At 39.6% G+C, this 72,089-nt stretch overlaps 1 protein-coding gene across 1 annotated transcript; it reads left to right on the forward strand.

Moving 5' to 3' along the window:
• The first annotated feature begins 6,363 nt into the window (after window positions 1-6,363).
• ENPEP (glutamyl aminopeptidase) lies at window positions 6,364-56,544 on the forward strand. The gene is made up of 20 exons (XM_067468643.1): window positions 6,364-7,364; window positions 17,371-17,512; window positions 20,040-20,171; window positions 23,273-23,393; window positions 26,726-26,880; window positions 28,628-28,741; window positions 30,082-30,216; window positions 32,963-33,028; window positions 40,293-40,358; window positions 40,799-40,950; window positions 42,645-42,724; window positions 43,186-43,325; window positions 43,729-43,784; window positions 44,255-44,405; window positions 47,465-47,538; window positions 48,356-48,457; window positions 48,562-48,732; window positions 51,152-51,292; window positions 52,103-52,184; window positions 53,494-56,544. The coding sequence occupies exons 1-20, from the start codon at window positions 6,742-6,744 to the stop codon at window positions 53,629-53,631; spliced, it is 2,841 nt and encodes a 946-aa protein (XP_067324744.1). The 5' UTR covers window positions 6,364-6,741; the 3' UTR covers window positions 53,632-56,544.
• The last annotated feature ends 15,545 nt before the right edge of the window (window positions 56,545-72,089 follow it).

Consider the following 72,089-nt stretch of genomic DNA (forward strand, 5'->3'; position numbering starts at 1 on the left):
ATTTGTTGAGGCATGTGGGATACCAGGGGAAGAGTATTTCACACACTCTGTGTTTGTGTGCTGGTTGGGCACTGTAAACAGAAGAAGGGTAATGGGGAAAATGTTCAAGGAAAGAGCAAGTACTACTAGAGGTAGTGTGATGATATATCTTCTAAGGATGAAAGGATTCCTGGTGATCATAAGAAATGGCTGGACCAGGAGATGAGACAGGAGAGCTGATAGAACAAGAAAAAATATGGAGCTGAAAATTCAGGATGTCTCATCTATGCAAGCAAGAATTTATGACCTTTTAGAATATAAACACTGAATTCTCAACTATAATTTGTTTTTCTAGGCACTGAAAGTTAGTTGAGTGGTAGATCCAAGCTTTTCTACTTTTGTAATTTTCCACACTGAAGTCTCTCTCTCCCTTAAAAAAATCATCTCATTTGCCTAAGTTGAAATAAGTCATTACACAATTTCCCAGTTGTCGGTCTTTCCCTCATTGCAAAATCATTTCTCTTTATTCAGAGGATCTGCATTAGTCATCTGGCCCAATGGAGAAGAGTGACATGTTCAAAGTTGCCAATATACTACCGTGTATTCCTTGCCAAAGAAGACTGTATGAAAGTCATGGAGCTGCCATAAACAAAAGATTGTTTGAAAGCACATACACACAAACACCACTGTTTTACAGCCATGACCACCACATGCGAAGAAGCAGGGGCTTTCTCCTCCACCAAATACACTGCAATCAAAATTCCAACAAAATCCACAAAGCAAATTCTTGATAGAAATTTATTTTTTAACTGCACGTTACTAAAATGTATGCAACTCCAATTTCACAAGTATACTAAAACCCTTTTCAGTCAGTTCATACATGGTCTGAATCATATTCGCACTGACATGTCAACCTTTCTGTCAACTAGTCTGGTGATACTGCCAAACAACCCTGTGAACTTCATGGGGTTTGATTTTAACATCATGGAAACTTGCATGGAAAGCTGCATCTTCTGCAGAATCAACAGTTATTGTACTTATTTCTCCTTCTCTTCAAACTGAAGACCCTTGATGACCAACCTTAAATACATATTTGGCACACTCTAGAGATTTAAAAGGGAGGTGCAGCGCGTTATACCACTGAGCTGCTGAACTTGCTGACTGAAAGGTTGGCAGTTCAAATCCAGGGAGCAGGGTGAGCTCTCAATGTTAGGCCCAGCTTCTGCCACCCTAGCAGTTTGAAAACTTGCAAATGTGAGTAGATCAATAGGTACTGCTTCTGTGGGAAGATAATGGTGCTCCATACAGTCATACCAGCCATATGACCTTGGAGGTGTCTAGAGACAATGCTGTCTCTTTGGCTTTGAAATGGAGATGAGCACCACCCCCCAGAGTTGAACACGACAAGACTTAATGTTAGGGAAAACCTTTACCTTTATCTTAGAGTTTTAAAAATTGGCACATCCACTTTAACAAAATATATTTCAAAGGGGGTTCGTGATAAAGAAATGGTTAATAACTCTTGCACTACATCAGGAAAAAGGCTTGTATCCTGCCTTCTAAGTGGGACAAAAGGTAATTGTCACCTTCTGCCAGAAATTGACCTTAGAGTTACCCTAGATGACCTAGACATTCCTAAAGAGAGCATATTAATGAAGTGCATTAAAAAAATCAAAATCCACAAGATAAACCCATAAATGTGGAGGTTTATTGTATAACTAATGTCTGTGGGAAATTAGTGTGAATCCTGCATGGAAATCATATATAGACTGATATATCAGTGTGGGAAATTCTCAGAAGATCTTCAAATCAGTGTCTACTTAAAATACGCTGTCTGCCCACCAGAGAGCAGAGTGCATGATACATTCCTTGTCTTTCAGGATCATCATGACTTGAGTTCTGTTCTATAGATCATTATTTAGGAAGAGGATCCACTGACCTCAGTGATGAGGTCCGACCGCATAGGTTAATTTGGCAAATTCCCCTGAGCATTATCAACAGATCTGTAACCCATTGAAATGCTCCCTTCCATTTTTAATTAGAAATACAGTTTCTTGCAAAGGAACATTACTGTATCAACTGCTAGCATGAAGAATAGGCTCCATCCAAAGTGGAAAGATATCTAGCCTTGTTTTATTACTTTTGTCTTTTTTCGACTTCAAATTTATTAACCTGATAGAAACAAGAGTAGAATCAGAAAGCCTTGCTGGCTGGAAATTTGTTGATATCTTATGTATGTGTTGGTTCTTTAATGGAAGTGTTGGGGGTACTTTTTGTATGAAGTGCAGTATTTGCATTCAGTTTAGGATCATGGGAGTAGAATTGCGCTTGTTGAACCATTGCCCATGTAGATGCACTTTCTCATCCAATGCATGGCTTTTCTATTATTAAAATTGACAGTAATGCTCCTTGGAATGTTCATTTGGTTGTGCATTTGGCTATACATCTGGTTGTCTGTTCACTTACACATTCAACTGGCCATGCAGTGTTACCTTTCAATAAAACACCTCAATGCATAATGCCACATATGAAAAAATATGGTATGCCAGACTGATCTAAGAGCGAAGACAGTGTTTCTCAACCTTCCTAATGCTGCAACCCCTTAATACAGTTCCTCATTTTGTGGTGACCCCCAACCATAACATTATTTTTGTTGCTCCTTCAGAACTGTAATTTTGTCACGGTTATGAATCATAATGTAAATATCTGATATGCAGGATGTACTTTCATTCACGGGAGTTTTATGATCAGGTATTTGACACAAGTACCTGATACACCCAAATTTGAATACTGGTGGGTTTGGAGGATTGATTTTGCCATTTGGGAGTTGTAGTTGCTGAGATTTATAGTTCACCTACAATCAAAGAGCATTCTGAACTCCACCAACTATGGAATTGAACCAAACTTGGCACACAAAACTCCCATGGCCAACAGAAAGTACTGGAAGGATTTGATGGGAATTGACCTTGAGTTTTGGAGTTGTAGTTCACATACATCCAGAGAGCAGGAGGAAGGCTTTAATGGGAGGATTCACCATCTGTTTCCCAAGGGCACAGGTGGAGAGATCTTCAGCCTTCTTTGCCAAAGAGGTTCTTAAGACCATCAGAAATTTGTGTTTTTTTGTGGTCTTTGGTGAACCCTCTGGAAAAAACCCTTGCGACCCCCCCCCCCCCCCGGGGTCCTGACCACAAGGTTGAGAGACACTGATCTAAGATCTTGAACACCATCATAATACCTGATTGGAAAGAGTTTAAATATTATAAGCCTTGCTCAGATGTGTGTAAGTCAACATATAAAATGGCTGCTGGTGGCTCCCATGTCAGTGAAGTGGTGGATAGTTTTGTCCAATTTTTAGAAGATCTATCCAATATGCTGAGGCTATTGGGGTGGGGGGGTGGGTAGAATTCAGATTTTTGTACTTGAAACGCCCATTGCTTGTGTAAGATTTATATAAGATATGATAAACTGTGCTTCTTTAATTGTTCTTGTCACAGGATTGTGGGAAATGGCCAAATTCTTGCAGAGTAAACATGTCTCTAAAGGACTTTGGTTAGATACAGAGCAGCCTTTAGCTACACGTAATCCATATTAACCTTGGAAGGCATGATGTTATAAAGCAATAGAGCATGGCACAGTTTGTACTTCTGGCTTATTATATAGAATGGAAGGGCTATTAAGGGTTGTTAATAGTTTTTATATAGTTGTGTTGAACATTTAACTATTGTTGAAATGATACAAAGTCTGTATGTTGGCGGAGGAGGAATATGTAGCAAAGATACCCACAGAAATTTTACATGTGGAGCCTTCGATGTATGGTCATGATTAAATCAAAACTCTACTTCATTTAGTCCAATGTTTTAATATGTTAAACATGTTTCTATCTTGTTTAAATTATTCATAGTTTTCATTTGGAAGGGTTTGAATTGTTTGTGTTGTACATCACCCTGACATCCAATGCTGGCTAGAAATATTTAAATAAATGAACGAATAGAAAGAAGTAACTAGAAATGCTTTTCTTGTCTGAGTAATCAGAGCCATTCCAAGACTTTTCACTGCCTGAGGCAAGAAGAAGGATGGTGCCTCTCCCTTCCACATTGAGAAGCAAATTGGACTAGCAGCCAGATTTTACTTCAAGATTCTTTGAGAACACGCAGCTCTGTCCCCCCCAAAAGGGAAATCATCAGCGGATCCAGAAGAAATACCCAGAGGTATGCTGCCACCTGAAGCAGTGTATATATGGGGCAAGGTGGGGAACATGGGATTCACCCCCTCCCCCCCCAAATAAATAATTGTCTTCCAACTGAACTTTTTATTCTGTGTTATTGTACATTTTTCAGGTTGGATGGCCATGTTCCAGAAGCATTCCCTCCTGGCCTTTCACCCACATCCTCAGAGGTTGAGGGGTCTCTTGGAAACTAAGTAAGTGAGGTTTATATATCTGTGGACTGTCCAGGGTGTGAGAAAGAACTCTTATCTGCTTGAGGCACGTGTGAATGTTGCAATTGGCCACCTTGACTAGCATTTAATGGCCTTATAGTTTTCAAGGCCTGGATCATTTCTGCCTGGGGGAATCCTTTGTTGGGAGATATTAGCTAGCCCTGATTGATTCTTGTCTGGAATTCTCCTGATTTTTAAGTATTTCTCTTTATGTAGTGTCCTGATTTTAGAGGGGTTTTTTTAATACTGAGGGTGCCTGCCATAGATGGGGATGAAATGTTAGGAGAGAATGCATGTCAAACATGGCCATACAACCTGAAAAATGCACAGCGACTCAGTAATTCCAGCCATGAAAGCCTTCGACAACACATTTTTCTTCTGTCCCCAAATTTCTAGCATTGCAGAGACTGATATTGTAAATATTTATATTTGTAATAATAATAATAATAATAATAATAATAATAATAATAACGAAACTTTATTTGTAGCCTACCCTATTTCTTCAAAGGGACTCAGGGCAGTTTGTTGCATTTTATTTATTTATTTACCACATTTATATACTGCCTTTCTCATCCCAGAGGCGACTCAGGGCGGTTCACAATTGCCAACAATTTGATGCCTCAACAATTATAAACAAATAAAACAATCATAAAATACTATTAAAAATATTTAGCATAAAATATAAGAATATAAAAAACCGTACAAAGCCGTAAAAACATTGTTATGAGTGTCTCCTTGTCAAGTCATTATTTAATTGCATCGTCATGTCGTTCCATGATTTCGTATAATTATGCTGCATTTGGGAAGGCTTGCTCAAAAAGCCCAGTTTTCACTGTTCTTTGAAAAGTCAGGAGGGGGGGGGCAATCTTATATCTCTAGGCAAGGTGTTCCACCATTGAGGGGCCACCACTAAGAAGGCCCTGTCTCTTGTCCCCGCCAACTGCATCTGCGAGGAAGGCGGGACTGAGAGCAGGGCCTTCCCAGAAGATCTTAGCATTCTAGATGGTTCATAAGGAGAGATACGTTCAGATAGGTAAGATGGACATGACAATTTTCATTTCCCCATTTTCTTTTGGTCACCTAAACTGTATTTCTAAATTGTCAGCTGCATGTGGGGACTGAAGGAAATTGTCATGAAAGGGGCAATTATTTGGGAGCTACCTAAAGCCATGCCATCACTTGGTAAGGCTAAAGTTATGGTAGTTCTCCATTTAATTCAGTAGGATTTGTATTAGTGCAATATTTAGCATGACACTGAAAAAGGCAAAACCTTTTTGTGAATCTGCCACACATTTTATTTGACATTGAAACATGCTCACTGCTTTGATATGAGGCATTTGTACTACCCAGCTCTCTCTGCATCCCACTCATCTGTTTGCAGAAAAAGCACAAACCATAAATAGCAAAAATTGAGAACATACAACTGCAGCTGCCTCGCCAGCTCCATATGCAAATCAAACTCTTGAAGATCATGTTTGGCTCTCTGCATACATCAAGAGCCAATGTTTACAGCCTGATGAACACAGAGAGAGCTTTCTCTTCTGGCGAAGTAATTTCATATAGCCACACACAGTATAACAGCATAAAGAAAAATAAAATTAAAACTCCATTGCTCTTGGGAGGAGGTCAAAACCCAAATAAAGGGGGTTTTTTTAAGGCAGAAGGGAAAGACGAGGGGGAAATCCAAGAACACAGAGGGGATTTTACACAAAAGTATAAAGGTAGAAGTTCAAGGAAATCCTCACTCATAAAGAAATCCAGGAGGAAAAAGCCAAAGGTTGTGGTTTCTGAGCAGTTCTACCGTTCTGTCTGTGATTCACTTCTGTCTATGATCTGTCTAGAAAACTGCTGACACCAGACCATTGCATTTGATCATCCCTGACTGTTGATTAACACAGAGCTGGTTTATATTTAATTCTGTCCAGAGCAGGAGGAGTTTGGGGGTGGGGTTGCACGGCTTATAAGGCCACTAGCAGCAGCTACAATGTTCTTCTGTGTTAATTTCCCGTGTCTCTGCTTCTTAGCTGAATTCTTCTTTACCAGTTACTTCCCTTTGGATAAACCAAATGCTGTTTTTCATTATCTGAATGAGTAGAAGCTCTGGAGTGGAGAAAAGGCAGAGCAAAGAAGAGAGAAAACTGCTGAATATAAACGGAGGCTGCTGAGTCAGTACAAAAGAAAAAGAGGAAAACTGTTGAGCATAAACAGAGGTTGCTGAGTCAATACAAGAGAGAGAGGGGGAGAGAAAAGAAAGCTAAAGCGCTGTTGTTTCGTAAATCTTTTTTTGCACTATTTTATATTTGGCGCCGATAGAGACGAGTGAAAATGCAAGGAATGGATTTTGAAGACAAGGCATCCAAAACTTATTGCATGAAAAAGAAGCACGTGATCATCATCTGTGGTGTGGTTGTTGCTGTAGGCCTAATCTTGGGCCTGGGTCTGGGCCTGGGATTAAAACCACCAGAGTGCAGTGTTTCAGAAGACAATGGGCAAACAACAACAAAAGCACCCACAGTCCCTACGCCAGGGGATACGGACCCTTGTCCTGCACAAAATGATGATAACAGTGGAAACTGGACAAATTTCAAACTGTCTCCCTATGTTTCTCCCAACCATTATGATTTGGAGCTGAAACCTGACATGGGAGCAGATCAGTATGATGGAACTGTCAAAATCTCCATCACGCTGAAGAGCTACCCCACCAAACACATTTGGCTTCATATCAGAGAGACAAAGATCACAGAAATGCCCCTGCTCCAGACATCTTCAGGTCAATCCATTCCTCTAAAGCGTTGTTTTGAATACAATCCACAGGAATATGTGGTGATAGAAGCAGAAGAAGACCTATCTCCTAACCTTTATTTCCTGACTATGAAGTTCCGAGGACATCTGAATGGCTCCCTGGTTGGATTCTATAGAACAACTTATGTGGAGAATGGAATAACCAAGTAAATCTCTCTGCTTTCCCCAAAATATGCATATTACAACATTTCTCTTTCTTTTTCTTTCCTTCTGATGCTTTCTTTTTTTCTTACTTGGATAATGAACTGAAATGCAGAAGTCTCGTATTTTAATCTCCTTTTGAAGTATCTTTGTTCCAGGATAGCCATCTTGGGGGTTACTGACAGAGTGACCTGGGAAAAATTAATGTTCTCCCAGTGGTTTTTGAGTACTTCTGATGTCATATTTGTACCTATGAATTTTTAAAAATTTGTCCTAGAAACTGCCTTGCTTGCCCTGTGTGGCACGCACAAAAGTGTACTTGGCTGTTAATGTAGAGCACCACACTGGGAGATTAGTAACAAAATGAACCCCTATTGTTGTGGAAAACATTTTTTTTACATTCTCTAGTAATATTTCCAGAGTAGAAATGTTGGCAATGTTGGTATCTAAATTTGCCGTTTGGTCAGTTATGTGTGTTTATTTCTTGCCTTTCATTGTGGCCTGCTGTGGCTAGTGAGTAGCTGTTTGCAACTGAGTGGGGTGCTGTCATTAAGCGAGTGCAGAATTACCATCTACAGCCTATAAGGTGTCGTTTTCCAGGTTGATTTGGAGCTCATTTATTTGATTATTTTAGTTGAAAGTTACAGATGACAGCATGTTTTTCTTCTCTTTTAAATCTGTAGTAGAAGGTTCTATTAGAACAATTCAGTCATGTTAATAAGTTTTCTTTACTGCTGATGGATACTGTAATTTGGGAAATGCAGAATTGTGAATCTTTTTTCAGTGAGTCTGAACTTATATGACTTGTATATAAGAATGGAAAAACTGCAACACCCAGCATTCCTCAACAAATTCTTGGCTGTTTAAGTTTAATAAGAACTGGATTGCACAAACATTTAGAGAAGTACACTTGTCCCATCCTCATTGTAGGCAATGGACTATATTTTATGTTCTGATCTGGCACTGGAAACATGTTAAGCATGTGCAACCAGTCAGTATGTTAGGGAAGAAAGTGGTACTTAAATGTTGTCACAAAGCTGTCCAGTAATATCCAGAAAGTGAAACTTTTGTGTCTGCTGAAGAGGAGTGTTGTACCTTTAATGTTTGTGCAGAAAAGGGAATTTTGCAAGTGACAAGCAATGCTTGGTGGGATCATTTTTTTTACACATCCTTTAAAGATATAGCAACGGTCTCCAGTTTTCAGTATGACAGCCCTAACTCAGATCTGCTTAAGTTGCAGTGTGCATATTCTCGCAAGTCATTGACTGTTAAACAGGACCATTAATAATGCTAATTTCATCCTAGTGATGATTCTCCTTCAGTTTCAAGATGTGATTCACACATTTTTCCTAAGTAAGAAGGCTGTGGACCAGAAAGGAGAAATAATTTAACACAAAGTAAAAGCATAAAAGGAAGGAACCACAGTTAGAATGAGAGTCAGTTAATCATAAATAGAACAAGGTAGTGAACAATAAAAACGGTTGCTTTAATAATACAAAAGGGCTTGTTATATTTAAGTTATGACTGATTCTTAACAAACTCTTCTTAAAATAAGCACTGCCATAAGAATGCCTTCTGTAATATTTTGATACTATGCATTTCAGAAATATTAATGCAGTCTCCCGGAGCCAAAGACTCCAGAATTTCCTGTGGGTTCCTCCATGTCTGTTTTACTTTGATATCTTCCAATCTAGACTCTGAGTGTCCCAGCAGCATATGAATATGGTCAGGGCATAGCCATCAGAAGAGGAGGCATCCTTACTTTATTGGGACTCTGTTAAGGAAGTTGTAGACTAGTTATAGATACAGTTGGGGGGGTAGCTGGATGCTGGAAAACAAAACTACTTGCCTTTGCTTTTAAAACCATCTGAGGGGTATTCTCAAGATCATTTGACATAAACTGATTACCATATAACACTTTCTAACTACTCAGTCCTACTATTGGAAAGGTTAAATAATTTGGCAACATTGCGTTTTTCTCTTACTACGTGTTAATAGCTATCACAGGGCATATAGTGTTAGAAACATAGAAAGCTACCCTATACGTCAAGAGTGGGAATGCTCTAGATTCTGGTAGGGTGCATGGCATCACTGGATTTAATCTGGAACTTTGGAGAGCACTGCAGCACTTAAGTTACCATTTTGGGCAAAAGGGAGGGTGAATCATAGAATTATAGAGTCAGAGTTGTAATGGTCATTAGACGCCACTAGGTCCAACTCCCTGCTCAATCTCTAGCTAGAGCATCTCCAGCAGTGCATCACTCCCAGTTGCTTTTAAGGGTCTAATGGAGGATCTCATTAGATGGCATTTCAGGACAGCATTTGTAACACCCTGCCCTCTGATTATTTCACTTAATTTTAAGGAGTTCTGGATCTGGAGTCTAAGAGAATGAGATACAATCCCCTAAAAGTGGCATGTATACAATCAAAGTTCAAATTGCAAAGCCCTTTGAAATGTTTTTGTTACAGAAATAGAGCATCTATTTTTAACAGAGGGTTGGGGCTTGTGCAAGTTTTGAAACTCCCTTTAGCCTCTTGTGTGTGGGTGGTGCCATTTTTGGCAGCCATTTTGGCTGCATAAGCAGCAGCATTCATGCCCAAACACTGGAAACAGAGAATAATGATACACTGTTTTTGAAAGATCTAAATGTGTTGCTGAAAAGAAATATCATATTTAGGAGATCAGCGCTAAGAATGTCAATTAAAGTAAGACTATTCTGCTGTTATGCAGAATTAGGCAATATGCGAAGGGGTGATAGTGCAGTACCCCTGGGCTGTTCCTCTTTAGCTCTCCATGGGTTTCATCCTGTTAGAGAGCAGAGGGATGCATAGCATCTTCTGAGACCTAAACCAGCCTGCTGCCTGCTTTCACCAAATGTAAAAGTCCAACTTACAGCAACCGCTCTGACTTTCCTTGATCTGTCAAGAACAACATCGTTGTCGTCGTCATCGTCAATGATCCCTTGTGCTAGAATATGATTGCCTTCCAAATGTAGGGTCTTGGCAGTGGGGCCATAGGTGACTGTTGAGACCTATTCTTGATCTGCATGTTATTTCACAGTGAGGGCATCGGTTTCCAGATGGAAGGTAGTCCCGGTCAGGGTTGGCTTGACATGCCTTCCTCTTGACACATATCTCTCTTTCACCCTCCATTCGTGCCTCATTGAATTCCACAGCACTGTTGGTAACAGCTGATCTCCAGTTAGAATGCTCAAGGGTCTGCTTAGCCAAGTTCCAGAAGCATTCTCTTCTGATGTTTCACCTGCATCTATGACAGGCATCCTCAGAGGTTGTGAGGTCTGTTGGAAACTAGGAAAATGGGGTAATATATCTGTGGAATGTCCAGGGTGGAAGAAAGAACTCTTGTCTGTTGGAGGTAGATGTAAATGTTTCAGTTAGCCACCTTGATTAGCAATTAATGGCCTTGCAGTTTTCAAGGTGTGACTTCTTACTGCCTGGGGGCATCCTTTGTTGAGAGGTGATTAGCTGTTCCTGATTATTTCTTGTCTGGAGCTCCCCTGTCTTTACTGTTTTAATACTGGTAGCCAGATTTTGTTTAGTTTCATGGTTTCTTCTTTTCTGTTGAAATTGTCCACATGCTTGTGGATTTCAATAGTTTCTCTGTGTAGTTTGACATAGTGTTTGTTAGAGTGGTCCAGCATTTCTGTGTTCTCCAATAATATGCTGTATCCAGGTTGGTTCATCAGGTGCTCTGCTATGGCTGATTTCTCTGGTTGAAGTAGACTGCAGTGCCTTTCATGTTCCTTGATTCATGTTTGGGCACTGTGTTTGGTGGTCCCTATGTAGACTTGTCCACAGCTGCATGGTATATTTCTTTATTATTTATGTAGTTGTGATATTTGTATACCACCCTTCTCAACCCTGAAGGGCACTCAGGGCAGTTCACAGTGTTGGCAACAATTCAATGCCTTTGATAAAAAACAGTATAAAACATCAAAATTGACCCTCCCCCAATAAAACCTTAAACATTATTAAACACAGCACATAAAATCACATATCACACAAAGAAATAGCCATTGTAGGTAAACAGTCCTGGGTCATTGCACTTTCAACTTTCACTTTAAATATTCTTATGATGGGAACACTGGCATGGAAGCTGAAGCTGGTGAAAAGTGTTTTCTGGCACATACATCTTTCCCAGCATGGTCAATTGTACAAAAGTAAAAGGAGGAGGTCATAATTGAATCTGAGGCACCAATGCCAGCCCAAAGTATTTTGCTCCAATTAGTCATAACATGTGGTAAATAGCTTGGAAAAACATTTATTTTACAAACAGAAATAATCCTTTAATGATATCCTTTGGTTAAAAAACAACAACCCTGAACTCCATCAGTCTCTCACTAGGCAATGACATCATGTGACAAGTCCAAGGCAAAAGTTCTGCTGTCCTACTCTAATTATGACTTGCCTGCCTTTTGTAATTAACTCATCAGATTTCCGAGATTGCCCTGTCAGATATTACAATGTGTGCACAATTACTAATTTTTATAAATCAAGAACATAACCACATATAATGACTAACTGAAACACCGCTTCTATCAGACCTCTGACTGGGATCTATTTCCAGATAAGAGACTTAATTAATACAAATTAATTCCACAGAGAGAACTGTTTTGTAGATGGAAAAACAGCCATAGGAATCTATTCTACAGATGACTTTCATTAATTTAGCCTCCTTTATTTCAGCACAGCACAGTTTCAATCCAAAATTAATTTGTCTATTGGACTGATTATTTAACTGACTTTGGCCAAATGCAAAGTGGGGAAGAGAGAGGGTGGGGAGGGGGGGGAGAAGCTTCACAGCTTCAGTCTTTTTTTTATTTTGGAAACAATAGCTGGATGCAGTTACAGATCTATGCTGATAATATTCAGAGTGTATTTACACAAGCTTGCTTCTGACTTCCATTTACAAGGCCCCATGCTTAGGCTAGCAATAGGGAATATGTGCCCCCCGATATTGTTAGAATGCAACCGCAGCTCTCATCATACCTCACTATTGACCATGCTGTCCAGGATTAATGGGAGTTATAGTCCAATAGCATCTGAAATTCTTAGAGTTATAATAAAGTCTCCAGGCTTTGTGTAAAGTCCAGCTCCTATTATGCTATAAAATGGGTTCAGGATGTGCCTTGACAGAGTTTTATTGTAGCATGACTTAATTTACCAGTACATATTTTGACAATGATTTACCACATTTTGTTTTTACTGCCATTACATGGTATATATAGATGAAAGAAGCAAGCAATCAAGTTTTGATGCATGCATGCCGGTGGGTGAGGCTTTCAACTCTTATGAGCACGGAGAACTTTATACTGTCATTATTCTTGATTATAATCTAATGCAGTGGTTCTCAACCTGTGGGCCTTCTTCTCTAGGAGGTGATAATTCTTCATTGTCTATCAAGTCTTGCTGAGAAATGGGCATCTCAGCTGCTTAGGTCAGTGGTTCTCAACCTGTGAGTCCCCAGACCCAGAAATCTGAGTCAGTTTACCATCTGTTAGGATTTTGGGGAGTTGAAGGCCAATATATCTGGGGACCCACAGGTTGAGAACCTCTGATCTAGTGGGAAATGCTCCTGCTTTCCTTCAAAGGAATGGGGGCTTTTTAAGTAGGCTTGTGTTTGGTCCCATTCATTTCTATGGGGCTGATAAAAGTCAATGGTTGCCATATCAGTTGAGCAGTGAGTCCATTTAGGGCAGTGGTTCTCAACCTGTGGGTCCCCAGATATTTTGGCCTTCAACTCCCTAAAATCCTAACAGATGGTAACACTGGCTGGGATTTCTGAGAGTTGTAGGCCAAAACACCTGGGGACCCCACAGGTTGAGAACCACCGATTTAGGGTTTTTGCCTCCATTGGAATGGAGCTATCCCATGTGCTGAATGTTAAGACCTTGGTAGTTCCTTTAACACATAGACTACAACATGAGATAGTCACTTTCCATAGATATGGAAGCAACCAGTTGACATTGTATGGGGCTTGTATCCTTTTACCTTATATCATGTTGTAATTCCACGCAGATGAGAAATGAGCAGCAAATAACTGAGAGGTCATTTTGCAAAATGCATTTTATGAATCTCTTGCTGCTGCTTCTGTGCTCAAAGATTTAATGTATATATGGTGTAGAATAACAACCTTATTTTAAATATAAATACAAAGATGGCATTTGCTATCCAAGATTTAAATAAGTTACCTTAAATTAAAACAATTGCAAGTAAGCATAACATATCTGATGTAGATTTTATGTTGTTGCTTGAATAGCTAATGAATGTAAGCCACCACTCGAAAAATAAGTTTCCTTTCCATCTTCTGTATTACCTTCCTTATCTAAAAGCATATTTTCCACAATTAATATTCGGATATTTGATCCCACTCACTCAAACTTGGGTTTTTGCTTTAAGTTTTGCTTGTAGTGAATTTGTATGAGACGAATTACAAATATTTGTTTGGGTGACTAGGAAGGAATGAGCCCCCTGTGGCATAGCGGGTTAAACCACTGAGCTGCTGAACTTGCTGAAGGAAAGGTTGGCAGTTCAAATCTGGGGAATGGAGTGAGCTCCCGCTGTTTGCCCCAGCTTCTGCCAACCTAGCAGTATGAAAACATGTGAGCAGATCAATATGACGGGAAGGTAACAGCGCTTCATGCAGTCATGCTGGCCACATGACCTTGGAGGTGTCTATGAACAACACCGGCTCTTTGGCTTAGAAATGGAGATGCACACCAACCTCCAGAGTCAGAAACGACTATACTTAATGTCAGGGGAAAACCTTTACCTTTTACTAGGAAGAAATGTTTATTACCCTTAGTAAAAAGAGACCAAGGAACCAGGAGAACTAGGTGCTGGTTTTGCCATCAGGACCTTTTGTGATATGACTCCTCAAAAATGAAAATAAACTTCTTCATATTTTATTTGTAGGGTTTTTTGGCAGGGTGGGGTAAGGGGAACCAGGACAGCTATTCCATATACACATTAACGCAAAACCATGTGCCTTCCGGTTTCTAAGAGCAAAAAAGTGTGAATTGCTGAGGATCTAAAGTGAGAGAGGCATATCATAAATTTCCACATAGATTGAATGATAACATATCTATTGCCATCTTTTAAGTTGCTTTGAAATAGCTGGTCTTTCCAATTGGAACTGTCCAGGGTCCCGAAGAACGTGTCACTTAACTATTTCTGGTGCCTGACATAGTGACCTTTGAATTTAGGCAAAGTAATTCCCAGTACAGCCCATGCACTGGTTCTCCATTCTAGTGGTCGAACTTGTTTCCTTCTCTGCCATGCAGCATTTTGTTGCCAAAGGTACAGCCCAGTTTCATGGCCACAGTTCCTGTTCATCCCATCCATTGAATTTGTGCCCTAGTTATAAATATTCAAACTCACTAGTTTAAACCACTACCACCCTAATATGGGTCTGCAAGTTCCTTGTGATCAGTGAAGCATTTAAAATACTGCAGGGAAAACATGTCAAAAATCACCGAAGAATTGGAGTGTTGAGATAACATTTCCAAAGTTCTGAAAGTTCAAAGCTATAGCCATGCCTATAATTACTTTTTTTATTTTTTTTATTTTTTGGATGAAGAAAATGAAAACTACCTTTATATAGCTCAAGGTGTTTGAATGGTGCTGGAAAACTTCCAGTTTCAAAATTAATTGAGGAGAGAGCTTAGCTGTGTTCTCCCATCAATGTGTTCTCCCATCAATCATGCCACATCAGTGAGCAGCACTATGTTGATAAGAACTGTGTAATTCCATTTAGAGAGCCAATGTTTTCTGCAAACCTTGGCAACAATTTTAATGACGTTGTTTTTCTCAGTCATTTATATTCTGGGCAGGTAAGATGTTCAGGTATCACTCGTTAAGGTAAACATCCTCACATCAATTTATACCAAACGTACCTCATACCAGTTTCTTTTGCTATAGCCTATCAATATGCCAAATGATGCAAGATTCCTATTACACTTTGCCCCTGGCACAATGAAAGACAGGGTTATCTGAGAGTGATCAATGTTCCCATTATGGATGTGCTGTTCCTAGGAAGTTTTTGACAAGTTGCTTCAAGCCATCCATCACCCACAAAACATATATAAGGTAGTGGGGCGGGGGATATTAGTTTCTTTTCAAAAGTTACCATATTTCTGCTAACGATTAAAAACGGTGTGCAGTGGAACAATGCTATTGAATCATGAGAGTTGTGGTTTGGTGAGATACCAGCATTATTTGGGAGAACAACCTAAAGATCTTGTAAAACAGCAAAGATTCCATAGTATTGAGCCACAACAGTTGAAGTGGTGTCAAACTGCATTAATTCTGTAGTGTAGATGTACTCAGAGATAGCACTGGGATTGTGGTGCAGCTGGCTGAGTGTCAGCTGCATTGAGATCACTTCTGATTAAAAGGTCATGAGTTCGAAGCCAGCCCAGGTCGGAGTGAGCGTCCAACCAATTGTGTAACTTGTTGTTGACCTTTGCAACCTGAAAGACAGTTGCATCTGTCAAGTAGGAAATTTAGGTACCACCTATGTGTGGGGAGGCTAATTTAACAAAATTTACGAGGCCATAAAAAGACTCCAGCAATGCACTCCAGCAAAAAGCATGCGGGGAATGCGGAAGTACTTCATCAGTGTCACAGATTGATGATAAAAGCGACAGCTACCCTGGCAGCCAGAAAAAGTTAAATAGCCTCTGACTGTCTTGTCTATGTTGTGTGTCTTGGCATTGAATGTTTGCCATATATGTGTACATTGTAATCCACACTGAGTCCCTTGCGGGGTGAGAAGAGCGGAATATAAATACTGTAAATAATAAATAATAAATAAATAGATGGACCCAATGTGGGAATAGCATTTAATGTTGTTTTAATTAATTTGTTGAATGTTTTTATGATTGTGATGGCATTGAATGGTGCTTGCTGTGAGGCAGCCCTAATTTACCCCTCGGGGGTGAGAAGGGCGGGGTACATGTGTATGACATAAATAAATAACATAACATACTCTATGATTTGATCACAATTCAGAGTATACTGTTACATAGTAAATATGGGGAAAGAAGGAAAATGTTCCAAACCAAAGCAAATTGCATAATTGTTTCAGGCACAGATACTTTTTTTTTGCACAAGTATAAATGCTCATTCTTAGCATACTAATTTGGTAGATTGAACTGGAACACCCAGTTACAACACACATCTAGATCACTTCAACAAGTTTTGAATTGCCTCACACAATTCACAATGAACCAAGCCAAATGCAGACAGTTAACTCACACCAACCTTTTTTCCTGGGTTTCTTTTTTATTATTCATTCAGTCACTTCTGAATGAAGTGATTGAATGAATAATAAAAAAAGAAACCCAGGAAAAAAGGTTGGTGTGAGTTAACTGTCTGTCATGAACCAGCTCATAGAAGAGCTCCCTGTCAGACATCACCACCCTCAGCTCTTTCAGAGTCAAGCCAGTCACTTCAAGGATAGCATCCATCCATCTTGCCCCTGGTCTTGCCCCTCTTCCTTTTTCTTTCCATTTCCCCCAGCATCATCATCTTCTCCAAGCTTTCCTGGCTTCTCATTATGTGGCCAAAGTACTACATCTTTGCCTCTAATATCCTTCCCTCCAGTGAGCAGCTGGGCATTATTTCTTGGAGTGTGGACTGGTTTGATCTTCTCACAGTCCAAGACACTAAAGGATGAAGAAAATCAGAAGGGGATTGGAAAGTGCATGGTTTTTGTTTACATTTAGTGGCAGCATTAAATGCAAACAAAATTATATCTTATTTTGGTTTTGAAAATAAATTATGTTTAAAGGCTTAAACATATATATTTTGGAGAACAATATCTTTCAGTTATTCAAATGTGAGTCATAGGAATAAGAATCTTCCTTCCATTTACTTACTTATTTATTTCTAATGAAATACTTTGTTAGCTGTGTTTTAATGGTTATTGGTTTTATTGACAACTCATAACCAATGGTTTGATATAATCATCTTCATTTGTTTCAAAAGGAGCATAGCTGCCACTGATCATGAACCAACTGATGCTCGAAAATCATTTCCCTGCTTTGATGAACCTAACAAAAAGGCAACTTATACTATCTCTATCATCCATGAGAAATCATATCAAGCTCTGTCAAACATGCCACAGGAGGTAAACATTTAACCATTTAATATCTTTGTCTTTGTGTGAATTATATACAGTATGCAACCTAGTAACAGCTACAAAGTAATCACATGTGCTGTAGCAATCATTTAATGTGGAAATGGAGAGCCACCAGTAAGAGGCTGAAATATGTTTACCATCCAGCCTGATAAATCTTTCAAATGATGCTATCCTTTCTTGAAGTCCGTTAGAAACACTTGAGAAAGAAAGTCTTCTCTGGAGATACCACCTTATGGTGCCTGAAGTACATTGAAAAGTGGATCCTGAAGGACAGAGCCACCAGGGAAGATAAGAGATGGGCAAAGCTAGTCAATATGTGTTTCCACGCATGTTAGTATGTGCATGCATCCACATATTTGAATAGTATATCTAGGGTGTGGGGAATAGTATGACTTCGCTCATACTGTTCCTCTTCTAAAGCTGGATGTTTATCATCCAGCCTCACAAAGCTTTCAACTGACACCTTCCTCCCTTCCTGAAGTCCTTTCTTGAAGGCCCTTAGAGATGTTTGAGAAGGTAAGGCTTCTCTGGAGATACTGCCTTGTGATGTTTCAAGCACACTGAAAAGTGGATCCTGAAAGAAAGATCCACCAGGGGAGATAAGAGATGAGCAACGTTTGAGTAGTGTATCTGGGGTGTGGGAGAATAGTATGACATTTGTCATGCTGTTCTTCTAAAGCTAATGTGGCCTTTTTGTAAAAAAAACAAAACATTCTGAACTTATCTATTAATCTACAGTTCAGGAACTGCAGCTCTTGAAACTACATTCATCCATCCTGAGGTCTTAATGTCACTATCTGGGTTGGGAAGACCTAATCCCTGACCAATGAAATCAACTTTTTACTACCTCTTGTTCTGAAGTGCTGAAATACCTTTACAGTTAATGAAAGTATAAGCTTTGGCCTAAAATATGGCTATTTTATTGGTGCCACTTTCTTGCTCCCTATCACTGGAATGTGGCCCATGAAAATACCTCTGAAATGGAATCTGGCCCACAGGTTGAGATTCTCCAGTGCTTCTGCAGCAATAGGTAGACTGTGGCCTATCAGAGAGACTCCTATCAAAATAACTGGGTGAGGGACAGAAGTTTGAATCCTGTTTTTATTCCCTAGTAGAACAGGCCCATATAATCCATGGAACTTACCTAAATATTGATTTACCGAGTAATCACTGATTCAGTGAGTATGTTCTAGTTAGCACTAGCAATAGAATTCATGCCAGTGTGTTTGTCATTTTGGAACATATTCTCAGTAGATCCCACCCCCTGCCCATTTTTTCCTCAATGAAGTTCATAAGTTCACAACTGATTATTTTTAACTCTCATGGCTCAGCTTCCAAGTCTTTCATTGTAGTCAATAGCATACTTCTTTGGTAGTGATAGGAGGAAAAAGTTTTATGGCTTACAGCCAAATGAGCTTCCAGTGAAAAGCCAAGTTGAGTTCAATGCCAACACATAACGTTGAAGGAAGTGTTTAGAAATTTCCAAGCTAAGAGCACAATTAAAATACAAATTTTGTTAAGTAAACCTCTGGCTAAAGACACCCTCCAAAAGGTTTACATAAAAATAATTTCCCCATTCTAAAAACAGGGGGAAACAGGTGAATTCCAGACTGGAAACAATTGGGGCCAGATAACACCTCCCAACAAAGGATTCAGATGTTGATGTTTTACTATCTTTGTGGGAGGCTTCTCTCATGTCCCCACATGAGGAGCTGGAGCTGACAGAGGGAGCTCAACCTGCTCTCCCTGGATTCAAACCACTGATACATTGTGCCACTGGGGGCTCCCCAGGGTAACTGCTGTGAAGAAGGAAAAGGTTTAGACGAAGGGGTTTTTTAAAAACTGTCCTTATCATATGCATCTTATCAATCTACAGAGCTATGATGCAGTTGCACTTGGAATATGTGTTATGTTTTGGTCACCACACCACAGAAAGGATGATAAAGAACTGTAGTTTTGTAAGGTTTTTAGCCTTCTTTGTCAAAGAATTATTATTTATTTACAGCAATTATATACTGCTTTTCTCACCCCTAGTGGGACTCAAAGCGGTTTACGCATAGATAATGGCAAAAATTCAATGCCTTACAACTACAATATTAAAACCATACTTTAAACATAAATCATATTAAAAACAGAACATCACCAAATATCAAAACAGTTATTCAAACCATAAAACAATCTCATCAGTCGGGTTTGCCTTACCAAATTAAAAATCCAGTAATCACAGGCATTGAGCCATGGCAGTTAATTCTACAGTCCAAGGGAGAAATTGTAGGGATGCATAAAATCATTATGGAAAATTTCACCCCTTCTGTCATAATACAAGATTTTGGACTTATTGACAGAATCTGAATAATTGAAGCATATGGATGTATGAACATAAATAATTCTTCATATGATGTGTGTAATTCACTCCCATACTGGAATCTTAATAGAAAGTTCTTCTCAAAGCTATACTTTACTTGTAAACAATATATCACGTGTAATTATTTCTCTCTGTTTCTCCTCTCTCCAGAAAAATATTTCACTGGATGATAATTGGATGCGGACAACATTCCAAAAATCTGTCCCAATGAGCACTTACTTGGTGTGTTGGGCTGTGCACCAGTTTAGTTTTACAGAAAGATATTCCTCCCGAGGAATTCCTGTAAGTCCTATGTTCAATAATAAAATTTCTACAGTATTTTTCTCTTTTTTTGCAGAAGGAAAACAAAGCAATTGCTTTAATTAAAGATCTTCTTGTGGATGATTATACCCCTTTCGTTCTTTTGGAGAAGAATAGAAACGTGTAGAAAGATCTTCTTTTTCCTTGCTACTTTTCCTTTTTAAATCCTTAGGTCATTGCTGCACTGCATTTAATGTTGACAGTGGGATTTAACTGAAAGAAACAGCATCTAGAAAATGCCTAGAAGCAGGACGTATTTAGTTGGAGAAGGATAAATGAAACTGTGGATCCTGGTCCTATGGATACATTATTCTTACCATATTAAATATATATCCTCATGATTCTCTTAGCTAAAAACTTTGGTCTGGTTACCTTCCTTGCTCATGCTGCTGCAATCTCCTTTAGTTTCCTATTAATGTATTTTATTTCCAGCACGTATTTTGTGAGATGTGGATAAATTAAACATGGATACTGATCCCACAAATATGGAGGCCTTACTGTCATGTAGCTAGAAAGAATTACTTTGTTGTTTATTCATTCAATCACTTCTGACTCCTCTTGATCTCATGGACCAGCCCATGCCAGAGCTCCCTGTTGGCCGTTGCCACCCCCAGCTCCTTCAGAGTCAAGCCAGTCACTTCAAGGATACCATCCAACTATCTTGCCCTTGGTTGGTCCCTCTTCCTATTTCCTTCCATTTCCCCCAGCATCATTCTCATCTCCAAGCTTTCCTGTCTTCTCATTGTGTGGCCAAAATACTGCATCTTTACCTCTAATATCCTTCCCTCCAGTGAGCAGTTGGGCTTTAGTTCCTGGAGTATGGACTGGCTTGATCTTCTTGCAGTCTGAGGCAATCTCAGAATTTTCCTCCAACACCACAGTTCAAAAGCATCTATCTTCCTTCATTCAGCATTCCTTATGGTTGTTTTCATATCCATAGGTTACAACAGGGAATACAATTGCTTTAACTATGGGCATCTTAGTTGCCAGTGTGATATCTCTACTCTTCATTATTTTATTGTGATTGGTCATTGCTCTTCTCCCAAGAAGTAAACGTCTTCTGGTTTCCTGGCTGAAGTCTCTGTCTGCAGTAATCTTTGCACCTAAAAATACAAAGTCTGTCACTGCCTCCATGTTTTCTCCCTCTTTTTGCCAGTTATCAATCAGTCTGGTTGCCAAAATCTTGGGGGGGGGGGGGGTGTTATGTTTAACTGCAACCCAGCTTTTTCACTTTCTTCTTTCACCTTGGTTAGAAGGGTCCTCAGCTCCTCCTCATTTTCAGCCATCAAAGTGGTATCATCTGCATAAGGTTGTTAATGTTTCATCCAGCAATCTTAACTCCAGCCTTGGATTCATCAATTCTCCGCGCATTGCATGATGTGTTCTACATACAAGTTGAATAGGTAGGGTAAGAGTATACAGCCCTGCCGTACTCCTTTCCCAGTCTTGAACCAGTCTGCTGTTCCATGGTCAGTTTTTACTGTTGTTGCTTGGTCATTATACAGATTCCTCAGGAGACAGACAATGTGGCTCGGGATCCCCATACCACCAAGAACTTGCCACAATTTATTATAATCCGCACAGTCAAAGGCTTTAGAATAGTAAAAAAATAAAACAGAAAGCATTACTAGTATAAATGAAATGTGCTGCTTCCACATGCTATATTTCTTCTGAAATGTAATATTATTAGGGTCTTATTAGAAATAACAATGTTACTTGTAATTCATGGTTGAAACACATAGCTTAACCTGGACCTCCTAAACTAGCCGGATGCCTCAGGTGTGATGGGGAATAATGTCATCATTTGTACTGAAGCTAGATTCAACTGGTAGTCTACCTGGATTGGGAGGAAGAGGTGCCATCTTGTCTTTCATCTCAGGCACCAAACTATCTTAGGTCAACCCTTCTTCCTTCACACCTGGAAAGCAGTGGGTGAAGGAATGGTGATATGACAGGCAAGGCTAAGGAGAGCACATCTCCATTTTCTTCCTCAGTTGTAAGAATTATTGAATACTTGGATAGAACTAAAGTCTGATGTGTTAGGCTCCCATTAGGCCATCTATTAAATGGAAGACTTCCATTAGTTTTAGTAGCTCATTGGACTAGATGGACTTTACTCACACAGTGACAAAGTTGGTCTCTTTCAAGATAAGATGTCTTAATAGGTTACCAAAATAATATGCCTCAGTTTCCTTATCTTCAGAAGAGATCTTATTTCCTACATGGTTTTGCTGATCTGCAGTTTCTTCAGTATTCTTGGGAGTTTTGGCTTTAAGACTTAGTACAGCTTTCATTACACTTGTACTCGTTTTCTTCTCTATTTGTGTCATTTTACAATTTTAAAATATTCTTTTTTTAGAATTGCACCTAAAATGGGGAGCAGCAGGTGAAAACGTGGGTCAGTACACCAAGGTTAGCTCTGTTCTCCAAGGATGCATCTGTAAAATTAATGCAGTTTGACAACACTTTAACTTCTGATCTATCTGTTGACCTAAGTCAATGGTCGTTTATCCCCTTCTATAGCCTGTGGGAAAAGTTATTGGATTACACATGTCTTAACCTTACAACTTTCTGATGGAAAATGATAATATATTTATATGTATTTGACATACTTGATAGTTTGGAGTAGGTGCTTCCTGCTAGACTCTTTGCATTCAAGGTCAAAAAAGTGAATCCTATGTTACAAGTGAATTGCTCAAAGGTATACTTGAACTAAACCAATAGAGCCCTACAACCAATTGAATGGAAGCAAAGTAAAAACACCATCTCCTGCAGTTGCACAGAACTAGAACTTAGCAGAAGCTGTTCCATGATGTAGTGGCATAAATGGTTGTTGAGAGTTGCAAGAGATGTACAACAGATTGTAAAACTGTTTTGACAACTGCTTGTGCATGAAGTTGAATGGCTGGTCGTACAACACCTTTGCACAACTGTTTGTGCAGTGAATACTGCATTGGACTTCATCCTTGTACTCACTCTAAAATATGAAACTCCTAGTTTACCTCAGTGACATCTGTGGATACAGGTCATTGAGTTACACTTGGAATATCTCTGGATCTATCTCTTATTTTTCTTTCAAACAGCTTCGCATTTATGCCCAGCCTCAACAGATACATACAGCTGAATATGCAGCAAATGTGACTGAAGCGGTATTTAATTTCTTTGAAGATTACTTCAATATGAGCTATTCTCTTCCCAAACTAGGTAATTATTGTAATTTCTTTATCTCGTTTTTTATTGATGGTAATCATTTTGTTATTTTTCCATGAACTGCTTGAAGAGCATATGTAAGTGGTACTTGAGTCACTAAAGCAGTGCTGAGATTATGCCTGTATTAAAATGTATCACATGTTTGATGAGTAAGCAAATATGTCAGATCACCGATTATAACCTGAGTTTAGCAGTAACTCGCCCAATTGTGTTACATGTGCCCCCTTTAATGTACCATATAGATGAACCCTTAAATACTCTTTTAAAAACTCCTAAATGAGGTCTAAAACAATTCTAGGATCCAGGTTTGAAAGAGTTAAACCAACACTTTCTAATATTGATTGCCATGCAGAACCTCACAGAAGCTTAACAAAGATGATTCCACAGTCAATGTGCTGCTACAGAAAAAGTCCAATTATGTACACCCACCAAGCTAACTTCACAAGGTGTTGGTTCACTCAATATGGCTTCTTTTGAAAATCTCAAATTTCTGACAGGATAATGTGAAGAACGTGGTCTTTCAGATATCTTGCCGCCCCCCCCCCCAAAAAATCATTTAGGGCTTTGTAAGGTAACACTTTTTTACTTGAGCTCAAAAGCAGATTGGAAGCTGCTGCAGTTCTGGTGTTATATGGTCTCTAAAATCGACCAGGTCTCAAAGCTGCAAGGCTTTGCAATGCTAATCAAGGTGATTAATTGCAACATTCACACTTGCCTCCAACAGACAAGAGTTATTTCTCCCACCCTGGACCTCTCACAGATATATAAAGCCCCCTTGTCTGGTTTCCAATATACCTCACAACTTCTGAGGATGCCTGCCATAGATGTGGGTGAAACAGCAGGAGAGAATGCTTCTGGAACATGGCCATTCAGCCCAGAAAACTCACAGCAACCCAATTAAGTAACATTTTACATATATCATTAAAACAAAATATTTAAACATTGAGATAAGCATAGAGGTGAGCTGAGTTAATGTTGATAAAAATAAATAAATAAAGCTAAAATTATATAAGTTGTGTGTTGAGAGACCCAAAATGAAACAGAGACCAATTTAGTGCTACTGTTGCTAAACCAGTGAGCTACATTTTAGCTTTGCCCGTATCGGAATCAATTTGAATTCTCAGCTAAACCAAGTAGCAGCTCTGTTAGGCCTCTCTGAGGAATGCAGAGTCCATAATTCTCATTTAAACTAGTATTGATTGCCAGCCATGAAGACATGACCCCTCATGTTGTGGTGAGTAGAAGCAGATGTTGTTCATTGCAGAAGGATTTAGTTTACTTAATTTGGCAATAAATATTTCTTAACCCCATTTACAGAATTCTTTTACAGCATAATCACAGGAAGATGTAGAGCTTAGTTTGGCATCACCAGTATGGCAGTAGAAAGTGTCCCTGATGTATGTGGGGCAAACTGTGCCCACTTCGGGCTTTGTATCATAATAGTAGTGTCTGTTTTTATGAGGCTATGATTTCTGACAAAAGTGCATTGGCACTCCAGATATAGTTGAATATTTATTTATTTATTTATTTATTACTATACTTATACTCTGCCCTTCTCAGACCCAAAGGGGGACTCAGGGTGGCTTACAGACTATGGCAATAATTCAATGCCAGATTCAGATAACAGCAATATCAATAAAACACAATATTATAGATTATGTGTAAAAAAACACATACATATCCATTAAAATAGTCTTTCAAATGATTAAAACATATTAAAACATATCAAACATATCAAACTTACATTGCACTGAAGCACGATTACAGGTCTTACAGTCCAGTGGTTTAAATGGCCCAAACCCTGATAAATAGCAGCTCAATAGCAGCTCCCATCAGCCCCGGCCTGCCTGGCTGGTAGTAGAAGGTAGTAGGAGTAGTAGTTCCATATAATCTAAAGCTTACAGATTTTCCAGACCTGTTACAGAACACATGCCTCCACATGTAGTTTATTCGATTCCATATCCTATGTTTGATTAAGGAAGATAGATATCAAGTTTCACATTATGTGAACAGAGGAAAGAAATGTTCAGCTCTCCAGATGCTGTTGACTGTCGTTCCCAATAAGCATGAACAATGACAAGATATGCTGAGAGTTCTATTTTACTAGTATCAGGAAAGTGGCATAATTTCCACCTTTGCTATAGAACCATTAAGAACAAGTCAGCCACATAATCAAGCTTAGATCCCAGGCAAGTTTCAGTTTTGGGGAAAGCCTTTGGATCCAGACAAGAACCAGCTGTAGGGTAGCCATAAGAAATTCTGTGCCTCTTGCCATTCCTTCATCTGCACGCCTAGATTAGCTAGGCCTGCAGATGAATCCAATATAACAGAGATGAGACAGTGTCATCTACCATGGGGTTTCCTACACAATCTGATGTGAAAGTGGCAATTATTTTATATTAGTGTCTCAGTGACTGATAACATATTTGTATCCATTGGCTACCCTCCCTCCCTTTCTGTCAGTTTGTGGACTGACACCTGTCCATCAGCCACAAATTTATCTCACACTGCTTTTCCACATCCAAGGACGACAGCATAGCTAAGAGCTTTATCACACTACGCTGATGCAGTGCTATTATTCCACTTCAACATCCATAACAACATTGTATGGAATCCTGGGATTTTCAGCTTAGGGAGGGGCATTTAGTATTCTCAACCAGAGAGCTCTTGGACCTGATTAAACTACAAACTCCAAAATTTAACAGGATATCACAATGGCAATTAAAATGGAAAATAGTGCTATGTGTACTATGATAAAGGCCTTACCAGGCATAGGGCAGGTCGCATGATAAGCATAAAGCTCTGTCTTCTGTTGTCTTATCCCCACTCCTGGAGCCCCTGGTGGTGCAGTGGGTTAAACCCCCTGTGCCAGCAGGACTGAAGGTCGCAGGTTCGAATCCGGGGAAAGTGCGGATGAGCTCCCTCTATCAGCTCCAGGTCCTCATACGGGGACATGAGAGAAGCCTCCCACAAGGATGATAAAAACATCAAATCATCCGGACGTCCCCTGGGCAAGGTCCTTGCAGATGGCCAATTCTCTCACACCAGAAGTTACTTGCGGTTTCTCAAGTTGCTCCTGACATGACAAAAAAAAATCCCCACTCCTCAGCTTCAGGTGTCAATGGCAGCAGCCAGAGTAAGAACTCTGCCCAATGATACAATCAGCACTACATCCATCACATACTCATGCAAAGGCAAAAGGACTACGATTAGGCCCAGATACCTTGACTGGGAGAGCGTCAAGGGAAGGCTCCAAGTTGTTCTGAGATTAGAGGGAGATGAAATTATGTCAGCTCTCAACCAAATCTTCTTTTTTCCCTATGTAGATAAAATAGCCATTCCAGATTTTGGCACTGGAGCCATGGAGAACTGGGGGCTGATCACTTACAGAGAAACCAATCTCCTTTATGATCCTCAAGAATCTGCTGCTTCTAACAAGCAAAGAGTAGCAGCTGTGGTTGCCCATGAACTTGTTCACCAGGTAGAGCTTTCAAAATTTTTTACCATGATGGCACTAAAAGAGAACACTCAACCCAGGAAAATTAATATCAATTTATCTCATAAATAATTGGATTTTTCTCTATACACTTGTTTTTGAATGTGAAATGTGTTTCTTTATTTTAAAACTTCAAAAGACCAAAAGGATATGGCTTTCTCTCCAATACATCCTACATTATTAGTTTGTGGTTTACTGCTAGGGACTACTATAGCATACTGTTGCACTAAAATGTGCTCACTAGAGGTAGGTGCAGTATTTGTTCCACTTGTTTCATTCGGGTATTCATTTCGTACCATCAATTTGGATGGCACGAAAAATGGAGCCATTTTCAGATAAACAAAAGGTGAAATGAAAGAAAAAAGTTGCACGGTTTCCATTTCTTTGTTTGGTTTTCGGGCCATGTGGCTTTCCTCACGTGGCCCAGGGAGTTCTTCCATATGCGTCAGAGGAGGAGGAGAAGGTGTTTGGGCCAATCAGAGCTCAAGAAAACAGTGATGTCACCAGGCTATAGGTTGTCTCTGCAGACCCAGAGGAAAACCTCTCAGAATCAGTAGTATCTTAAGCCCTGACATTAACCTCAGGGCTCCTCTGCAGATCGAGAGGAAGGGAAAGAGGTAATGTGTTTAAGGAAATTTGATTTATAGAAAGAAAAAAAATCCCTAAAAATCAGGGGATGACTCAAATGTTAGAAAACTTGGAGGACTAAGAGTGGTCGATGTGCCCTCCATGTGTGCTGATTTTCATCCTTCTACTCCTAAAACTGAGGAGAAGGGGAATCTGAGAAGGCTGCCCATGTTGGCCAATGATCCAAACAAATTTGTTCAATCGGATGAATGAAACAGCTCATTCAGGCCCCATTTTTGGAAGCAGCACTCAAAAACAAAAACTGGGCCGTACGAATGAACCAAACCAAAGCAGATAGCGATTCTATACAAAAACACAAGACAATTGCTCACCATATTAGAAACCAGTTACAGTTGATCTATGGATTTATTCATTTATGATTGAACTAGTATTTATTTAGTCATTATTTGTAGATTAAATCATTTATTAATCATTCTACTTTTTATTTAAATTTTTCCCAAGAATTTGAGAAAAAGAAACTAAGGAACAGTATACAAAATCTTGCTTTCTTTGATGTTTTGGAGGCTTTCTCCTCCACTGTTCTCCTCTAAGAAAAGGGAAGGAATTTGGAAGCCATAAGGAGCCATGAGGAGTTTGAAACATTTTGATTTGGATTTCAATCAACCAATTTTAACCTTAAGTCTAAACTTGCACTATGTTGAAACAAATCAGCTTTGGAAATCATGCTTTAAAGCTGGCTCATTTCAAACAAACCAATTGCAACAATTTAACCATAGTGTGTTGAATCAGAACAATGCAATAATCCATGAAGCACTGAGAATCGAAGTGAAAGATCACAAACTATTCCTCAAAGCTATGGCAGGGTAAGAGTTTCAGCTGCTGAAACTAACTTCAATCTCATTACAATAAGCATTATTATGATCTTTAATTTCAGTCAGTTTTAGATAAATTAATTATCAATGTATAATTTTTAATACAAATTGACATCCTAATAACCATGGACATTGGATGTTTGAAATATATATATGAGAAAGGACTAGATGAACAGCCCTGGGTAATATACATATTTGTTAAGATAACAGATATTTGTTTTGTATGTGTGGTTTTTAAAAAAAAATAAAAATAAAAATTATTTTTATTCCAGTGGTTTGGAAACATTGTAACCATGGATTGGTGGGAAGACCTTTGGCTAAATGAAGGATTTGCCAGCTTCTTTGAGTTTCTGGGTGTAAATGCTGCAGAAAAAGATTGGCAAATGGTAAGTATTTCAGTATCTACAGTACTTAGTATTGTTGCACATAAAGTTTGATGGAACTGTTTAGCAAAAGCTTTCCAGTAATGATAATCTGCCTAGAATAAAAATTGAGCTGTGAGTAAAATGTAGATCATAACATTGAGAAATCGTGACATGATATCAACCCACCCACTAACTGCTGCTTCTGTTTTGTGAATTGAATGGCAGCATCGATCTACCACTTAAAATCAGCCTGAATTAGAAGATAATATTATGCTTTCAAAAGCTGTTTTGAATCTCTTTTGTAGAAAGTGGAATAACAACAACAACAACAACAACAACACCCCCCAAATTGGGTGCCAGCTTGTTGTTGGTGGTGGGTATAACTGGTGGGATCACAAGCCTTAAAAAAGTTACAGAAAATGAAAACAGTAAACTACTCTGGGATTTCCGAATTCAGACTGATAGAGTTTTGGAGCACAATACTCCTGACCTTACGATCTTGTTAAACAAGTATAAATCGTTGATGTTCCAGTCCCAGGCAACAGTAGGATTGAAGAGAAACAACTGGAAGAGCTGACACAATACAAGAATTTAAAGATCTAACTGCAAAGACTCTGGCACAAGCCAGTCAAGGTGGTCCCAGTAGTGAATGGCACACTGGGTGCAGTACCTAAAGACCTTGGCCTGCACTTAAACACAATTGGCGCTGACAAAATTACCATTTGTCAGCTGCAAAAGGCCACCCTACTCGGATCTGCACACATTATTCACTGATATATCACAAAGTCCTAAAAACTTGGGAAGTGTTCAACATGTGATCCAATAAAACAGCCAGCATAGTGATCTTGTTTGTTGTGTACTAATCTTGTTGTGTTTCAAATAATAATAACTCAAAGCTTAGGAAATGGGTTGGGAAAGCATTAGCAGATGACTAACTGAATACTAGAAAAAATATTGCAGATGTTCAGTGGAACAACTTCTCTAGAGATATGGCAAAAAATTCACATTTCACATTTCAACCTACTAAAGTCTATTATTTTTGAAAGTCTATTATTTTCAATGATTTGTCTGGAGAATTCAAGGATGCCACTTTTCCCCATTCTGGATAGAGACCTAGTAAAATACAGAGTGTGGGTTTCTCTTCTATAAGTAGCATGGTGCTAGTACACCAAAGTACACCAGTCTTTCAGCAGAAAAATCTTCCTTGACTATCTGCTTTTTTCTTCCACAACAGTTTCTGTTCCAGAAAGATTCCAGTGTAAGAGCTCCATATTGACAAACCTTTATTCAGAGTTGTAGGATCACTGCTTCTATGTCCTGTAATAGTTATTTCGCCTCTCCCTTTTCATTTTTCTCCACAGTTGGACCAAATACTAATTGATGATGTGTTCCCTGTGCTCAAAGATGACTCCTTGCTTTCTTCTCATCCTATTGTTGTCAGTGTTTCTTCCCCGGATGAAATAACCTCTGTGTTTGATGGTATATCCTACAGCAAAGTAAGAGAGATCTCATATTGTAAATGGAAAGAAAAATCAAACTAGACATTAAAAGGAATGCATATTTCTTTATTAGCAAAATAAGTTGACATAGAAAGCACTGGGGCCACAGTTGTGCCAATAACCTGCATGGTAGTAGTCCCACTTTTTTTTTTTTTGCATGCAAGAGGCTACATAATGCCAATTGTATACAGTATGACCTCCCTATACCCCATGGTTTTATTTATCCAAGTCTAACAAAATCTGGACTCTCTATGCATTTTCTAAATCTTCCACTGCAACTCTATGGTATTCTAAAGTTAGAAGTTTTTAATTTCAATAGGGTTCCACTTTACCTATGATTGTGCATAATCATGCAAAGTCCATTAATGTATCACCTATGGATGTTGTGTGTGGGGGGTGGGGTCATACTGTACAATAGTAAAGAGTCAATAATATTTAGGTCTCAATAGTTAGGTCTAAATCCTATTATTCATTCCAAATAGAGTGTCTCATTCAATCAACACATTCAGTGGCTCTATCTCAGTTGGAAGAAACCACCAAGATTCTGCCATTGTACCCTAGAAGTCTGATAATGAATTGATACTTTACCTTTTTGGGTTTGTTTCCAAGTCCTTGCATAAAAATACCAATTGTGAATTATGTATTTAACTCACACTTCTTTATGCAATACACATGCTTCCCCATCATTCTTCCACGTGAGAAAGTGCTCATTTAAATTCACATTCACCATTCAGAGTTGACACCTTATAAAGCTTGCGTTGTAGTTACAAATTGAGGATCAAATACAAAAGAGAAATTGTGAACTGGCCCCGAGACTGTGACTTAGAATGGGATTACCAACTCCTAAATTTATGCTAGTCATGTATGTATACTTAAACCTACCATGTTGTCCTTGTAATTGTCCTGTATCAAGCTTTATTAGCATCCACTGAAGAGTCACTTGCAGTGGTTGGGTCATACAACTCCTTTACTACAAACTGAGCTGAATAGTCACTACACAATTGCTCACAACAAACCACTCCGATTAACAATTCAATCGGAGCACGGATTGGGAAGATGCTTTGTAACTATCAGGGTTTATGAAATTTACTTTGGTAGAATAAGAATATCCACAACTACCATGGCTATTAGGGAATTGGCCCCTTGGTGGTGCAGTGGGTTAAACTGCTGAAATTGCTGACCAAAAATGACAGTTCTAATCTGGAGAGTGGGGTGAGCTCCCGCTATTAGGCCCAGCTTCTGCCAACCTAGCAGTTCGAAAACATGCAAATGTGAGTACTAGTAGATCAATAAGTACTGCCTTGGTGGAAAGGTAACAGTGCTCCATGCAGTCATGCTAGCCACATGACCTTGGAGGTGTCTATGGATAATGCCGGCTGTTCAGCCTAGAAATTGAGATGAGCACCAGAGACGGACATGACTAGACTCAATGTCAAAGGGAAACCTTTAACTTTACCTAGGAAAAAAAAACTTCTCCCATCTTAGAAAAGTCAGATGATTGGTTCGCCATGTTTAGTAATGCAGACACTGGCAAATTGCTTAAGTCTAAGTCCATTGTCACCATTACTGGGTACGTTGCCTTAGACTGATGGGAGTTGCAAGACATGAGCCTTTCTCAGCCCCATCTAGTGAAACTGAGGGCCCTTCCAGATAGTCCCTATATCCCAGGATCTGATTCCAGGTTTTCTGCTATAAACTAGATTATATGAGTCCCCACTTCAGATAATCTGGGATAAACAGAAAACCTGGGATCAAATCCTGGGATATAGGGCCTGTCTGGTAGAGCCCCAAGAATCACATTTATTTATTTATTTATTTATTTATTTATTTGCTATACTTGTATACCGCCTTTCTTAGCCTTATCGGTGACTCAAGGCAGTTTGCAACATGTCAGTACACATAACAACAAAATACAAATTGAACATTAAAACAGTATAAAACCACAACAGAAGCAATAAAAACAATAAAAACCAGCATCATTATCATCAGCGTCTCCTAGTTAAATAACTAGGAGACGCTAGGATCTGGGACTTGCTGCATGTAAAGGGTATCTCTCCTTGTTGAAGTGTGGCCCCTTTTCCATTTGGATTGCTCTAGTCAAGGGGTGGGAGATGGGAAACAAGCAACCAGCTGTAAATAAAGTAGGTGCGTGTATTGGCTGTTAACCCAGAGCAAATCAGTATGCCAAGAGGATCTGGTTCAGATTAGCCAGACTATGAAATCACACATAAATTTTAGAGGCAGAAATTTCTCAGCATCTTGGCCTTTTTTAGTATCAGAAATAGGGAAACACTAAAAAATAACAATTGAAAATAGACTTCAATAGTATCCATTGAAAGCACAGAAACCGAACAAGGTCTTTGGTAGAGTTATTTATGGGCTGAAAGGTGGAATTTGGTATCTGTTGCTATGAAGCCACATGTAAAAGAGGCAACATTTAAGGTATGACTCCCACAAACCATAGTGAATTGTTGATGACTAAAGACTGTTGATTTATGCCTATTCCAATTTTGGGATTTTTTGGTTCATTCTGGATTATTTTCATTCTCACATTGTGAAGTGGAAGTTTTTAGAGCTAAAGAGATGTATTTACTCCACATGAGACAATTTAAAACTATGAGCCATACACACATGTTGTTAGGTTATATACAAATAAGGAAATAATATTTTTATAAATGTTTCATTCAGGCTAAAACTGGTATGAAGAATCTGATGTTTGTAATCCTTATTACCATTTCCTTAGGGAGCATCAATACTTAGAATGCTTGAAGACTGGATTTCACCAGAAAAATTCCAATCTGGATGTCAGGTATGTGATCTGTTGAGATATGTGAAAAAACAGACATCAGAATTAAAAAGAACTAGTTATATGTAACTATTTTCTTTTTCCAATAACAAAATTGTAACTAAGCTACATTATAAGTATAAATTGCAGGTGATCCCCTGTTTTTGTGGTATAATGATAACTCTCAGCTACTTTTATAGTTGCAGGAACATGTTTTATTAATGGTGAAAGGAATATCTCATGCTGCTATCTCTTCGCTTGTTGAGGTTGTTGAAGTCATGATAAACTTATTAAAATGTAATTTAAAATGTAACTACATAGGTGGTTAACTATCCTGGGTCCCATAGCTAGAATCACAGAATCATAGAGTTGGAAGAGATCAGAAGGGCCATCAGGGGTGGCTCAACCCATTATGCAAAGTAAGCATTTGCAGTATAATTGATTTTGCCCAGGGGCACTCTTGAGGCACTCTTGGAGGAAAATAGACCTTGACATATGCAAGTTGTAGTTACTGGGATGTATAGTTCACCTACAATCAAAGAGCATTCTGAACTCCACCAATGATGGAATTGAACCAAATATGGAACACAGAACTCCCACGATGAACAGAAAATATATATCAGTGATTGGTTGGGGGGGGGGGGGGGTGTGCAAAATACTGTTTGCTTACAGTTTAAAATTACCTAGGGCCACCTCTGAGGGCCATCCATTCCAACCCCTTGCCATGCAAGAAAACACGATGATGATGATGATGATGATGATGATGATGATGATGATGATGGTGATGTTGATATACTTTATTTATATTCTACTCTATTTCCCTGAGGGGACTCAGAGTGGATTACAGGTACATATATATGGCAAACATTCAATGCCGTTATACAATTGACAGAGACAGACAATACATAAGCAGAGGCAGGCTTCCCTCTTTTATTTCCAGCATCTGGAGGCTGTGCACAACTCAGGTGTTGTTGTTCCATTCTTCCACGCTGAGAAGCCTCAAGTACCTAATAATTTTAAACTAAACTACATTATAAGTATAAATTGTAGCATTTTAGTTCTATGGAAATTAGTCACAGTAGTGAGCCTATAGTAGTGACTAAAGTAGTGACTGGGCAGTGGGGATATCCAGCTGCCTACCCTGGATGGCGAGGCACTATGCCCATCATCATTGGTAAAGAGTCTGGGAATCCTTTTGGACCCTCTGCTGATGATGGATGCCCAGGTATCCACCGTTAGCAGAACCGCCTTTTTTCATCTGCGGCAGGCCAGACGGCTGGCCCCCTACCTGTCCAGGGACGACCTAGCTACGGTGATCCAGGCCACGGTTATCTCAAGACTGGACTACTGTAACACCCTCTACATTGTCCTTCCTCTGTCGGTGATTCGGAAGCTCAAGTTGGTACAAAACGCAGCTGCTCGGCTTCTTGCGGGAATTCCGATGAGATGCCACATAACCCCAATCTTACTACAGCTGCATTGGTTACCAATTGAGCACCGGATCACTTTCAAAGTGATGGTACTTACCTTTAAGGCCTTGCATGGTCTGAGGCCGATGTATCTGAGGGACCGCCTCACCCCCTACCAACCCCAGAGATCCCTCCATTCTGAGGACCAAGATCTATTGGAAATTCCCAGTATCAAGACCTTGCATCTAACAGCAACCAGACGCAGAGCCTTCACAGCAGTGGCACCATCACTCTGGAATATTCTGCCACCTGAAGTCTGTGCCTTGCGGGACTTACCAGCTTTCCGCAGGGCATGTAAGACATACCTGTTTCGACAGGCTATTAATGTTTGATATTGCCGTTTTTAAATTGTTTTAAATTGCTTTTAAATTTTGTTAGATTTTAGCCATTCTTGTAAGCCATTCCGAGCCCCAGGGAAGTGGTGGCATATAAGTCCAAAAAATAAATTAATAAATTAATAAATTAATAAATAAAGGCTATAAAACTATACATATACACCTACTTCTGAAAACAGTAGTCTCCACTCGTTAATAAGGATGATTAGGGTTGTGTTAATCTTAGTGCTAATCATAATATGAAACTTTGGAAAGAACTTTTGAGATTTTTTTTGTATCCTCAGCTCTTTTGAGGATAATAACTTTTGATTTTAAAAGATGTTTAAGTAATTTGGTATCATTAGAGGACATAGAACATAGAACCTCATTATAAAGGGGTAAGGAATTCATGGGATCCCGGTAGGGGAGTAGAGAACCCATGACTCCATGCCCCATATCACCTGACTTATCTTGGATCCCATCCTATGAGGGGAAGTGTTGCCACCCAGCTTCCCCCCATTGGTCCAAAGGCAACACAGGATGCTTCCCGTGTTGCTGCAGTGGCATACATCAGTTGCTCTCCCTTTTTGGCACAGAGCCTGGCTGGAAGTACATGTGTTTCATGTAATGGGCTCCGTGTTGAAAATGGAGAGCAAGCAGCATTCAGCAGGCAAATCAACTCATCTGATGTGGTCAGAAATAAATTACAGTATGGTGCAGCAATAAAAAGAATCAAATGTAAATATCAACAGAAGTACACTGTCCTTATCAAGTGCAGTATAAAGCCACTCTATTCTCCTTTGGTTAGACCTTACCTGGAATACTTTGCTCAGTTCTGGGCATTACAATTCAAGATCCCCTTCCTTTCCTCAGGTCAATTGGCCAAAGTGCAAGGCTCTTTTAGAGTTCTTGGGAAACTTCAGAGCATTCCCCAACGTATTCTAACACAGAATAAAACTAGGCGAACTGGTTATAGGTCAGAGGTCCCTGGGCATTATGTGGACATGCAATCCAGGGTTTCTGGCCAGAATAGTCAGGCTGTTAGTCTAAAATAACTTGTGCTACCAACTTTGTTCTCTCGGTTAGTCTCTGATATTCCTGCCTCTGCCTTTGAATTTTACCACTTTAATATAAAGTTGCAGGTTCTTTCTGTTTCTCCAACTTCCAAGATTAACAACAACTCTGTTATATGTATTCATTTTAACAATTTTCAGAGGTTGTGAATTTTATTGTTTGGACTACAAAAAAAAACCTGGCTCTCAGAATTCCCCATTGAGAATTCTTCAGTCAGCATAAACATTGTCATCAAAACGAGTAACATTTCCAAGCACAGTACTACAGTAGCAAACTACAGCTGTACTCTCATGTCACATTGTTACTCTTCCATTTTATATCGCAGGCAAGCCTAAATTCAATAACCAGTATTGTAATTAAAAAGTGATAAAAATAGGAATACTTATGTTATTGGTCTCATGCTGATGTGTTTGTTTAAGCTTTAGTAATGCTGTAATCTGTCTTGAGCCATGAGGAGAGGTGGGCAAGAAATAAAATTATCATCATCATCACCAACATCATCGTCACAGGCAAAATTATTAACAGCCTAAATGAATATACAATCTTCAACTTTGTTTCCATACCCTCACCTTTAGAGGCAAGAAGCAATACACTGACACATCAGAGTTGTATTGTGTCATGACAGTGTTTTCCTGTGATTACCCTTTTGGAAGCACAGAAGTAGCTGAGACTGAGACAAACAGCACCATCTACTGTCAACATGCAGCTAACTCAAGATCTAAGGGGTTGTTAGGAAGAAATGGATGGATGATCTATTCCACAGAGTAAACAGCTACAGTACTTTTGTATTAGAAAAGGAAAGTTTGAAATGAGTATAGGGTTGGTGATAGTAGGAGTAGTAAGAGAGGCACCAGTCTATGAATAGAAAATGAATTGCAGCACAGATAGATTTGAGGGGAGTGCCCAAAAGCATTTTGTAGCTGGAAAAACCCCATCCACACCTGGTTGCTGGGAAAATTGCAGCTAAACTTCAAAGGAAGAATTGCTGGCAGATGACAATTGCTTTTCTATTAGTCAAAAAGTCTTAGAACATACATCATGTGAGCCGTGGTTCTATTATATCACTAGGTATATTGCCTAACACAACCAAGATTGCCTATTCTGCCAGGAGGCAAAGTAAATGTTACCAAAATGATTTGTACTTGCTTGTTCATTTGAAGAAATTGTTGAATTCCTTTTGCCTCTTGGCATGACAATGTGATCCTCTGGATTCCCATATGGTTAGGCACATGCTGTAATACAATTTCTCACATCAAAGGTGTTTTGTGTTCAGGGTTGCTCACCACACCAAATTTTGTTGCAAACCAAGCACTACTTTAGATCAGAGATGAACAGCTGTGGCAGTACCTGGAGTATATCTACCCAGATTCCATTTTAAGGACTCCTGTATGCTGTATGTGTCTGTATGTTCCTTCAGTTCACCTCATGACCCTATGAATGTCATTGTTTTTTAATTCAAAGAATGCTCAGAGGTGTTTTGCCATTTCCTTCCTCTGATATATAAACCACAACACCTAGTATTTATTGGTGATTTCCCATCAAAGTGTTGACTAGGGTTGACCTTGCTTAGCTTTCAAAATCAGATCCACTGGAGTCTTCACGGAGCCCGGGAACTGAGGAATTGGCAAACCAGTACCTATCCCTGAATTAGAGCCATAAAAGCCACATCTAGCAAAGTAATTCTGATACATTTTCATTATCAGGTATACCAATTCTGTTTTCCAGCTGACCTCACGTATATGTTTGGCAAATGAAGAATTATGTCTCAATTAAAGATGAAAACACAAGCAAGGGAGTTTAAAAGAAAATTCAGCAAAAGCACAGCTGTTCCCTGACAGTAGAGCGAAAAACACTTTTTCTCAGTCTCACATGGCTGCAAGAACCATTATTTGGCCTTTGAAAGCAAGTTTCAGTGCTTTTAATAGGACAAGGACATTGGGAGTCAGCATTTTGTAGCCTGACACATTTATTGGACAATGCAATTAGGACTGAAGAGCTCACAGACAGCATTCCGACCATGTTCGTTTTTATTTACTGAGAGCTGCATGGTGTACCTGGATTATAAATTCCTGTCTGGTTAAATGGATGAGGGTTATTTTAAGAAATGTTCTTGAATAGCAGGAATATAAGGTGAAGCAGGGTGTAATGAGAACAATCTGCTTTCTTACATAAATAGCTTCTAATTGAGTGAAATAATTGAGGTCAACAAGAGTTATGCTTTTGACTAAGTTTAAACCAAGGACAGACTTTTTTTTGGGGGGGGGGGAATCAAATCCTTTTATTCATCTTGTAAATCTTTTCAGTAAATGTATATTAGCCACAAGAGTTTGAATTTGCTGGATACTCAGCAGTTTTGCCCAAATCATAGGCAACAGGAGTGGCTAAGTTATGGCCATCCAGGTGTTCTTGTTGGACTACAACCTATTGGCTATAGCTCGTGGCTCCCATGAGGCGTGATATCACTACAAGTTTCAGATCAAAAATGTTAGAATTGTACATAGGTTCAGCTGTCCAAGGTGCTGAAGCTTAATTCTAAACTAGTGCCAGCACATTAGACATCTCCTTTGAAGTTCAGGCTAAAACCCAGAGAAGATTTAACACCTGTTGACATGAAGCCAGCAGCTATTGCTAGCCCTAGTTTGTATTAAAGTGGTGAGAAATGATGGCAGCTGAAGTCCAATAATAACTGGAAGGCAATAAATTGCCCACATGCTCTTTCTGTCTTCCTAAGTTCAAAAGCACCGCTATGTTTGAAGGAACTTGTTTCCTAGTGCTTGCATTGTTGCTTGTATGTGATCCTCTATCATACACTGGAGGACAGGCATATAGCCGGGGGGGGGGGGGGCTTGAGGGGCTTCAGCCCCCCCCCCCCAAATTCTCAAGGTGGTTCGCGAAAAGGCCTTACTGGTGCATTATTTAAACTGTTACGTTTATTCATATCATTATCTGATCACCATACTCAATATATCCCATATGCATGGGGGTATTGGGGTAATGATACACAAGGTTTGCTAGGCTAGACCCTCTTTCACTCAGACTCAGCCCCCCCCCCCCGAAACTCAGCCCCCCCGTACCCCCCTGAAAATTTTTTATCCCCCCCCCCCCCCCGAAATGAAATCCTGGCTACGGGCCTGCTGGAGGACATCTCATGATGACCAGGAGTAACATATTTGATTGCTTTGTATTCTTAGAAAAACAACCTGAATCTGATCTTGAAAACAGTTCTTTGATTTGGCTGGTTCTTGACTAATCATGTGCTTATTTCTTAAATGACACATTTGGAGCTGCTTGAATACTGCTTGTAAACAGTGTGTAAATGACATGGCAATCTAACTGTAAATGGTACTGGATAAAAAATATTAATTAAATAAATTGACCAATGTACCAAGGCCGCTGACCACATCAGCTCTTTTGCACAAAATAACAGAAAGGAACTGATTTCAAGATATCAGTTATTGAGAAACTTGAGTGGCAAAGTCCTATGACATTTTTCTTTTGCTGATTCTTGGGGGGTGGGGGGAGAACAAATTCAATATTTCCATGTGGGAATATTAATGTTGTACCTCTTCAAACTAGCAGGAGAACTGAGCCCATCTTGTTTATAAAATCTGGATAGGATATTTTTCAAACTTGCAAATATGTTTGGTAAATATAAAATTGCATGCAAAACTATATTTAAATTTGAACTATATTTGCACAATTAAAACATGTTACATTGTCAATTAATGCAATTTTTTTAATCAATGGAGCCAATGTGCTCAAAACATGCATACTAAATCTCAAAGTCATGGCCTGTGAGCCAGTCCATGAACCACCAGCTGCTGATCCACAGTGAAATTTCAAGAAATATGCAAATATAGTAATAAAATGGCAGAAATCCCTGGCATCCGGGGGGGGGGGGGGGGGGGAGTGAGTGACAGTCCCCACATCAAATATCTAGAGAAGCACTGTGCATGCAAGATTAATGCACCAAAGATAGCTACATTAGAAAAATCAAGGTAAAAGAATTTCAATTTTGAAATGAAGTGCACAAAAATATATTTCACTTTTGTAGTGGAAAGAGAAAAGGGGATGGGACTTGAAAGTCAGCAGCAATAAGAATAAAAGAAATCATTTTTTATATCCTGCTTGCCTCTGGTTGGCCAAAACGTGGTTCACCAAAACGTGAAGTTGCCACTTGTCAAGTCATACCTGACTCTGGAACAGTTACATTTTTGGACTACAATTCCCAGAATCAACCACCCAACATGGTCAAACCAAGGTAGGTAGTTGATTCTGGGAAATATAATCCAAAAAAGTAAATTTTCTGGGTTCTGTCTTTCTCACTAGGAGTGCGGCCACACTTATGAACAGATTCTAATAGAGGAGCGAAAAGTCAGTTTTTCTAATTGATAATGCCTTCATTTTAACTTTCTTCATTTTCTCCAACAGAAATATTTGAGAGACAATGTATTTGGAAATGCAAGAACGAGTCAGTTCTGGAAAGCAATGGAAGAGGTACATAGATTCTTAATATTTAGTATTTGTATTTTTCTTTCATAGAAGCAGCAAACACTTCGTAGGCGGACAGACCAATATTTCTCTTTTTTTCCAAGTATTCCTAATGCATTTTATCACAATAATGTATTCCTTGAAATTTAGGCTCAGTAATGTTTTGAGACAAACACTGGGGACGGCTTCTAATATCTTGAGCATTTCCAAATCCAAAAATATGACTATCTATGAAAGCAATATATACTTTAAAATTTCTCCTTTCCCTAATGGCTGATGTTCAATTAAAATATTTATTTTGATGCACTAGTCTCATGTGGTTCCTAAATGTGAATTTATGGGAGGAAACGGTTGTCTCTGTAGTTCTCACCTCCTGAGAAGAAAAGTTATACCTTTCTTTAGTCACATTTGGCTTTCTCATCATGACCATCTACTATTGTTCTTAGGCAAGTGGTCAACCAGTTGAAGAAGTGATGGACACCTGGACAAGGCAGATGGGATACCCTGTGCTGAGCATGCATTCAAACTTAACACTCACACAGAAGCGTTTCCTGCTAGATCCCAAAGCAGATCCTTCCCAGCCATCTTCTGACTTTAAGTAAGCTTTCTCCAGTTGTTGCATAATGTTGTTACTATATTATCTAGCTTAACAAATTTTGTATCATCTGCTGTTATCTTGACCACAAATTCAGTTGAGGTGGTTTAGGTGGTGAATGAATTTGTTTGAAAACATATTAAAATAAGGCAGCCTTTCCTCTCAGAATGTCCCAAGGAGAGACATCTCTGTCACAGAATTGGAGACCTCAAGAAGAGGATAGAAATGCCTTATGTGAAAACTGGCAATACAGTAGTTAATTAAATCAGGGTTGTGAAGGGGCTGGCAGTTAAGGCCATTTTACCTCTGCAGGACCTTCCAATAACCCCCTCCTTAAAAATAAGTCCCTCAAAATAACATGGTTTTGCCTATACCTACTGTACCCAGGCCCGTAGCCAGGATTTTGATTGGGGGGGGGGCTGAGTTTGGTTCGGGGGGGGGGGGGGGAGCTGAGTCTGAGTGAAAGAAGGTCTACCCTAGCAAACCTTTTGTATCATTACCCCAATACCCCCATCCATATGGGATATATTGAGCATGGTGATCAGATCATGATATTAATAAGCATAACAGTTTAAATAATGTACCAGTAAGGCCTTCTCGCGGACCACCATGAGAATTTGGGGGGGGGGGCTGAAGCCCCCCAAGCCCACCCCCCCTGGCTACATGCCTGACTGTACCTGTTTGAGGCCTTTTAAAAAAGTAACCCAGATGTAACAAAAATGAGTTTGAGAGAGCCGGTGAGAGGTGTATACTAGCCTTCCAATATCCTCATGGGGATAATGGACTGCTCTCTCCAACTCCTTGACTATTGTTCCTTCATAAAACTACTTTGCCACTCAGTTAATGCTTAACATGCAAACCTTTTCACCTATTGAATCCAAAAAGAGCATAGTTAATTGCTGCAGATGGTTTCACAAATATTTTTAATTATTTGGTGACCAGCCATGGGATAATGGGAACAAAAAAAAGAGGTTACATTTGTATTGAACCTGGTAAGGTGCAAGAAGGGGGAGTAAACTGGTGCAGGTACAGCTGAGGTCAGTGTGGACCTTGACAACCTTCTCAGCCTCCCTTGGACATCTAAGCCCTGAGGGCAAGCCACTACTTGTGTTACTCCCCAGCCAGCTATTTACTGGAAGGTAAACTCAGGGCACACCCACCTAAGTTCCAGGACTCTATAAATGAGAATAAACCCCAGGTCAACCTCAGGAATACACTCATTTGCCATCACTTGGCTCTCGGGTCTCAAAAGGTTGCTCTAGAACCTTATCCTTCATTAAAAGGCTGCCAAGTCATATATTCTCTTCCCACTACCTTCCAGTAACAGCCTATTTACAGGCAACACTTTTAACCAACTGCCAACGTCCCCCAGTCATAGTATGGGGTAAAACAAAATAAATAAATAAAAGTAAATAGTGAACAATTCTACCTGACCCCAAAGTAAGCAGACAAAACTCACTTTGCACTGGAGGAAGGAGAGTGTGCCATGAAGTGAAGATCCTCAGAGGTGTGTAAAGGGGCTGCCAGGCCTTAAGTTGTTTCTGGCCCCACCCCATCACATGCAGCATCTTGGCACATAGCACAACAAACAACTATATTTGGCCTCTATCTGTCAAATGTGAATCTTACCCTGTAGCATCCTTTACTGTGTTGGTCCGTATTTCAAGTTGAAAATGCTTTTCTTTTCAAACTTTCAGTTACAGATGGAATATTCCAGTGAAATGGTACGAGGGAAATACAACCGACACAATATTCTACAGTAAATCAGAACCTGCAGGTAATCTTAATTAACAGAGAATGGCTATCAAAGCAAGGTACCCCATACATGGTTCAGAACTGTTGGTCAACAGTATGTCACTTTTTTTTTTTTTTTTTTTTGCAATCATGGTTTGCTGAAAAATGTTGTGAAACTTTTTTCTTTCTCTTTGTCAACATATTGTTATTATAATTTATCGACTCTTTGCTTTTCTCTCAAAGCAGTTATATTATATTGGCCAGGACAAAAATGTTAATGACAAAAAGCAATAGATTTCTTAGGGGAAATTTTGGTCTCGGGATGTTTTTGCCTTCAAAACAACAATGAGAAATGACTCAAATTCAGCAATATTATTCACAACTTTTCAAGAGAAACAGACAAGAACATTGGAAAATGACAAGGATTTGGGGCAGAGGATATTTCTTATAGACACATCTTCATAACTCAACCACTTTTGTTTTGTTTTTTCTTCACCTCCACAGGTATTACAATTACACGGCCCAGCAATCCTCCCCCCAATTCTTTCTTGAAAGTGAATAAAAATCATGTTGGTTTTTATCGTGTCAACTATGAAACACAAGCTTGGGATGATCTGGCTAATATCATGATGAACAACCACCAGGTCAGTCTGTTGAAATGGATATGGATCTTGGTTTACGGGATGTGACAGCCAGAGTGAGTTAGCTGTTAGAATGTTGCACAAAAGTCCATTGAGCCATGAAACTTTTAGTCAGCCTCTCTACTTCACTTGGTCTGCTTTGTGGAGCTATCATCACGAGCGGCAACGAAGAATTATGTATATTTCTTTGGAGAAAGATGAGATATAAACATGTTCAGATGACTCACTGCATCTTCATTTCACCCAAAAAGCATCAACTGCTTCTTATTTATATGGAATTGTTTTAGATATTTCAATATTTAGATGTTTTATGGCGTATCATATAGCTTTTAACCAAATGTATGTTTTAATATGAGGACCTTCTAGTTTGCTGAATGCAAATAAATATATTTTCTATCACCACTAGGATTTTAGTCAAGGTGATCGTGCTGGCTTTCTTGAAGATGCTTTTGCATTGGCCAGGTAGGTGCATTTGTGGAATGAATTCATGTAGATGTGTTATATTACCATATTTTGCTATTGATGTCTAGCTGAGATAATATTCAAGAAAATATTTTCAAATTATGTACTTGATTTTTAAGAGAACTTTTTAAAACACACATACACAAATACTGAGATAATAGGAGAATTTAGATTTCTCATGGACTATGAGTCTAGTGGTTGTTTATTTCTCTCCAGTACTTTGAATGGATTTTCCGCTTTGTTTTCTATGCCCTTATTTAATACTCTGCATTAAACCAACAAAATAATACAATTAAGTTCAGCAATAGCAACATACTAGAACTCTTAAAGTTAACAAATACACTTGAAAGGAGGAAGAAAAGAACAGAGACTATAGATGAAACTGTAAGCACTTCTAAACTGGATTGTTATTGGCTGTACCAAATAGATCAGGTTGTGAAGAATTCTTTTCCTTTTCACACTTTCCCCAGAGCCAGACTTCTCAGTTATTCTTATGCCTTGAATCTTACGAGATATCTTAAAAATGAAACGGAATACATACCATGGCAAAGAGCTATCGTGTCTGTATCTTATCTTGGAGACATGCTTGAAGATGATGACACACTCTATCCCAAATTTCAGGTAAGACTGCCAGTTTTTGAACATGAATCTTGATATTTTCTTACAACAGAACTCTCGATTAACCTCCTCTGTGCTCCATATTCTCCAGCAGGTTAAGACATTTTTAATTAAAAAGCTACCTTGCAATGAAGGGCTCATGCAAAAGGCTTTTTATTGGTATGTGGGCGTATTTCCATGACAACTTGTGTGGTTTTTTTAAAAAAAACATATTGCCAATAGGGTTTCAGTTCTATGATCTGAGCCTCCTCTATGTTAAGCAAAGGGCAGGCAAATAAATAATTTAAATTTAAAAATCATATTGAGCTAGAAGTGGACCCTGCAAGAAATTGTTGCAGTATGGAGTGTTTTCGTCTTGTTTGGGGTTCCTACCAACAAAGTATATTCTCATTTCTGATATTCTCTTCCACTCAATCTTTTTCTGTCTTCCCCCCAAAAGACATTTGGTATTCAGTGTCTAGCTCGTTCTTAGTAGGCTGTTTTGGGGGCTTCTTCCCACCCTAGGGTCCTCCCTCAGTTTTTTTAAAATTCTGTTCATTGATATTGCTATTGTTTTTTTGTTTTTTTGTTTTTTTGCAGTGATGCAACTATTGTGATTCATCCAAGTCTGATGATATGTTACTCTTGTGAAAGGATGGTGGCAGTTTTGCTATATGATGCAAAGCATATGTAGATCTTGCAAAGTTACTTTTGGGGGATTTCATCTTGGCTTCTACTGCTATTCTGGCTTATGGAGATCTTGGGAAGTTTTTTTTTTAAGAAAAATGATTAAAATATCATGATGAAGGCCCCACTCCCTCATAACTAGACAGTGGTAGGATTATATTCTGGGCCACAATCAGTTATGAATGGCTTCTCCATATCACTGTACAGTTATCTTTCCACATAAGCGATTTTGGTTTTTGTGGATGTGATTGTTCACAGATTTGATTAAAATGTTGCCTCTAAGAATCTCTAGGTCCTTCAGTGTGGCCATGTTCAACTTCCTCTGGTCATGCGGGAGGATGTTGAGCATAGAATCATACTGGAGGAACTAGACATTCCTTCCTAGGTCTTCCAATGTGATTCTGTGGTGAGCTTCCAGTGGAAGTTAACTCTAGAATCGTGTTGGAGAACCTAGTGATTTCCAGACAGAAGTTTTGTTAAGAAAGAAAATAGCAATGTCTTCATTTGCAGCTTTTCCATTTCTCTAGTCCTTGGCTTTCCCCTGTGATGAAAGCCCTGTGACTCCAACTCCAGCAAATATCTGGAGCTGATTTTAGACCTCACAACCTCTGAGGATCCCTGCCATAGATGTGGGTGAAACATCAGGAGAGAATGCTTTTTGAACATGGCCATACAGCCCAGAAAACACAGCAACCCATTGATTCCAGCCATGAAAACCTTTGACAACACATTGTGGTCATTCTACTTAAACATAACCTTTTAAACTTTCTGCAAAAATGCAGACACCTCAGTAATGTTTGGCATTCTATTGCATGAAGAGTGCACAGTGCTCCTATCCTCAGTGACCTGGCAAAACCAAAGAAGAGATCACTCTCCAGATGCTATACAAGATGTATAGAAACTAATGATTCTACAGTTCTTCTCGTTTTGCATGAATATAAAAGAGAATTTTTACCTATAGATAATAGGACACTGGGATAAGTTCTCTTGACACAACAGAACATAGACTTTTGTGATAACAATGGATAAAGTTGTAATGTATGTAGCTGGGAGTCTATCTGGCTAGACACAATGACAGTGGGATGAGGAATAGTCTGTTGATTGTGTTCTTGCCACACTAATGCCCATCTTAGTGAAATTCCACCCAGTACAAAGTTGAGTTCAAAGGTGCACCAACTAAATTTAGTCCATTAAAAATAGATTCTCTTTTTAGTATACTGTCTGGAAATCTTTTGATACATTACCATAGCAATTGAACTATTTGTAGGATTTTGAAATGGTAGCACTATGAAGGCAGGCAAACACTTATTTTCAGCAACTTATTTCTCCACTTCTTGATTTTCTTCATAGCTTCTGCTGCTTAAGGCTTCTCCCTCATTTGCCAGAACCTACACTGTCATATTTATGCTGGTGTAGGAGCCAACGTACATTCAATCTTCATCTCTATTCAAAAAGAACCAGTGTGGTGTAGTGGCTTGAGTTTTGGACGATGACTCTGGAAACCAGGGTTGAAGTCCCTGCTCAGCCATGAAAACACATAATGTGACCTTGAGCAAGGAGCCCCCGGTGGCGCAGTGGGTTAAACCCCTGTGCTGGCAGGACTGAAGACCGACAGGTCGCAGGTTCGAATCCAGGGAGAGGGGGATGAGCTCCCTCTATCAGCTCCAGCTCCTCATACAGGGACATGAGAGAAGCCTCCCACAAGGATGATAAAAACATCAAAACATCAAATCATCCAGGCGTCCCCTGGGCAATGTCCTTGCAGACGGCCAATTCTCTCACACCAGAAGTCACTCCTGACACGACCAAAAAAAAAAAAAACCTTGAGCAAGTCACACTCTCATAGGTCTTCCAAATGTTTACATGGAAAATATATTTTTAGAATTTGAATTCATCCAGCATAAATTAAGGTTGATCCATCGTCTACATGACAACCATTCAAATATTGACATCCTACCCAATTCCTGAGAATCAGTCTCAATAGACTGAAACAGGAAGGGAACAAAATGCTGTAGCTTCAGGTTCACTAAAGGTAAAGATAAAAGTTTCCCCTTGACATTAAGTCTAGTCATGTCTGACTTAGTGCTCATCTCCATTTCTAAGCTGAAGAGCCGACATTGTCCATAGACACCTCCAAGGTCATGTGGCTGGCATGACTGCATGGAGTGCCATTAACTTTCTGCCAAAGCAGTACCTATTGATCTACTCACATTTGCATGTTTTCGGATATCACTAAAGCCCTGGTTTAATTTATTCTGCCTCATTTCTTAACCAGCCATTTGTTTGAAAATGTTGCCATGCCTTTGCTTTTCACATTTTAAAAATCATAGGGAATCACTGAACATGTTATTATCTGGAACTTCACAATGGTCACTAACACTATGTATGTATTTCAGGAATATTTCCGTAGCCTGGTCAAGCCCATTGCAGATCAACTAGGATGGAAGAATGATGGAGATCACATTAATAGGTAAAAGATTTCTTCCCATTGCATATGTCTACCATCCTGAGCAGTCATTTGTCATGCCTTTCTGAATTCAAAATATGCCTTCCAGCACCCATTACTACCAACCTTCATCAGTCCCTTCTCTATTTGAAAACCTTCAGCTGTAGATAAATGCAAAAATTCTCTACATAATAATTAGATAGAAACATCTTACATGTCTATTTCAAAGCAGCCAGACAAATTGCTGTTGTTGTTATGTGCCTTCAAGTCATTTCTGACTTAAGGCAAAGCTATCATGGGGTTTTCTGGGACAGATTGAGAGTGAGACCACGTTACTCACTCAAGGTCACCCAGTGGGCTTTTATGGCTAAACAGGGATTCAAACTCTGTTTTTCAGAGTCAGAATCCAATGCGCAAACCAGTATATCATGCTGGCTCCAGACTCATTAAGATTAAACAATCAGTGCAAAATTGCTGATCAGTGAATCACCCTTTCACACTACAGAATTATAGCACAGCTATGGCTATGGCCTATGGAATCCTATGATTCAATGGCTGGCATTCTATCCGCAACATACACATGTGTACATTAACTGTGTGCATGCATATATTTATTTTGGTTAGAAGTTGGCATTCATTTTCTCTTTCTGCAGTGACCAAAGTCTGCAGTTACTGCTGCCCTGCTAAAGAGAGAGTAATTATAGCTTCAAGTTAAGCCAATCACTTATCCCCCTTGTCAGGCATGTAGCCAGGGTGGGGGGGCTCGGGGGGCTTCATTGAATATGTCTAAAATGAGACCTATCCAAAACTAATGAAACTGTTACCCTTTCTTTTTTTCCAGTCTCCTACGTACAACAGTTCTAGAGTTTGCATGTGCCATGAATGATCCAGAGGCTTTGGGTAATGCATCTCATTTATTTGATGAATGGCTAAAAGGAGCAAGGTGAATGTATATAAATTTCAATCAAACAAGCACACAGCAAACAAACATAAAGTAAGGTGAAAGATATGCCTCCTCCTCAACAATGTCGTTTTCTTAAACAATAGCCTAGATGTGAATCTCCGACTCTTGGTTTACCGCTTTGGGATGCAACACTCTGGCAGTGAGCAAGCCTGGGAATATATGTTTGAGAAGTATCTAAACACACCATTGGCCCAAGAAAAGGAGAAGTTGCTATATGGCCTGGCATCAGTGAAAAACATCGCCCTGCTGGACAGGTTTGTTTGAAAACACTGCTGATTTCTCATATTAAAAGCATGGATTAGCTTTTGCATTCAAAGTGCTACATAGTATAAAAAGGTCAGATATATTCAAATAACAATCAAGCAGCAACTACCAATTGGTAGTTAATTTATTATTTATTTATTTCCTTCATTTCTACCCCTCCCTTCTCCCACAAGGGGACTCAGGGTGGCTTTACATAAGCATCAGTGATGCTGTCAACATATACATTCAATTAAAAACAGTAAAGTTTGATTAAAACATTACAAAATCATTAAAAAAATCATTTAATTTTGTAATGTCGTAATGTTCAAGTTTCCTTTCTAACCTGCCATTGTCCTCTGGTCAATGCCTCTAGTTGAACGCTTGGTCCCACAGCCAGGTCTTCAGTTGTTTCCTGAAGGACAAGAGGGAGGTGGCCAGCCTGATGTCCTTAGGGAAGGAGTTCCACAGACAGGGGGCCACTGCTGAGAAGGCCCTGTCTCTTGTCCCCACTAACCGCGTTTGCGAGAGTGGCAGGATCGAGAGCAGGGCCTCTCCTGATGATCTTAAGCTGTGAGATGGTTCATAGCAGGAGATACGTTCAGACAGGTAAACTGGGCTAGAACCGTTTTAGGGCTTTAAAGGTTAAAACCAGCACTTTGAATTGTGCCTGGAAGCTAATCGGCAGCCAGTGAAGCTGGTGCAACAAAAGAGTGGGCCGCTCCCTGTAAGCCACTCCCATTAGCAACCTGGCTGCCGACCATTGGATTGTTGGACTAATTGAAGCTTCCAAGTGGTTTTCAAAGGTAGCCCCATGTAGAGAACATTGCAGTAGTGTAATTGGGATGTAACCAGAGCATGGATCATCGTGGCCAAATCAGACTTCCCAAGGAAAAGGTGCAGCTGGCACACAAGTTTTAATTGTTCTAAAGCTCTCCCGACCACCACCGAGACCTGGGGTTCCAGATTCAGCTATGAATCCAGGATCACTCCCAAACTGCGAACCTTCGTCTTCAGGGGGAGTGTAACCCCGTCTAACACAGGCTGTAACCCTATCCCCTATTCGGCCTTTTGTCTAACCCCGACCACACTTTTTTGGACTCATAGGCCAAAAAAGTAACATGTTCAAATTCTCAAGCAGGTTGCTCTTGCTATCCCACATCTGCCACTTGAAGTAGTTATTTCACTTTGCCACTCCTGTTTAGCTTTATGTCCAAATATCTCACAGTCAAAATGCATGTTACAAGGGAACTCCATGATAAATTAAAGTCATAGGAAGGAGAGAGCAGGCTTGTTTTCTGCTGCACTGGAGACTAGGATGCAGAACAATGGCTTCAAACTACAGGAAAGAAAATTCCACCTGAACATTAGGAAGAACTTCCTAACAGTGAGAACTGTTCAGCAGTGGAACTCTCTGCCCCAGAGTGGGGTGGAGGCTCCTTCTTTTAAACGGAGGCTGGATGGCCATCTGTAGGGGGTGCTTTGAATACAATTTTCCTGCTTCTTGGCAGGGGGTTGGACTGGATGGCTCACAAGGTCTCTTCCAACTCAATAATTCTATGATACTATGAAATGTGGACAGTTCATTTCTGAAGCAAATGTGATGTTTTGATTTGAGTTAGGCCCCCTTGGCATAGGGTTTAAACCTGTGCCACTGGGACAGTTCCCTCAACAGATGTCCCATTGGAAGATGCTACAAGGCTAATAAGAGGTAGGGAGTCATTTTGATCAGAGCAATGGCATGGTGGGAAATGCTTAGACTTCCTCTCTGACCCACAGCACCCAAGTCCAATTTTGGGAGGCCCTTAGCTGTTTTTAAAGAAAAGAAATGTAGAAAGTTTCTACTTGCAGAATCCCCATAGAATATGTACCTGGCTGTTAAACACAGAAGGTAACACGGTAGCGAACTGATGCCTTGTGTTTGTTTTAATCAAGAACAGTGTGGAAGAAGATAACTCAGATCCAACATCATAGAACACTATAAACTTTACCAGTTAGAAAAGTTATTCTTTGGATTACAGCTCCCAGTTGACTGGGGACATTATTGGTATCATAGTCCGAACAATAACTTTTCCAAACTGTACATGCATTGGACCAGTGGATAGGGTAGTTACCTATTTGTCGTTTGGTGTGAAAATGTACCATTTGAAATATCAAAGGACATTTAATTTGATGCTTCCTATTCTCCATGTGAACTAAGCCTTTCCCAAATGACATTTTGAAGAATTTAGTTTTATAAGCACAGGCTCTAGAAACAGGATTGGTTCTTGTTTTTCTGTGTGTGTTTTAAAAAATTAAAAGATATTTCATGTTTCTTACAAATTAGTCTTGGTGAAAGTTTATTTTGAGATGCAGTGCATAGCTCATTTCCCATTCAGCCCTAATGAAATACTTATCATCTTGTGTAATCACTTCATGTCTGTTTTGCTTTAGATTTTTAAAGTACATCTACAACACAACTCTCATTAAAAGTCAAGATGTGTTCAATGTTTTGCGGTACATCTCCTTAAATAGTTATGGAAAAACCATGGTTTGGGACTGGGTACGCCTCAACTGGGAATATTTAGTCAGCAGGTAAGCTGTACGGTCTCCTCCTCATTTGTAAGTTTAACTTTTTTGGATTTGATTCACAGATTTGATTAATACATTCTCTTTAGGGATCTCTAGATCCTTCAGCATGACTCTATGGGTAACATCTGCCAAAAGCTGTCCATAGAGCCATGCTGGAAATCTTGGTCAACATCAGTGAAAGTTGAATAGAGAGTCATACTGGAAGACTAGCAGTTCCTAGAGGTGTTCTCTCAGATTAAACAAGTGATTTTAATTAGGTTTTTCCACTTTTGCAGGGATTCTGCATCCCAAAGATCATAATATAAAGAACCTATTGCATACTCCTTCTCCTAATCTGATATTTGGATGAGAATAATGCCATCAGGACACTAGACTTTCTCAAGAACCTAGACTCCTAGTTCATCCCAGTATGTTCAAAGAGGAAACATCATCCTCTTCAGAGAGTAATGGTTGTGTCAGCAGATGTGAATTGATTGTTCCAGTTATTAAGGTGGTAGAGGAATTCCAGAGGGAAAGCTACTGAGCAGGAGCAAAAATAGCAAGTGGCACATTGGTAGAGAATCTCTTAAATATAATGTCATAGCACTTTAACTAACTCTTGCTAGTACTGTACAGAAGATGACACTGGTAAAGCACTTCTGAATTATTTTTATATTGAAAATCCTATGTTGAGACAAACTAAAATAAAGCAAGAGTTTATGCTAGAATATGAAATCTCTGTATCAAAAGGAATTCAACAAGCAAATTGTTCTAATCTGAAATTTTGATTATTACACCACATACAGTCTCATTGGCTTATGTTCTTCTTTCCAGATACACGCTCAATGACAGAAACCTTGGGCGCCTACCATCAAGAATAACAGGAACATTCAACACAGAGCTCCAGTTTTGGCAGGTAAAGGTTTCTAGACTTCACCTATCCACTTTGCATGCTGAACTTAGAAAATGTACTCTTTTAGTCTGCAACTTCCAGAGTCTTGAACCAGCAGTTGCCAGATGGTCTGAAAGATAGTTGTCCAAAAGTGAATGGTTCTGTTGAAACGTAATGATAAATTCGATTCAACTGCTTCTAGTTTCTCCTCCTTATGGATGTATTAGAGGGGAGCAGGGAATACATGACCCTGATCAGAATTGGCCAGATATATTTAGCTGTTTAAGGTGAATGAGTGACAGCACAATTTCCATCGCAAGTATAGAAGCTGACTGGGCTGAACACTGACAGTGGAATAAGAGGCCACAACTGAGTGCAGTCAGCTGGTTCAGAAGGTAAATTGTAAGCAGGATGATAGAGACCAATTTTAATCCAAGAGATGGCGAAAGAGCTCAGGAAGAAGAGCTAGAAGTTGTCTATATGCACTACAGCATCTGCCGCTCACCACCATCTAGTGGTCCCCATGTCAGTGGGTTGAAGAATCTATTCCAGGTTTTAATCAGGGCTTTAAAAGATTATCCAAGGTGCTGACCCTCAAAGTAGATTCAGGACTTCTTTCAGCATAGATAGCAGCTTTAAAGCCTCACATCACCTGCCAGTGCTCGTATTTGAGATGGTTATCTCACTTGGCCTAATGTAACATAATGCATAGGCCTCTGTTAACCTGTGCACGATGTGACACTTCCATGATGGTGTGTGTGGAGTCCCTTCCTTCCTTCATTTAATTTCATTTATTTATACTGCATCTTTCTCCCAGGAAGAGACCCAAGACAATTTACAACACAGGTCAGAATAAAACATAGGTTAAATCAATCTTAATAGAGGGGCGGAAAAACCCCAACTGAATAACTGACATGGATCAGTTGTGGGCAAGAGCCTGGATCCCGGTCTAATTGAGCCCGGTCTATTGTATGTCACCAAACCAGTTCTATAAGCTGATGTCCCCTCTGTAGATGTTATGAGCCAGTTGTTTTTTTTTTGGGGGGGGGGGGGCATTTCAGTAAAAGCATGTTTAGAGTCACACTGGCCTGATTCTTCAGCTCAAAAGCATTAGCACACCTCCAAAGTACAACAGAGTACCAATCCAGTTAGAAGACTATTCAGAATTATTAAGTATTGGTATATAGCTGATATGAAACTAATGAGGGAAACCACCGTGCATGAGAGACTGTGCTCTGAAAATCCAGAGGTAAGTGAAACAATGGTTAATCCCCTGGCAAACAAGTTCCCTCGCATTCATTGATGCACTTCATGTTTTTTTTTCTTTCTTAAGATGGAAAATTTCTTTGAGAAGCATCATAATGCTGGAGCTGGGGAAGCATCCAGAGAGCAGGCTCGTGAAACTCTGAAGAGCAATATTGAGTGGCTCAAGCAACACCGAGAAGAGTTAGCTGTATGGTTTGGGAGTTAAAACAAATCCAGCTCTGCATAATAAGATGCACTTCTTTTTATCTTATATAAACTCTCAGGACTCTTATTTTCAAACTGCAACAAAACATGAGAATTTGTAGAAATATTACTTTCAAATTCTGGTAAATCTATCATTATCATGATACATTAATTTATTGTACTGTCATGTTCAGACTTGCCAGCAGGCAATTCTAGATCCTGTCTTGTCTATTAATACATGTGTTCTCATTTTTGAGTGCAAAATTATTATTTTTATCACATGGGTAATTACAATATCTCAATTATCATCAGCATCACTGGGGTGTGTGTTTTGTGTGTGTTAACCATACTAACAACTTTAAAAATAACACCTTTCATTATATAAAATAGCTTTTGTTCTATGTACTCTGGGTACCTTCACACCAATCCATCCCAGAGAAAAAGAGAGGTAATTTAGCCTCTTGAATCCATGTAGAAAAATCAGATTGGATATGTTCTCTTCAAAGAAGTTAAATAGTCACCTAATGTAACTTCATAAAATAAGCCTCATGCAAATATTATTCTCTGTTGTATTTGTATGGACACTAGAGGTGTGCAATTTGGCCAAAGGCATGCCATTTTGGGGTCCATTTTCAGCTAACCCCTCATTTTGTTACTCAAATCAGGAGGGGTGTTGCCGTTTTCATATGGGAAAGATTCAGCCCATTGGCTACAATGGGAAACTCTAAAGGTTCAATCCTCAGCCATTTTAAGGCCTATCTACATAAAACTTACCTCGGTTTTAGACCCTATTTACAACTGCGGGCCTGCCAAGTTTCAACAGTCTACTGATTTTTTAGAATTACTTTAAGTTATAACCATAACATTTTTTAAAATAAGATAAACCTCAAGAGAGGGTTCTGGGAGTCGTAGTCAATGGTTGTGCCCATTCTCAGCCAATCAGAGCATGGAAACAAGCAGGCCTTTTCTTGACTGAGAAACAGAGAGAGAAAAACTTCAACTTCCATCATGCTCAGAGAGGAACTAGAGACTTTTCAATGCCCGCCCCATGCAAATGCTGCTGGGAAAGTGAGGTCCCAACAGGGCCCTCTCTGAAGGAGGAGCCTAGGGAACTTTCCAAAAAATAAATGGACAGAGGAGGTAGAAAAAGACACTGCAATAATCCCATCTTCTCCAGGAGCCCCACAGTCCTTGCAGCAGACCCCTGCCTTGGGTATATTGCAGACTTAACTCTATCCTCTCCAGTAATTGGCTCTCTTAATCAATTTTGCTGAGCTTTTTGGTTCCCTCCTATCCTTTCTGTTTTCAGAGATTATATGAAACAGACCACTGAATATTATAAATCATTTTCATTCAAACTGATTCAGGCCCAAGCCTAATAGCCACCAGACTTAGATTTTCACTCATTTTTACTATTTCATGAAATAGCATGGTCTGAGAATGCACGTGACATCACAAATAGCACAGAAAAGCCATAGCTTGGTAGAAGAGAACATGTTATGCATAGAGAAGCTCACATATTCAAGAATCTCAGGTAAAAAAAAAACTTAGGTAGTCATAGGCTAAGAGATTCCTGTGCCTGCAACCCTAGATAACCCCTACCAGTCTGAATAAACATGCTGAATTAAATATAGCAGTAGTCTGACTCAGTGTAAGGCAGCTTTGTGTCAGCATATGTAGGAGAGAGCATATCTAGAAAACCTGTTGGCATGGATGGAGAAGTGTCGGCTTCCCGGCTATTCTTTGCCTACAGTTTCCATCAACCCCTTCCAGCAAGGATATGAGGTTTTTAAGACTAGGTCTGAAGGGTCAACTTGGTATCACAAAAGAATATGCAAAGCAGTCAAACACAGATAGCAAGGCATTTCTGTCTTAATAGAATGATTCCAAGTACTTAGGCTTAAATCTGGTTATTAGTTAAAGTTAGATTGATCCAATCAATCAATGGGGATAAGTTCTGTTGATTTGGTGGGTCTCCTCTACATGGGACCAGGAACTACATTTAGAATTTACTTTAAAGGAAAGATATATATTCTGGAGCAGCATCAGAAGGAGATCAAAAATTGCTCAGCTTGTCTGTTTCACCTGCTATTTTTTAAAGCAGAGTTCTTGGATCTCTAGTTCTGGCCCTGAAGTTCTTCTCTGATCCTCAGGGTAAAAGCACTGCCTTGAAAGTATGTGTATATACATTTTCTTTTGTTAAACCCAATGTTTATTTTGTGAATCGCATACTATAGTTGATGCTTAATATATCTTGGTAAATTATCTGATCAAGGGCTGCCCCTTGTAATATCGCCTTTGAAATATCACCTCATGCAACATCATAAGAGACTGTCCCTAGATTTCTGATTTTCAGGGCATCTCTGAAATTGCAAAACCTTAATTTATCCTGATGTGGCAACCCTAACAGGAAATGTGTGGCTCTCCAAATGTCGCTCAACTAGGATTCCCATCAGACCAAACAGCAGAGCTAATTGTAAAAGATTCGAAGGGCAAGTCCATGAATCTGTCATTCCTCACCATTGATTTAAATAGTGGAGGATGAAGGGTTGCAATATTTATCCAGAGTTTGAACAAATTGCTATTCATGCTGGTTGAGGGATTTGGGAAGTTGTTGTATATTTCAAAGGTAGCATTTCCAAAAATGGTGCTCCACTGACAGCTGACAAAAAAGTGTTTGTGGGAACATTGTGGCATCCTTTCAATCACTACACTGCACAGTGAAAACAGTTCTAATGATATATAGACAGGACTGGGATCACTTGCATTTTAACACTGGTATTACTTCAATAAGAGTCACGTATACAGTGGCTTCAAAGTCCATATATTTATAATCAGTATGCAAAGGCTGCTAGCTAAGTGCTGTATCAGAAATGTGCAGGACTTTTTTTAATCACTGAAAAAGATCATGATAAAGTGTTTCCAATTTTGAAAATTCATTTGTCTGTTCTTTTAAAAGGTGTCTTCTCTGATATATCACACAGTAGCGAAAAATAAGCAGCCATGTTGCTTGGATAAGAGGGCTTGACATGTCAATATTTCATTTTCAAGGCTGCCCTTGAAGATAGTTCAGAAGCTTCAGCTGCTGCAAAAGGTTGGCCAGTTCCTAACAGAGGTGATTTCAGATAAGGCATAAAGTCATTTATCCTTTAGTAAATTTGATCTATAAACTAACTCAAGATGTAGGGTATTACTTCTACCAGGAATGAAAAACATGTGGCCCTCTAGAGGTGGTCGGATTACATCTCCCATCATCCTCACTGTGCTCTGTGCTGGCTAGGACTGATAGTATTTATTTATTTTATTTACCCTATTTATACCCCGCCTTTCTCAACCCTGTAGGGGACTCAAGGCAGCTTACTTATATTAGCAACGATTCGATGTCATATAAACACACACACATAATAAAAATAAACAAATATATTAAAACAATAATTAAAAACATATCAATCCTTAAAACATTATTAAAATCATAATTCATTGCCATTCCAAATTGTTATTGCACTATTCCATAATTCTCTAGTGGGTTACTAACTGAATGCTTGATCCCATCGTCATGGGTTTTCCTGAAGGTCAGGAGAGAGGGGGCAGATCTGATTTCATTAGGGAGTTCCATACCCGAGGGGCCATCATTGAGAAGGCCCTGTCTCTCGTCCCCACCAAATGCACCTGCGAACGAGGTGGGACTGAGAGCAGAGCCTCCCCAGATGATCTTAACCTCCTAGCTGGCTCATAAAGGAAGATTAATTTGGACAGGTAAACAGGGACAGAGTTGTTTAGGGCTTAGCACTTTGAATTGTGCTCAGTAGCAGACTGGCAGCCAGTGGAGTTGATGCAACAGGAGAGATGTCCTCTCTCTTTATGCTGCTCTGGTGAGCAACTTGGCTACCACCCATTGGACTACTTGAAGCTTCCAAACAGTCTTCAAAGGCAGCCTCACATAGGGTGTGTTGCAGTAGTCTATTCAAGATGTAACTAGAGCATGGACCACTGTGGCCAAGTCTTGAGGTTAAGAAAGGTTAGTGATGGCTATATACATGGGGGGGGGATAGATCCCCTGCTCCACAAGGGAAAGGGCCTGTTCAGATCTTCTTGCTCTTCCCATTACTGACAAACTGTGGACATAATTATTCAGTCATAATCCCATGACCCTTGTGATCTCTTCCATCTCTATGATCCTGTTATTTTAAGGGGAACCAAGTACAGAATATGTGATGATGGAGGTGAAATGCAGGCAAAAGTACCACTTGTTCATTTGTTGGAAGAGAAAATTGTAGTCTTCCTTCAATACTGATGATAGAACAGCATTGTTCACCTCTTTTGCCTACAAGAAAATAAGATGGAGCTTGCAAAGCTGGCTGTGTAGCACCATAACTCTGCCTTCCTCCCTGTAGTTCTGGATCTCCCTCCTGGAGCAGCTGGCTGGCTGCCCAGGAGGATAAGCTAAGACAGTCACATAATACTTAAAAGCAAAGCTTATGTTTGGAAGTGCAAATGCTCCTCATGACAGTTCCCTCAGCCACACCCCCACCAGGAGTGTCCAAAAACACAGGCACCTGGGCTGATCTATATCAACCAACTAGTTGTGGTAGATTTCACCTCCTCCAGAAGCACTTCATTTGTAACACTAATAACCTTAATTGCCTATTCAAGACCAAACACCTTCTAAATATGTTGTATGACACCTAGACTAGCTTGGGAAATCCATTTTCCTCTCAGCTACTGTGCAAATTACCATGGGATAACCTTGGGCAAGCTACATACTCTCAGTCATAGAGGAAAGCAATGGCAAAACCCACTTTAAAAATATTGCCAAGAAATTCCAGTGATCTAGTTGCCATAAGTTGGAAATGACTTGAAGATATACACAATTACAATAAGGAAAATAGTGGAAGGCTGCAGTGCCCACTGGATCCTCTGACTTACCTAAGTCCACATTCCAAGAAAAATAGCTAGCAGAGGAGCATCCAGGATCTCTTCTAGCCAAACACAACATTCCAGCCACTGTAGCCTGCCAGCTCTTTTGGGAAAGTAATCTATCAGTGTCTCCATAGTAGGTTTTTAAAATGATGGTGTTCAAGCACAGTGTTGTAAATATAACACAATACAGTGATAAAAAATAAAAGAAAAACAGAAAACCACTTACTGTGCAAAATCAAATAAGTAAACAAAAAACAAAATTAACTCGTAAAGGCTGAAGGAAAGCACAACGTTGAGTCATTTTTCACTGAAATGTATTAAGAGCAGCCTCTAGTGCAAAAAAGGAGGCAGTACATCCAATTAAAAATTTAAGATACTTTTGAAAGAAATGGAAAGCATTTGTATTAATTAAAGGATCTTAAAAGCAGCCACTGATCAAAATATTCTGCACAATACTGCCATGTTTATCATTTATTTTAGCCAGAATTCCAACAAATTCTGATTGCAAGCTTTCCATTTTATCTCTTCTTTTGGGTAAATGTGAATGTATAGGGAGAAAATCAACTCATTTCAAAAGTGCAGGAGAAAAGTTCAGCTATGGGCTCTTCTCCACTTTCCTGTGGACTGCTGAAAGTTAAATAAATGGATCCTGGAGGAAATCAAGCCTCCTAGAAGACAAGATGACTCATGGAGAAGCACAATTAAAGCCCTGGCAGATCATGCAAAAAGAATCTACGAACCCCTCCTCCTCCAAGACCAACTGAACCACCTAAACTGGGCTTTACGGGCCAATGGATACTTCACCACAGACATTAGAAGAGCTGCAAGACCGAGAACAAGCCATGAGAGTAAAGACAAAGATCCACTCAGAGGAAAAGTGTTCTTGCCATACATCAAGGGAACCACTGACCGCATAGGGAAGCTGATGAGGAAACACAAACTACAAACTATCTACAGACCCACTAAGAAAATCCAGCAAATGCTACATTCAGCAAAGGACAAGAGGGATCCTCTCACCTCTACAGGAGTCTACCATATACCATGCAGTTGTGGACAAGTCTACATAGGGACCACCAAATGCAGCATTGCCCAAACAGGAATCAAGGAACATGAAATGCACTGCAGACTGCTTAAACCAGAGAAGTCAGCCATAGCAGAGCACCTGATGAACCAACCTGGGCACAGCATATTATTTGAGAACACAGAAATGCTGGACCACACCAACAACCACCATGTCAGACTACACAGAGAAGCCATTGAAATCCACAAGCATGTGGACAATTTCAACAGAAAGGAAGAAACCATGAAAATGAACAAAATCTGGCAAGCAGTATTTAAAAAACCCTCTAAAATCATAACAGTAAATAAAGAACAAACCCAGGGGAACTCCAGACAAGAAACAATCAGGGACAGCTAATCACCTCTCAACAAAGGATTCCCCCAGGCAGTAAGAAGCCAGACCTTGAAACTGCAGACCATTAAATGCTAATCAGTGTGGCCAATTGAAACATTCACACTTACCTCCAACAGACAAGAGTTCTTTCTCCCACCCTGGACATTTCAGAGATATATAAACCCCATTTTCCTAGTTTCCAACAGACCTCACAACCTCTGGGGTTGCCTGCCATAGATGCAGTCAAAATGTCAGGAGAGAATGCTTCTGGAACATAACCATATAGCCCAAAAAACTTACAACAACCCAGTGATTCCGGCCATGAAAACCTTCGACAATACAACAACCCAGAGATTGTGGTGCTTTGGAAGTATCATGAGGAGACATAGATCACTAGCAAAGGATAATAATGCTTGGCAAATTAGAAGAAAAGAGGAAGACTGTATTATAGACCACATTATTATAGGCTGTTGATGATAGGGGGATTTGAAGATCTTTCATGGGTTGTTTTAGTATAAACTGAAGTCAAACTTGAGGGCAGTTAACAATAACAAGAAAGAGAACGGGAGAGAATAAGTGACATTGAATGCATCATTTATTAAAAACTTAAATACTTAATGACAATAAGTCCTGAATTCCACAAAGACACACCATTGGGAAAAGGAGATGGATACAAGCCAGAACTTCCCTGTAGTCCAGCAACTTCTTCAAACTAGTCACATCTATAGATATGGGAATTTCCCCTACTTTCATCCATTTTTGTTTACCCACTGGACAGCCAGTGTTGTATAATGGTTAAATGCCTGAACTGGGACTTGGGAGAGTTCCTATAGTCCTACATAGCCATAAGAAACACACCAAGTGGCTTTGGGACTGTCACTGTACCTGATCTATTCATGAGGTTGCTGTGAGGATAAAGCAGAGAAAGAGTGAGCCAAATTTGTCAGATTGAATTTATTGGAGGAAAGGGGAAATATCACTGTAGCTACATGAATAAAAATAAGTAATATTGCTAACAGCTGCACAAGGCCTGAAAATCAAAAGGGCATGGGTTTAGTCTCTTAACCTACAGAAAAACCAATAGATCTTACATAGACAGGCATGTAGCCGGGGGGGGGGGGGGGGGGGGCTTGAGGGGCTTCAGCTCCCCCCCCCCCCCCCCGAAATTCTCATGGTGGTTCGCGAAAAGGCCTTACTGGTGCATTATTTAAACTGTTATGTTTATTCATATCATGATCTGATCACCATACTCAATATATCCCATATGCATGGGGGTATTGGGGTAATGATACAAAAGGTTTGCTAGGCTAGACCCTCTTTCACTCAGACTCAACCCCCCCCAAAACTCAGCCCCCCCAAACCCCCCCTGAAAAAAATTCAACCCCCCCCCCCCCCCCCCGAAACGAAATCCTGGCTACGGGCCTGTACATAGATATAAGATACAGAGGGGGGGGGGGGGGAATGTTCTACTGCATAGTGTTTCTATGCTTAGTAACTCTCATGAACATTGCCTAAACTTGGTAAACACAGGCCTAAACCAAGTATAGGAACTCCAGTTTGGAGTGCATCTTATCTCTATGGACTTAGAAGTATGCTTGTTTTACAACACTTAAAGCAAACAATCAAAACAAAGCTAATTCCTCTGTTAATGAATACTTTCATAAATTCTTCAGATAACCAGCAGATGATCATGTCAGTAACAAATTCCTCCCTTTCCCAGAATTCTCTATTGATAGATACTGCTCTATGGAGGCTCTGAAGGGAATATTACCTGGAAAGACCAGAAATGTTCTTGTTTGCAGTAGATTATGGACAGTCATCTACTGAATGTGCTGGCACTGGTTGCCTTAAGTTGACGTTGATGGCAGTTAGCTGCAAATACAACTGGAGACAACAAATGATACTTTATTCATCATTTAGTCAAAACTTTTGAGGCACTGATTTTGTATGCCAAATTTTCATCACATTTTGTAACAACCAGAGAGACATAACTATGAAATGGCAGGTATTTTTGTACAAACGTTCCAAGATGTATACCAATGCAGAGAAAGAGAAATTGTCAAAAACAAAGAACAGACAGTTCCAGAAGGGAATGTAAGATCTTTTCATGTGGGCTGATATTTGGGGAGCCTTCATTTTCTTTTAGGAGTAGACAGTTCGTTCTTTTTAGAACTATAGTCCAAGATTCCATCTCACAACAAAATGGAAAGAGAAAAAGGAAGGGGAAAATACAGCTGCTTAAGGTCATCTGACCAAGATATGTTGTTGTTCATTCGTTCAGTCATCTCCGACTCTTCGTGACCTCATGGACCAGCCCACGCCAGAGCTCCCTGTCGGCCGTTACCACCCCCAGCTCCCTCAAGGTCAGTCCAGTCACTTCAAGGATGCCATCCATCCATCTTGTCCTTGGTCGGCCCCTCTTCCTTTTGCCTTCCACTTTCCCCAGCATAATTGTCTTCTCTAGGCTTTCCTGTCTCCTCATGATGTGACCAAGATATAGCACCAGAAAAAACACACTTCATTTCCTAATCAACAAATCAGTGCTAGCAATTGTTATTTAAACCAAGCGAAGGTCTTTTATAAAGTACTAGCCATCCCCTGGCATGCGTTGTTGTGGTCTAGTCTGTGTATATGTGTTTTGTGTGTGTATGTGTGTATATATATTTGTGTAAATGTGTGTTTGCATATGTGTGTGTGGTTTTGTGCATGCGTTGTAATGTATTTTTATTTTTTGACTCTTTAAGTCTCTTCTGCTGTGTTTTTCAGTGTTTTTATGAGTGATGGTCACTCATTGGCCTGATAGGTGTATTGTGTCCAAATTTGGTGTCAATTCGTCCAGTGGATTCTGAGTTATGCTAATCCCACAAACGAACATTACATTTTTATTTATATACTAGCCGTCCCCTGCTACACGTTGCTGTGGCCCACATAGGGGTTCTGTGGCTCAATTCTATCGTTGGTGGGGTTCAGAATGCTCTGTGATTGTAAGTGAACTATAAATCCCAGCAACTACAACTCCCAAATGTCAAGATTGTATTTTCCACAAAATCCACCAGTGTTCACATTTGGGCATATTGAGTATTTGTGTAGAGTTTGGTCCAGATCCATCATTGTTTGAGTCCACAGTGATCTCTGGATGTAGATGAACTACAATTCCAAAACCAAGTACACTGCCCACCAAACCCTTCCAGTCTTTTCTGTTGGTCAAGGGAGCCCTGTGTGCCAAGTTTGGTTCAATTCCATCATTGGTGGGGTTCAGAATGCTCTTTGATTGTAGGTGAAGTATAAATCCCAGCAACTACAACTCCCAAATGAAAAAAGCAAATTTTTGAGTGAAGGACATACATTGGGTTGTTAGGTGTCTTGTGTCCAAATTTGGTGTCAATTCGTCCAGTGGTTTTTGAGTTCTGTTAATACCACAACCAAACATTACATTTTTTTTATATAGATAGATATGGATCTTGATTTTCTATTAATAACAATAACAACAGTTTTATTTATATCCTGCCCTATCTCCCCATAGAGACTCAGAGTGGTTTACAACAAATCTGCAAACATTCAATTCTGTAAGGTGCTGGACAAAGAACAAAATAACCAAAACCACCCAAGTCCCACAAAACAAATCGACATCCACATTTAAATAATAAAGACATCACCAAAATTGGGGGATAACAACAAAATTACAAATTCACGCCTAATTTAAGGGAAAAAAGGCAACCCAGAATACTTTACAAGAAAGGAAGACAGTTCACAATAATATACAGTAGTGCTGCTGAAAATATCCATCTCACTGCAGTGAGGATTGCAACTTTTTTTGTTGTTGTTGTGTCAGGAGCGACTTGAGAAACTGCAAGTCGTTTCTGGTGTGAGAGAATTGGCTGTCCTTCTGGATGATTTGATGTTTTTTTATCATTCTTGTGGGAGGCTTCTCTCATGTCCCCAAATGAGGAGCTGGAGCTGATAGAGGGAGCTCATCCGCCTCTCCCTGGATTCGAACCTGCGACCTGTCGGTCTTCAATCCTGCCAGCACAGGGGTTTAACCTACTGCACCACCGGGGGCTCCATAGGATTGCAGCTAAATTCAGAAGAATGGGGAATGTCTGAAGGAAGCAAGAGATAACATCATTATTACCAAGAGGCAAAACATCCTGGTGCTTTGGCAGTGTAATGTTTGATTATACTACCACAGTGATTAAGAAAAAATATTAAATGAAAAAGAAATGTTCTATTAATGGCAATTGGTGTTGTAAGGTTTTCCAAATAGCAATGAGGAACAATCAAAATGCATGCAGGACACAACAACAGATTTGTGATCTACTGAAAAGTATTGCTCACAGTTTATTTAACCACATATTTTTCTGTAAAAATTAGCATATGACCCAAATTCATAAATTACATGATATATACATTTCTGTCTTTACAAAGGACCCATACCCCACAATAAAGGAATTAGCGGCACTTTACTCAGTCTATATAAAATGACAAGTTTTCCAACCCTTCAATTGGGAGATTCCTTTCAGTAGGGAACACCTGCCAGTCTGATAATGGACAAACTTTCCAACCTCCGAATAAGGGATATAAGGGACATGAGTCAACCCTAATGAGGTAACCATCTCTGGGTGTTATTCATATTATGGGGGATTGTTTCGACAACTGGTAAAATAAAGCACACTGTCATAAGGAAGATGTAACAGGCTTGCTTCTGCTGCCCTGGAGACTAGAATCTGGGGCAATGGGTTCAAATTATAGGAAAGAAAATTCAACCTGAACATTAGAAAGAACTTCCTGATCACGAGAACTGTTCAACAGTGGAATTCTCCATCTTGGAGGCTTTAAAACAGAGGCTGGATGGCCATCTGTAAGGGGACTTTTGATTGTGCTTTTCCTGCATTGCAGGGGGTTGGGATTAAATGGCCAGTGTGGTCTCTTCCGACTCTACGGAGTCTATGATTCTATGACTAGACAATGGCAACATCACATCTAGTAAATCAGTTCTCTTGTGACCTCACTAGGGGGAGCAATGTATTTTGAAAATATTAGTCAATATTAGCTCAGTGCTTAGCCAAAGCTCTTGTGAGTCAAACCTCAGAAGACATTTCTGAAGCAAACACACAGTTTCGGGGCAGGAGGAGGGCAGGGTTACGGGAGAGACAATACAAGGAACATGTCAGTAAATGAAAATACAATAATATTCATTCCAAAGCATCTGGAAATTTCCAGGCTCTCCCTATCGCCTGGAAAAAGAAAACCCGAATAAACTATACTATAAGCTGAAATTTTTCTGACCAGTATATTAACTTGGACATCCTTACCAGTATTATTGCTCGTAAAGCTCTGCCTGCAACTTCCTCTTCTCCAGTATTTCTTCTGAGAAAACAATTTCAGCTGAAAGTCAATATGAAACTTAATTTTAAAAAACTCATCTTAAAGCACTCCGGGATTGCTTTTTTTATAACTACAGTAAATGGATAAATAAAAATAAATGAACAATCTGGTGTAAAAATCAAAATCAATGGCAAAATACGTGTGTTTTTTAAAAACTTCCAAAACTTGACAATGGGGCCAAGAGTGTGTCAACATTTACTTTATTGCCTCTATTCAAATGTTTGGCATTTATGACTACTGTAAATATTCGCTTAGGACTCCCTCTTGAGAGGCAAGAACACAGCTGAGATAATACATTGATTTTATTGTTCAAAACCTGAAATGACTACTTGTTTTGTGGCAATGTTTTCAAGGCTAAAAACCCTGCTTTGGGTCAGGTTTTGGGATTTAAGAACACTGAATTGCTTCAACACTAATTCAGAGAAAATCCTTTGAATTAAGATTCTAGATTATTCTTGCAATCTGTTTCTTACAATTTTTAAAATTATGAGTGAGCCTTTTCTTTAATGCAGATGTGTGTCCCTTTTTCCTTCAGCTATAATTACTTGGTGGCACAGCAGGTTAAACCATTGAGCTGCTAAACTTGTTGACCTAAAATTGGCAGTTTGAATTCAGAGAGCAGGATGAGCTCCTGCTGTTAGCCCCAGCTTCTACCAACCTAGCATTTTGAAAACATGCATATGTGAGTAGATCAATAGGTACCGCTACTGTAGGAAGGTAACAGCATTCCATGCAGTCATGTCAGCCACATGATCTTGGTGGTGTCTATGGACAATGCCGGCTCTTCAGCTTAGAAATAGAGATGAGCACCCCCCCCCCCCAAGTCGGACACGACTAGACTTAATGTCAGGGGAAACCTTTGCCTCTACCTTTTATAATTACTTGGACAAAGCAGCCTCTTAGACTGTAAAAGGGCAATAAGAGAAGACATATTATGTGTCCAATATGTTCCTAGGTGTGTCAACTTAATTATTTGCACAAATCAGTCTGAGACATTAGAGGAGCAAATGATGCCCCAATCCACTCGAGTCAAGCTGTCTAGTATCTACTTGGCCATTTTGACAATATAGAGAAGAAAATCCCCAAGGCATCTTTCTCTGCTCCAAGCTTAGCAATAATAGAGTAAATAACTAACAACTTGCTGTCCTTTCATTTTTAGTACATAATGTTGTTGTTGTTTTTCCCTCCAAGTCATTTCTGACTTATGGCAACCCTAAGATCACAGGACTTTCTGGAGCTGAGAATGTGTGACTTGCCTGAGGTAATCCAGTGGGTTTTCATGGCACAGCGGAGATTTAAACCCTGGTCTCCAGAGTCATAATCAAATATTCAAACCACTATGCTGTGCTTACATAACAGGAAAAATGCAAACCTAGTAAACACACATAAAAGATACATTGTTTGCCAAAGATGATACTCATCTAAAAGCATGTAGTTTATTTAAACTAATACTATTTCCCATACAGCAGAGTATACAAACAAACAGACAAAAATAAAATAGTCCAAGTCTGGAGCATTTAAACTGGACTATTTTTATATCCAATTTCAAGGCTTAAATACTTTCTTGCCAGAATTTTAGATAATCTGCCTGAAGCAATTACTTTATTTGGCCTTATGAATGAAAGACAGCAGCCCTTCTATCTCTATCTGTATGCCAGTTGCATATCCAGGAACCCATTTTTACTTAATGTTTAAGTATTGAATCCTTGGTCTAATTTTATGAAGGTGGGGAGCACAGAGGGTGAGATAGAAGAAGAAAATATGGGGGAAAGGGTGATGAAATAGAGGGACTGGTGGCCTAGATGTTGATCAGCTTCATAAAATCATAGAACTTGAAGAGACCACCAGAGCCATTCAGTCCAGCCTACTTCAATGCAAGAACACACAACCAAAGTACTCCTGACAGATAACCATCCAGCCTCTGATGGGAGATGAAGAAATAGGGTCTTGTCCTTTGCTACAGATCTGTGGTTCCTAATCTGTGACCCGTGGACCACCAGTGGTCTGCAAGAACTAAAATATGGTCCACAGCCTCACCATTACTACACCATTGCAACGAGAGTCTCACAAAACCCTTTTATAGTGGTGAGGCTTATTAAATATGGTTTTCTGTCGGTGAGCAGATAGCGACTACTGGATGGCATATGTTCTGTATTAGAAAGTAGAGCTGCTGTGGTCTATCCAATGCAATTTTCTGAATCGGCACCCCAAATAACCAAACCAAATCTAAAGTTGACCAAAAGCTGTTTTGTAACCATTTTGGTACTAATGATGGAAAGTGGTCCCCAGTCAAAGTGATTGCTGGTTAAAGTGATCCTTGGTCAAGTGGTCCCTGGTCAAAAAAAAAAAGTTGGGAACCACTGCTATAGATGGAAGCAAAAGCAAATTGTTGCAGCTTTTCCAAGCTTGTGTGCTCTTCCTCATTATTAACTTTAACCATCTTGACCATATTCTGATATTGCTTGGCCTCAAGTGTCCTGGTTTTCATCTGTGAAATGTTGAAGGGTAGTACACACCACCCAGGCATGTAGCCGGGGGGGGAGGGGGGGCTCGGGGGGCTTCAGCCCCCCCCCCCCCGAAATTTTCATGGTGGTTCGCGAAAAGGCCTTATTGGTGCATTATTTAAACTGTTATGTTTATTCATATCATGATCTGATCACCATACTCAATATATCCCATATGCATGGGGGTATTGGGGTAATGATACAAAAGGTTTGCTAGGCTAGACCCTCTTTCACTCAGACTCAGCCCCCCCCCCAAAACTCAGCCCCCCCCCCCCGAAACCCCCCCTGAATTTTTTTTACCCCCCCCCCCCCCGAAACGAAATCCTGGCTACGGGCCTGACACCACCCAAGAGCCTGCCTGAAATATTTGTTTAAACACTGGACTATGATTCTGGAGGCCAGGATTCAAATCTCCCCTCAGATATGGAAATGGGTTGAGTAACACAGGGTGAGTCACACACTCTCAGCCTCAAAGGAAGGCAATGATGAAACCCTCTTTGAACAAATCTTATTAAGAAAACCCCATGACAGGTTGATCTCAAGGGCGCATAAGTCAAAAAGAACTTGAAGGCACACAACAAGATGCACATCACCCAGTTAAGAGTGGCAGAATAATTGAAAAGCCATAGTCACAAATAGTAATCCAATCTCCACAAGTAATTAATATAATATGCTGACAATCAGAATTGACAACACTGATCATGATAGAGAAGTGTCCTGACTCTGTATTAAGCCCTTTCAAATACATCCTTGTATTGCTGGTGATTCAGATAACCCAAGAATTCAAGCTCAGAAAATGAATGTATAGATGCCTCCTAGGAATTGAGCAACTTCGCACAGGCTGGGAAGATCATGTGACACAGTTACGTTTACTGGGACCTTTAAAAAAATAAATGAAATGACCAAATGTTCAAGAATTGTGTTGGGGGAAAAACAGATTTCTGTAGCTGGGTGAAAGTTGAAAGATATTGAAGGTCCTTTTGAAAAAATGGTCAAATGAAAACTTCTGAACTGCAAAGAGTTAAATCTGAAACCTGCATTTCTTTGCAAACATCTTGGATTACATGTAAAATCCTTTAAACACTCCAGCTTACCCGTGAGGCCTAGGGAAGCTCAAGATCCTTGGCCTTCAGGGGAATTTTACAATGGGCCACCCACAAAGAAAGTTGAAGTTGGCATCCATGCCAATGCAGTCCATTCTTAGGAAGCTCTTCCAAAGGCTTCTGTGGACTTCCCTGTGGAAACAAAAACATGAATGGAAATGACTGGTCTGGCTGATATGATCTGGAAAATGGCTAAGGCATAAATCATATCTGAGGATACATTCTTCAAAACACTGCAGTTAAGCCTCCTTTTTTTTTCTTCCAACTGGCCTACTTGAGTCAGCTACTGTAAAAATACAGATGTTGGTGCTAACCAGTTCAAATAGATTCAGATCTAGAGACAGCTATAAATAGAGAAATATATATTATAGATGCATTTGTCTCTACATCTGTAGATAGTATATTGTACCAAATAGATAGGTGATAAATACATACGTAGATGATAGTAGTTGCACTTAAAATTAAATTATAGGATAATTGGTTAAAATGGGCCTGCCATCTTTGTGCATTTTTAAAGGTAATTTCATTTATTTACATATGTATTTTTCATTTATAGAATGTATTGCTTTAGTATGTTGGAGCTGTTGGGGCAGAAGGAAAGACCAATAGAGACAAAGTCAAGGTGTTCACCAGGGCTAAACTGTGCATCTCCACTGCAAAATTACTGCAGTTTGGCACCACTTTAATTGTCATGGTTTAACATTAGGGAATCCTGGGATTTTTGGTGTGGTGAGGCAGCATCCCTCTTTGCCAGATAAGGCTAAAGGCCTTGCAAGACAACTACCCTGTTTCCATACCGTTGTCCCATGGAAGTTAAAGTGGTGTCAAACTGCATTACTTATACAGTGTAGAGGCACCCAGGGTCTATTCAATTTTGTCTGCTACCAAACCTCCTTCCCTTTATGGTCTAAGTCAGGCATGGGCAAACTTTCTAACTTTGGGGCCGCATGCTAGCACTCCCTGCTAGGAGAACTGGCTGTCTGGTGATGAAAGAAAGGAAGGATGAAAGGGAGGAAGGAAAGGGTGGAAGGAAAAAGAGGAAAGATAGGGGAAAGAGAGGAGGAAGGAAAGATAAAAGGGAAGGAAGGAAGGATGAAAGGGTAGGATGGAAATAAGGAAGGGAGGGAAGGGAAAGGAAGGAAGGGGTGAAGAGAAGGAAGGAAGGAAGGAAGGAAGGAAGGAAGGAAGGAAGGAAGGAAGGAAGGAAGGAAAAAGAGGGAGGAAAGGAGGCAGAAAAGAGAGAAAGAAGGATAAGATGGTGTGAGAGAGGAGGGCCTGAGAGAAGAGTCCAAGCGGCCACATCCGTCCCCATACCCGGTCTAAGTACACCTTATACCTTCCTGCTGGTTCATAGAAGTATTGGAGGCTTGGGGGAGGTTTCCCACTGGTCCAAACCTAGAGACTATACTTCAATAATTTTCAAAAAAAGGCATCACTGCTGAAATATGGTAATAGATAAATCTGCTGGAATATCAATACAAACATTAACAGAACCTATTTTAGCACTGAATCGGTTAACTGACAAGTAGATATAAGAAATGTTATGCAGTATTCCATGTGTTCCTCGGGGCTCTCTCGCATTACACTTAGTGCTATATTCCACTGTAACAGTCATAAATGGGATGCCCCCTCCCCTCCAAGCTCAGTTTAGTTGTTAGGAAAAGTTGCTTGTTTATTACTAAACATTCACACTCAGAAGCATTTTTATGTTTGTCCTGCAAAGCAAACAAAACCACTGGTTATCTTTGTGTGGAAATCTCATTTAAAAATAAAGATATCTGAAGAAAGACGTAAACAAGGAGAGCAACGCCTTCCTTCCGCTCAGCCTTGGCCAGAGTAAAGTATTGTAGACTGCTGATGGCACATTGTGCTACTCTTGCTGGGAGACAAGGGGTGGGAGGGGTGTCTGGAAACTGTAATCTGAGAAGTAACTTTTCCAAGCTCTGAATTCTTGCCTTTGTGATAAACTCCCCAGATGGCCTTCATTTGATGAGTATAAATACCACCATCGTTCAGCCTTAGTCTCCTTTCTGAGAAGGTGGATAATAATATCTGCCACTGATTACTAAGATAATGGCAGATTACTACAATATGGCTTGGAAGTAATGATCTTGGTCTAATATGCTGGTTTATCAGCTGAGAATGAGCCTTATGCTTTGTTGTTGCAACCAAATTGCTTTTATCTTTCTGGACACAGTCTTGTTGGTTACTTTAGAGACTCTTGCGGCACTGCAAGATAACTTTATAACTTTTCCAGCAGTTTTTAGTGGTGGCAGAAGGACGGCAGAAAATATATCCTTTTTAATCAGCATTTTTAGACAAGCATCATTTTGTGACATAGTAATTCAGTATTACTAGCAAACTAGAGTTTAAACCAATCACTTCTGGGAGACAGAGACTCATACATAAATTGTAATAACTAAACATATGGGGACACAACATATCTCATGAAAATATTCATTGATGCTTTTAAAAAGATGTTATTTATTGGTTATTTTACATAGACTTGGAGATTTTTCATTTTGTTTGCACGACACACTTACACACTTCAGCCAACACAGCCAACACACACATAGTTTGGAAAACTTTGGTCTAACCCATTCTGCATTACAAAATTATAGTGCTATAATTCCATTGTAACTACCATGGCTGCATTGGGGAAGCACTATAGCTTTTTGGCTGAGTAATCTAAATTCCCCCTCCTGAATCTTCAGATCCCAGGATTCTATAGGATCTTGTCATATATGTTAAGGAGGAATCATAGCGCTATAATTGGTTAATGTGGAAGGAATATCTATCTGGAAAGGAAGCTGTCATACCAGCTCCTGGGATATTCCAGAGCTGGCAACACAGTTTTCTCTCAAGACAGGCTTTGCTGCTGTCTCTCCCTTCACCTTTGTTGGCATAGCCATGCCCACGACCTCTTTACCTCTCTCCCCATGCCACCACTTACATTATTTTCTTATTGAATGCTGCTAAACTCATGCCATCCAATAAAATCATCCCTTCATGCACCTAGCTTCACTGATTTTGTATTTGTTTCCTAAATCACATTTTCCTGTGACTTTCCAATTAATAATTTGGATACTAAAGTTCTAAATCTAGGATCTGATTTACAAGTGGACCTAACATTTATTTTTCTACTATGAGTATAATAGTGTGGATGTGTTAGCAA

The sequence above is a fragment of the Anolis sagrei genome, chromosome 5 (assembly GCF_037176765.1).
Source record: "Anolis sagrei isolate rAnoSag1 chromosome 5, rAnoSag1.mat, whole genome shotgun sequence".
Classification (NCBI taxonomy): domain Eukaryota; kingdom Metazoa; phylum Chordata; class Lepidosauria; order Squamata; family Dactyloidae; genus Anolis; species Anolis sagrei.

Excerpts from the sequence above, each read along its gene's own strand:
- ENPEP (XM_067468643.1), top strand. The coding sequence starts at position 6,742 with ATGCAAGGAATGGATTTTGAAGACAAGGCATCCAAAACTTATTGCATG. Across the intron at positions 7,365-17,370 it reads GTGGAGAATGGAATAACCAA|GAGCATAGCTGCCACTGATC; the intron begins GTAAATCTCTCT and ends TTGTTTCAAAAG. Across the intron at positions 26,881-28,627 it reads CCCATGAACTTGTTCACCAG|TGGTTTGGAAACATTGTAAC; the intron begins GTAGAGCTTTCA and ends TTTTTATTCCAG.